The 72,089-nt window shown below is 33.0% G+C and overlaps 1 protein-coding gene and 2 long non-coding RNA genes across 4 annotated transcripts; 2 read left to right on the top strand and 1 right to left on the bottom strand.

Moving 5' to 3' along the window:
- Positions 1 to 18,625: 18,625 nt before the first annotated feature.
- Positions 18,626 to 23,233, bottom strand: LOC139489124 (uncharacterized). The gene is made up of 3 exons (XR_011656155.1): positions 23,100 to 23,233; positions 20,325 to 20,412; positions 18,626 to 19,632 (listed from the first exon to the last, which is right to left on the bottom strand). It is a non-coding gene; the product is annotated as an uncharacterized lncRNA (long non-coding RNA).
- Positions 23,234 to 33,300: 10,067 nt separating this feature from the next.
- Positions 33,301 to 37,801, top strand: LOC139489123 (uncharacterized). 2 transcript variants are annotated; one of them, XR_011656154.1, is made up of 3 exons: positions 33,301 to 33,539; positions 35,995 to 36,087; positions 37,111 to 37,801. It is a non-coding gene; the product is annotated as an uncharacterized lncRNA (long non-coding RNA). The 2 variants fall into 2 exon arrangements; XR_011656153.1 differs by lacking the exon at positions 33,301 to 33,539 and having other exon boundaries at positions 33,728 to 36,087.
- Positions 37,802 to 39,334: 1,533 nt separating this feature from the next.
- LOC139489125 (uncharacterized) lies at positions 39,335 to 43,551 on the top strand. The gene is made up of 3 exons (XM_071275254.1): positions 39,335 to 39,544; positions 41,760 to 42,150; positions 43,233 to 43,551. The coding sequence occupies exons 1-3, from the start codon at positions 39,338 to 39,340 to the stop codon at positions 43,535 to 43,537; spliced, it is 903 nt and encodes a 300-aa protein (XP_071131355.1). The 5' UTR covers positions 39,335 to 39,337; the 3' UTR covers positions 43,538 to 43,551.
- The last annotated feature ends 28,538 nt before the right edge of the window (positions 43,552 to 72,089 follow it).

The following is a 72,089-nucleotide window of genomic DNA, read 5'->3' as shown; positions in this document are numbered from 1 at the left end:
GACTATTTTAAATCTCGGTATATTTCTGAAATTAATTCTTACATACTTTTGATTTTTTTACCCGGTATGCTAACATTGTCCATGTGAAATTTTAAAATTGTTTGTATAAATATTGAACGACAAAAATATATTACGTTTAAAATTTTCTGACGTCAGACACGCGAATCGATGAATCTTTTTGTAGTTAGATGTTTTGTGTTCTGTTAAATTGTTCCTTTTAAAAATGTTACACGATGATGACTGATGGACCCATATTTTGACTATTTTATTTATTATGTCTGTTTAGTTCATGCATCATTTAGTAAATATAACGGAATTGTATGGACTGTCAACAAAGTGAGAGGTTTAGCGCTATAAAACTAGGTTTAATCCACCATTGTCTACATTTAGGTACTTGCGTTTTGCTATTATATTTTGTTGCTGAGGTGGTCGAGAGACATATATTCATTCGTGTTTATATGATTTTTATATATGATGTTTAAAAATAGTAATAATAAACATTTAAATAATGTAGGCGTGAACCAGTTTTAAAATGAACTGATACAGTGACTAAATGCCTAAGAATATCACACGCTAATGAGTGTTTTAAAAATTGCTGTTATGTTGTTTTTTGGTGTATATTCACCTCAAATTTCGTTTAACAAATAAGCTTCATAGACGGGACTATACATTTTATATATATATATATAGTTTATCAAACATCTGCAATGCAAAAGAAATTCGCGAAAAAAAACATTTTTGAACCTTAACTGCACACAGATTTTCCTGTGTTGCTTGTCCTTTGAATTATTTTGGTATTTTTTGCAGTGTACTAATCTACATTGAAAACGTGTGTGATGATTTGAAAACACATCTAAAAACCTGTCACTTCTTTATAGTTTATGCTTTCCTTATGAACTTAATGCCATTGATATCTTTTTTGAGTGAGAAATATATTTAAATTATTTACAGAGCCCTTTAAACATAATATTACGAGCCAAAATGATAACTTATATATAGTTTTTGTATCGTTAGGTTTGTTTCTCTGACTAATTTACAAAAAAACGTACATTTTCTTTTTTCTATGCTATATGAGGATTTTTTTCATCAAATAGATTCAAATCATAACTATATGTTTCTTAGAGCAATTTGAGGGCGTGTATGTCAAGCTCTTACCAAACAACTGGCATCATAAAAATCAATATAAAATGACAATACAAATTAAAAAAGAACCACGGACAATCCTTAGAAATGACAGAAATGTCCATGCAATAGTGTGAAATTAAAATTATATACAAATATTTATATTAAGAAAACTAATTAAATATTATAACTTTTCTTCTTATTTTTTTTTAGTTATTTAGCCAGATGAGACTATTACAAACAATTATAAACAGTAATACCTACCTAATAGACAATGTATATCAAGTCGGTCCTGGAATCTATCAAGCCAAATTTCAGTTCGACCATCACACAAATGATCCACTTAGTGGTTATTGTACAAGCAATGCTGGTTATCAAGGTACGTCGTTCAAGATCACATGTGAATTTGTGTTTGTTTGTTGGTGAACGCATCATGTTATCTGTTTGACTTGACATTATTTGTTTATATAATTAACCGTTATTCTGGGCAAATAAGAAACTTATACACACACAAATGAAATATTCAGGCTGATGGGTGCTGTTTTTTTATATTACATATATATGTTTATAGTGGATTAGTGTATTACCTGTTTGATTAAGGGCATACGATACAGTTTTGATCCCGTATTTACATTTTGATAAAAATTTCCATATCCATATGCTAGACTATATTTTACCTGATTAAATCAAATATCTAATAAAAAGTATATCTTCATGTGCTACTTTTTGAGTAAAATAAGGTCGCAATTTTGTATATTTGCTCAAAATTCGGATTTGTGGCCGTATTTTCCTTTTCAAAAGAAAGACATAACTTTTTTTGTTTTAAAAGAGAAACACAAATTGTTTTTTATTAAATGATTTGTAATTGCTGTATTTCATAAGTATCCTAAAAAATTGTACATTTTTTATTACAGAAACATGAATAATAACTCATATTTATCAAATGTTCATGAATGTAGAAAAAAATATCATTTTTTGCTGTATATTTATCAAATTTTTAAAAAATGCACTATTTACGTTTTCATCAAAATTGGCACACACAATCTTCTCGCGTAATCAAACCTAATGGCATTTTAAAAGAAAGGGGTCCATCTTTTCCCGATAAGTCATAGTTTGACTTCGCGAAAATAACAATTTACATTAGCAACGTCATTACCTCCCCTATAACTGTATCATATGCCCTAAATCTCATTGTGTCACGCACTTGTCTCACTAAATGACTTCTTTCATTTACAAAATTCACATCGTTGTTTCCCTTATCTACCATACTAATATCGAGTATAGATTTTGAAGTTTAAATAATCCTTTCATAAGTTTTACGAACGTCATTACGAATTAGTTTACCGTAATGAAAAAAAGTTTTCACAGATGATAAAGGATACGTTCTTAATGTCGAAACCACAATCCCGTCCCTTCGTTACCCAAATGTGACCTATCGAATAAGACTCGCATGTATTTCTGGGTTAGTACTTACATGAGCAAACGGAAGGTTGACACATACGAAGAAAGATCTGCTTACATTGTCGGAGCACCTAACATTAATAACAACTTTTCAAGATCGACAGTTACAACCCTCGGCAAAGTGGGGTGTCCGTTTGGCTGTTCGGGAAGTATCAAGCAATTAGACATGTACGGTCAGAATAGGAACGTAAATTTCATTGCTTCGTGTATATATAGAGTGTGTCACGCGCTGTACACGTTAAGAACCATCTGCAACAAGTCTTTTAGGGGACCGTAGAAGCCTTGTTGCAAGGCTTAATTTAAGTCCCGATCAAAAGTACTGGCTTTTCTCCGTAGCCATCAGAAATGTGCCGACCTGCACACCATGTGACCTGTTTTACCAGACCTACCTGTTATATATATTGTTTATCTATTCTCGTTATTAACATGCATGAACGAATTGCCACTTTGACGTTAAGCAGGCAACAATCAGTAAACTAACATCCTTAAAAATCTGTTGCGTTACATGCATGTTAATGAAGTATGACTTGTAGTGTAGTATGCAATAATATGTTGCGAACAATGGTATGAAACATGTAAATATCACAATTATTCTTAACATAAGGAAAGATTGGGTAATGAAATAAAAAAGAACAAATTACACATTAATTCCCGCAATTTTGCTCATTAGTTTTGACTACCTCAATAAAACCTTATCAATACATGGTAAAAAATAAGTTGGATGGCTAAATCATTATTTGAAATCTCGTAAGCTAAACATACAACAGTCGTTATTACACATCTCAATTTAATTACTTATTTTCTATTGGTTTTGTGTCTCATAGACGAATATCCATATACGAAGGTACCCGTCAACTGCAACACTTTATTTTGTAATATTGTTGACATTATCATAAAGTTTGACCTGGAATATATAGGAACGTTTTCTCTCCTAAAGCAAAGACAGAGCAATACACAACACACATGATGTATACAAGTGGCAGTGACAATGACATTGCTACAAATAACATGTACTATGGACAAGAAGATCTGGTCTGCGTTTGTCGAAAGGTTGTTAATGCAACAACTAACGGGAACACGAAAGCTATTGATTTGATTAAAAATTTAAGAATTGATAAAAAGAAAACCGCTATAGGTAAATATACTTAATTTAGTTAATCATTTGTTATCTAGGAAGTTGCTTAGCCTTTCTATTAATTAATTTAATAAACAATTCTCATTGATAATGATGATTCTTTTTATTGAAGTGTCATGTATTGATTGCAAATTATACGAGAATACAAATATATTAAAATAATACGATAATGAAAATTACAGAAATGTACAAAAATAAACTGAATATAAAATGCATTCCTAATTTATAAAATTAACAATTACCTTATAGTTTTAAAAATAAGTTAAAATAAAAAAATCATTATATAAAATATTTCCCAAAAGAACAAATAAAAAATTACAAAAAGATGCCAGGTATAGATTGAATTTCTAGGCAAATTATTTATAAAACATTTTAAACATACATTTAGCGAAACAATGTTTGTACATTGAAGGGGTGTTTGTAATAGAACAATTAATTCCTCGACAATTTCTTGATGAACGTACAAAACAAAACAAAATTCATGTGTTTTTTTGTTTTTTTTTTAAATTAAAACAACTTTTCTATTTATGTTATATATGCATCACATTCAGACAGATTGGTTTCTTTCAGCAAGAAGTAAGAAAATCAGTGCTACAGATACCAGAACATCAGTCAAAGCTATAGGAACTCTGGGAGTCCTAATACTTACTTTCTCTGTCGGAATAATAATACTTAGTGATGCAGATACATTGATCAATTCTGCAAAAAGTTTAAGATTTATTCAAAATTATCGAAAGTACAGGTTGAGAGGGATTTCCAAATAAAACCATTAATAAAATCTATTTCGATGGCAAACTAAATGGTCAGTTAATATACATTTGTATTCAAAGATTTAGAAGCCAACACATGAATATTAATGCATTATACACACAAGTTAAAAGATACCAAGACAGACTTTTCAAACTAATAAGTCGAAAAATATTTTATATCGGTGTTAATATTTTTTTTAAATTATTTTATGTAAATAATTTAAGATTAAAAATCAGGTTAACTGAACGGATACTGAAATGACAATGTAATCCATCCAATTTAAATGATTAGCCTATTATTACCTACATTGAAATTTATTGTTGACATAACACAATGGTTTTTATTTAATATATCAATACAATTGACACTAGATACAAAAAATATGACCGGCAAAGACATTGAAATACGGTTGCCAATAACATAAACATTAAAGAAATAGCTTATTTTAAGTTAAGTTAGCTATAAAAGCATGTTTCATCCATCATTTTCTGCATAAGAAAATATTTGTCCTAAGTCATGAATATGACAGCTGTTATGCATTCATTTGAGGTGTTTGAACTTTTGATTTTACCATTTGACAGTTCATGTTTGATAAGGAACTTTTTTTTTAACTTTCCCCAGATTTCGGTATTTTTTAAAGTTATCGTTTATGGTATGTCTTAGGTTGCATGTTTGTTTTTCTTCAACATTCGTTCAGAGTCTCGTTTGCAATCATCGTCAATCGTTTTATAAATTTGTCTTACTTTCAGTGTGATTATAATTGTAAAATACTTCCTGCTTAATTTTTATTTTGTTGTATACAATAACCTCATGCGATGTTTTATTGATCGATGTTTGGTTTTGTATTCAAATCGTCTTAAGTGTTTTATTTTATTTCTATTCAATAGATGAATTTTGTAAATTTTCTATCATTTTCACATTTTTATAATATTTTTGGAACTCCCTTTTCTAGCAAAAATAAAACAACATAGGGTAAAGACTTCAAATGTTTAAGGATTTGTCACTTTAAACTTACTTATTTTATAAAAATATGTAACAAACTTTGTTGAAATCATTTCACACTTACAAATTGGTGATTCATTAAACCATGCACTCCATAGATGTCAATGTACATGTAACCATATGATTTTTCTTCCGTTGGCTGACATTTTAAATCATTTTAATTTGATATTAAGGAGGTAGACCTAGGTTAAGGGAAATAACTCTTAAAATCATCAGTACGTTTGTGTCAACCATTTTCAAAAATATATGCTAAGCTTCCAGGTTACATAGATTATTTTCAATCTGTTTGAGGTAAATGCTTAAAATGCATTGATGAACTTGACTTTTACAAACGCTTAACTGATTTAAAGAGTTATCTCCCTGAATGTGTGCAGCTCTGATTAACTCTCATAACTTTGCTTCTGCAAAACTATATTGTCACTATTTATTTTGTAACTGTACACCAATCTCTCCATGCACAGTACACGTCTGTACTTTTGCAAGGCGGTGTAAAATTTTAAAAGAGAGAACACGGGTACCAAAGGAACGATCAAACTCAAAGGTCAAACCGACACATCCATTGCGAGAAACGAAAGCCGACATGAAGACAAACAGAAGTCTACATAACACAATATAGAATTTAAAACTTAGCAACACGAAACCAAATAAAACCTGGTATTATCTCAGGTGTTTTGGAAGGGAAGTAGATTCTTTATTTTGGCCACAGAAAATGTATCCTCCTTGCAGGGGATTGAAATTCTGTTTTTTTCGTTTAGCTCCTGCAAGTCTCTCATACTTTTAATTTTGCCATTTGATTAGAGACTTTCCGTTTTAAATTTTCCTTGTAGTTTATTACAATTCATACTGCTTACACAGTGGTTGCCTGGTCAGCCACTGCATCATCTAGATTGTTCGGAACCCTTGGCTGTCTACCCGTTTTTGTTCGTTTTCTACGCTCTCTTCAAGCTCGGATCCGTCACAGCTATGAATCTGTCTATTTGAGCTCTAACCACCTTGCCAAACAGTCCAACTGCTTTATTTCCATGTAGATATTTCAAATGTATATTTTACTCAGACTTTCTGTGATTTACTGAATGTAACCAAATAAACGGGGAACATGTCCATTGGACACAGAAAATTACCCAGCTTATATATAACGTTATAAAGAGTCATTAGAAGGCTTTGTGAAACGGTGGCTAGAATTTTAATCTAGGGATTTGCTAAAAGAGCTTTCACTATCATCGTATATGAACTGATTAAAGACGATGCATATAACACTAATCAGGTTATGATACATTTAGCTACAACAAAAATTGAAAGAAATACCAAACTTAATACACCCACTATTATCCAGAATCTCATAAAAGAGCACATCATAGAAAAATAGACAAATAAACCAACTGAAGTCTTGTGAATATTCTATCAAACGGAATATGTTCGCTTATTACTAGGTGTAATCTGTGATTTTGTTTGTAAATGAAAAGAACAGATATAGACAACAGCAAAGTTAGAAAATTTGTCTCATGCTTACATAATATGCCGTGTACTTTGAACGAGCGTATTGCCTTGAAAACCATTAAGACGATGAAATGTGATACTGAATTGTAAATGCACCAGCCTTTTTATAATGCCATAAACAAGAAATATTACAAGAAGAAGATGTGGTATGCATGCCAAGGAGTCAACTCTCCATCGAAGTCACAATGTATAAGGAGTATTTAATTATAGGTTAAAGTACGTTCTCTAACACCGAGCATTCAATTTGGGTCACATCGTACAGCAAGTTATAAAGAGCCCCAACTTGATCAGTGTTAAACAATTCAAACAGAAAAACCAACGGTGTAATATATATAAAAACGAGAAACGAAAACACCTATGAACCACACAAACAAACAACAACCACTGGACAATAGGCTCCTGACAGGGGAATGATAAAGCAGCAGATTTAAACATTTTCACAGCAATAACCAAACACCAGAGACAATACAGTAAAATTACAGCATAAAAAGACACACTATACAATATCAATCAATATGACACAACTATACTAACAAATTTTGTAAAGCCAACACGGAGAAAGATTATCTTATGAAAAAAATGCTAACACGAAAGCAGTTCTCTTAAGGCATTTGGTGAAAAATTATGTCAATCTAACCACCAAATAGTGGAGACTACAATGTATGTCAAATGAAGTAAAAACAATCTTAGAACATCTAATCACAAGGCATCAAAACTAACAATAAACAGGTTCACACATCTATGGATAAAACCCCGGACAATGAGAGACAGCTCTAAAGCTTAACGTACCAATAACCTTAGCGACTGGGAATACTATACCCAAAAAGAGACACAGAAAGCTCATGGTGAGTAAATCCAAGATTTTATCAGCAATGACTTGAAGGGAAATGCTAACCATTCCTATATATATGTAAAATTAAGAAACAAGCGGCAAAAAACAAGCAACAAATGAGATGGCTATGAAAACTCCATTGACAACGGCGAAGTAGCGGTCAACTTTTTAAGAATTGATATGCCTCCCCAAACTTTAATTTATATACCGTATCTTAACAACAATAATTACTTTGCAATAGCCAGTATTTACCATAGGCGAGGTTGATTAAAACTATGAAAATAAACGTGTGCTGCTAGTGCTCGTAAAATGTACACTCACACCACATCTTCATTTATCTGTTTAACGGCAAAAATGGACAGATATATTTACTTTGAGAATGATTTTATTTAATATCCTAGCGAGCAATACCAACACAAAGCCAAAGAAGAACGTCACTGTCCCAGGTTAGGGGGAGAATTGGGATCCCGCTGACATGTTTAACCCTGTCACATTATTTATGTATATGCCTTACCCAATTCAGGAGCTTGTAATTCAGTGGTTGTCGTTTATTTATGTGTTACATAATTCATTTGTTTTACCTTCATTTTTTTTTATATAAATAAGGCCGTTAGTTTTCTCATTTGAATTGTTTTACATTGTCATATCGGGGCCTTTTATAGCTGACTATGCGGTATAGGCTTTGCTCATTGTTGAAGGCCGTACGGTGACCTATAGTTGTTAATGTATGTGTCATTTTGGTCTCTCGTGGACAGTTGTCTCATTGGTAATCATACCACATCTTCTTTTTTGTAGTCATAGTATAATTAGTCATTGTGTTGGGGTTCAAATTAAAGGAATACACAACGAGGACATAAATCAGACCATCATTTTAAATTTATCACCAGTGTTGCGGTGTCATGATAACAAAGCTGTCCTTGGAATATATAAGTATGTATTTCAGGCAATGAGTGGCACCTCATTTTTCCCAATTTAGTCTTTTTTTCTCAAACATATTCAATACATCTAGAAAACAATTGAAAAGTTATTTAAACTTATTTGTGAATTGTATATTTCAATACCGAATTTCAACTATTATTAATAGTTAAACATTTGTCTACAGAAGACAACTTTCACTTCATCATTCCAATTATTGCGCCGATTTTGTCTTTCACTTGCGCCGATTTGTTATCATTTGTGCCGATTGTGTATAGGTAGATTACATGTGAATATTAATTCCTATTTATCATTCTAAACCTCTTCTCACATGTTATGAATTGTCAATTAAAGCATGTTGTCCCCTGCTAACCACGGGAAGATGAAATCAGGATTTCAAGAAAAATAAGTCAATTTGAAAAAAAATAGCACGCTGTTAACATACACTCAAACCACGGAGTAAGATCCTATTTACAAGATTCCAAAGCAAAACATAAAAATACATAAAAACAGCAGAATGCATCATAAAAAGTTGTCATAGGTACCAGGATTATAATCTAATACGTCAGACAATAATCTGTTTTGCCGAATATTCATATACTTTATATATGATGGTTTATGTATGAAAAGTTTCAGTATGTTTAACGAAGGACAGATATAAGAGATAGCAACAAGTGACAACCACTAAATTAATTTAAAGCTTCAAACTGGTTAATAAAACATGTAGAATGTACTGGCATTAAAATTATGCGCTTACTCTGCACTTTTTAAAAGTGATGTCGCTTATTTGTTAGAAGATTTGCTTGCAATATCATTTCAGTATTACGAACCATAATATTGGTTAATTAAGTAACTTAATACTCAAATTGTATCATGCTTTTGTATGTCTCTGGTGTACTTAATTTGGTCACATATTACCAAAAAATCACAAACAAAAAAACAACAACAAAGTAATTGCCTTTATTGAAATCCTGTTAAAAGAAAAAGGTTTACAATACATTGACGAAAACTCACTTCTGTGTTTGATCATATGCATTTTATGCCGTGTTCACACCAAACGGCGTGTAGAGTAAACATGTTTACAATTAGTTTAGTGAAGTGTGCACTGGTTTCACATTACATTTGTTCACATCTATACACATTGTTAAGCTACCTGTACATAAGATTTGTTCTCACTTGTAAACTATGTGTCATTTAAATGTTCATTACGTAGAACTGAATTCAAAATTTTGGGACAATTTTTCTAGCGGTAAGGGAACAACCATTTGACTTCAAAAGGGGGTGGGGTGGGGTGGGAATGGAAATATTCCGATCCCCAATTTGATAAAAAAAAAAAAATGATCATACAGATGATAAAAGAAATATTCTGAATCAAAGAGTTTCCCCATACATTATAGTGTTAAATATTGAAAAAAAATGTATTTGATCACCAGCATCGAAAAAAAGGAATAAAAACGTACGCGCGAAAAAAAAATCTTACTCAGATAAAAAAAAATAACCCTCCCCCTTTTTAAGTTAAGTGGTTACTACTTTATGAATGCCATTTTTATAATTTGCAGTAGTTTGAATATACTAGAGATGTCTCGATTACGCACTAGAAAACGTTAGCTGCAGCAGCGTGCTTACAGCCGAAAAAAATGATTGAGTTATTAGGGATCTCTAAATTTTTATCTTTTCTGTTTGTTTCAAATGGTATTTCTTCTCCAAGGAGTATTTGGTAAAAGAATAGGGTCACGTTTTTTTTTAAATTTATTTTAAATGTTATTTAACGGATTTGAGATACTAGACAAACATATCATTTACCCCACACTTTTTTTAGTCATGCATTTATGCGTGAATCGTTGTTTGAGTATAGACCAGTGGCAAATATTTCTATGTACGTCAAGTCGATTCTGGAAGACCTTTTCAAATGAATTAGGCAGCAACTATTTACTTCATTTTTTAGGAAGGGAAAAGGGGGGGGGGGGTAGAGGGGCGTGGGCTATTGATTTTTCCAGGACAAATTTTGGTGACAAGTCGAAATCAATTTTAGCATTATATATATATATAGTGGCAGCTGAGGGTGAAACAAACAATTTTTTTTTCAGGGCCAAAAACTGGAAATATTTTTTGTTTCCAAAACAAAATCCATAGCTCACCCCCCACCCCCTTGCCTTTATGTTTTATACTCAACTATAATAGCCCCATCCCCATGCCTTTATGTTTTATACTCAACTATAATAGCCCCCCCCCATGCCTTTATGTTTTATACTCAACTATAATAGCCCCCCCCCCCCGAAAATCAATAGGTTCCTGCCTTATGGGTTCGGCAATGATGCTGCTTTGAGTCTTAATCAGGGGTTAATAAAGTACGTGAATTTGTTTTTAACAAAAAAAAATCTGTAAAATTTAGACAACAATTTCTGTAAAGAACTATACTTATAATTATCAAAAATATCAATTTTACTCAAAAATAGTTTCCTCCTTAAATATATACACGGTAAAACTAATGTCCTAAATGCCTAGTTTTGTGTACACTTAACCTACACAAGGCCTACATTGACTATCGACTGTGTGTAGATAAAACATGATTTAAACTACATGTAAACATTGAGTTTTATCAATGGGAACGCAATTGTGTTTAGTTTACGTGTGAGTTACACTAACACAACACCGAATTTAGGTCAATTTGAACACGGCCTAATATACATACACATTACATGGGGATATTAAGTCTAGTATAGTGACGCTGCCTATTCAGTTGTTCTAAGTTGGCATCGACCAAATATGGGATTTAGATTGTCATCAATGATTAAAATTAAATCAAAGAAAAATATCTAAAAAATAATTCATGGGGCTTGAATTTATACTGGTCATATAGTATACTATGGGTAGGCCCTTTCTGCTAAACAGTTGTAACGAAAATCGGTCAAAGTTTATTTATTTTGATGTGAAACTCCAGTTGTTTTTCCCTATTAATTGTGTTTCTATATGTATACGAGTTTCTCCATAGTTGGAGCACCATCTATTACTTAAAACACCCCTAAAATTGGTATAGTCTTGATTTTCACCCCTTCAAGTATAATGGACCGTTCCATATCGTAGTATATAAACCAGCTCAAGACAGAGAAACTTCGTCAGTTTTATGTGGACCGTTGAAGTGTTAACATCAGGATTAAATATTCCAACTGGTAAGTAGAGTGAATTAAGTGATTCCAAAGGATATATAAATAGTGTTCGAATTTATATGTGAATATTGCAATAGTGATTGTGATACAATGTATAAAGTGAATCTGATATATATATAAGTGGTTATTGTATTAATGAGAATACAATGTGTATACTTGCTGGTGTTGCAAGTTGTACTATGTGGAAGTGTGAATGCTTCATAGATTTGTATTAGTGAGAATACAAGGTGTTTACTTGCTGGTGTTGCAAGTTGTAATATTGTGGAAGTGTATTAGTGAAAGTGCACTGTGTTAAACCTTACCAGTTGGATAATATTCATTGTGTGGGAACTCATTGAGAAAGTGATAGTTAGTGCGTGAGTTCAGTTGTGGTTATATATATATTCCATGTGCATTGAAGGATTTGTGCATGTGTAAATATGTCATTGTGTTATTGTGATTAGTTGCAGATTAACAAGGTGATATTAAATATTGGTGGACGTTGTAAATAGAAGTTGTATATATGTGATTTTGTGTTCATACGTTTTGTGTAATACTTACTTGATGCATGTTGCAAAGTAGTCTGTTGGTGACATGGTGTAATAAAGGGCCGTATGCATGTTGCATAATAATCTGTTAGTGACATTGTGAATAAATCGGTCTGATACATGTTGCATAGTGATTGCATAGTGACATTGTGTGTATATATTCTGTAATAAGGCATTGTGTTTATACATAGTGAATGAAGAACTTCACCCTGTAATTTAATTTATGTGCATTGTGTAGCTTATATATTGGACATTGTGAATTCATATAAGGGTGTGTTAATTGTTTTAAATAGGACAACTTGTTGTGGTGCAAATTTAGGTTGAACACTTGAAATCCTGATTTATTCAGATACGGATCCATTGATCGCCCGGTTACACGTTACAAATTTGGTGGCAGCGGTGGGATTTCATGTGTTGATTTTGTTACTGTAAATACTTATATGAATGTATGATTGGACCAGTTGTAATATTTCAAAGTTAATAGTGTGTTGTGTTTGTAGTCAAAGTATAGTGCATTTTTTTAAAGTAAGTAGTAACATTAAGTCAGACTCTCAGTTGAAATTGAAATGGTAGAAAATCTGTTTGATTTGGAAATTGGACTTTTATCAAGTGAATTTTCAGCCTCTTATTCTTTACAAAAGGAAAATGATTCAGGAATTAAAGATTTTGTGGAATTAATAAGAGATAATGTAGTGTTTGGAAGACAGTAGTCGTGAGTCTGAAAAGAAAAGAGGAAGCATTTCGGGGTAAAGGATCAATGTATATGTGTATATAGATAGTTTGGTAGTTTTGTAGTGTATATAGTGTACATAGTTAAATTTGAGTCCGTCGGATGGGGACGTTAAATCCGAGGCCCCATGTACAGGAACATGTCACGCCCTGTGCATGTAAAAGACCCCTCCTGCAGATTTCGTTAAGAGTAGGCTCATTGGGGCCGCTGCAGAGGCAAAATTTGTTAGGGACCTTCGTACTTTATTCTTTGTCAGTGACGCTCAAAATTACAGACGTTAATGAGGAAAAGGTTTATGTTGGAAACAGATATTTTGAAGTGGGAAGTTTTAAAAAGTTTTATTCGGACAAAAGGAGAAATATACTGTGAATAGTGTTTGTTCATAAGAAGAAAGTTCAATATGTTTGATATGGCTGACTGGAATTAGGACATATGTAGACTTTGTTTCTACGGGTTGTGCCTTGTTATGTCATCAGTTAAGACCTGATGGACAAAAGGGTAGCCTGACGTTGTGGTCAGAAGATATGTCCAATGGAAATAGTGACTGCACTATGGTAAGAGTTTGGGTATGAAAAATGACCACTTTGATAGATGATTTATCAGCATGTCAGATATATTCAAAGAGTCATGCGAGGACGCATGATTTTTGAGGCGTGGGTAGTGTAACGAAAATCGGTCAAAGTTTATTTATTTTGATGTGAAACTCCAGTTGTTTTTCCCTATTAATTGTGTTTCTATATGTATACGAGTTTCTCCATAGTTGGAGCACCATCTATTACTTAAAACACCCCTAAAATTGGTATAGTCTTGATTTTCACCCCTTCAAGTATAATGGACCGTTCCATATCGTAGTATATAAACCAGCTCAAGACAGAGAAACTTCGTCAGTTTTATGTGGACCGTTGAAGTGTTAACATCAGGATTAAATATTCCAACTGGTAAGTAGAGTGAATTAAGTGATTCCAAAGGATATATAAATAGTGTTCGAATTTATATGTGAATATTGCAATAGTGATTGTGATACAATGTATAAAGTGAATCTGATATATATATAAGTGGTTATTGTATTAATGAGAATACAATGTGTATACTTGCTGGTGTTGCAAGTTGTACTATGTGGAAGTGTGAATGCTTCATAGATTTGTATTAGTGAGAATACAAGGTGTTTACTTGCTGGTGTTGCAAGTTGTAATATTGTGGAAGTGTATTAGTGAAAGTGCACTGTGTTAAACCTTACCAGTTGGATAATATTCATTGTGTGGGAACTCATTGAGAAAGTGATAGTTAGTGCGTGAGTTCAGTTGTGGTTATATATATATTCCATGTGCATTGAAGGATTTGTGCATGTGTAAATATGTCATTGTGTTATTGTGATTAGTTGCAGATTAACAAGGTGATATTAAATATTGGTGGACGTTGTAAATAGAAGTTGTATATATGTGATTTTGTGTTCATACGTTTTGTGTAATACTTACTTGATGCATGTTGCAAAGTAGTCTGTTGGTGACATGGTGTAATAAAGGGCCGTATGCATGTTGCATAATAATCTGTTAGTGACATTATGAATAAATCGGTCTGATACATGTTGCATAGTGATTGCATAGTGACATTGTGTGTATATATTCTGTAATAAGGCATTGCGTTTATACATAGTAAATGAAGAACTTCACCCTGTAATTTAATTTATGTGCATTGTGTAGCTTATATATTGGACATTGTGAATTCATATAAGGGTGTGTTAATTGTTTTAAATAGGACAACTTGTTGTGGTGCAAATTTAGGTTGAACACTTGAAATCCTGATTTATTCAGATACGGATCCATTGATCGCCCGGTTACACGTTACACAGTTTTCCAGGAGCTATAGCGAAGGGTAATCTATCGGCATAAACGGCAAATCAGTTTAAAGTCATGCCCCCTGTTTTATTTGTGTTCTTATAGGACAAATACGGCAATTATGTTGGATCGAAACGCTCTAGGTGCATGGAGGCAAACATTTCTTGTTCCCGTAAATTAACACACTATTATCTATTCACATGTTACCTTTTACCTTATCTGTAAGTTCCACATTTGTCAGGCTCACCACCAAACGGTATATTTGGGATTTGCTATATACTCATAATCACAGGGTTAACACTACTAAATTCAGTCATTGTCACATTGTTTCATATTGTAGTATTTTAATCAGCATGACTTTATAAAATAACGAATACTAAAAAGCTACACTTGAAATAAGGCGTAGGTACAGTTTCCTATTTGTTAGCCGACATGACATAAATACGGCGGATCAAAGATTTCAACTTTATTTATACCTAATACAGGACAATGCTGTTGATAAAAAAAAAATACTACATTCCAGGCCCTTTTGTTTCCAAATGATATATATTACCTATAAGTATATGTCAAGTTCCAGGTCGACGGGTTCAAACAGAAAGATTTTGATAGCAGAGAAAACTGTGCATCTTATAATCAGCATGACTTTATCAGACGACAATCCCAAGACTAAAAATCCAGGCTAAAATAAGGCTTACACATTGTTAGAGACTTCAAATCAGCAAATATTACGGGTGTGTTCTAATTTGACGTAAAACTTAAACAATTTGCTATAACGTAGTTGATAGGTGTGAATCAAATTATTATTTTACTTATTGTGAAATAAAAAGGATTATAACACAATGATTCATCGTTTGTTTATATTTTCTTGTTTGAATGACTTTCGGTTTCACAATCGTGCATTTTCCAGGAAAATGCTTATATTCTTATTTCGTCATTCAACGATATTTGGTATCTCATTTATACCAAGCATTAATTTTGCTATTGGAGAATAATCGTAACCGCAATATTATCAATATCTCTTTTATGTAAAGCTTTCTTCTCAATCGTTATTCTAACGTTTTATTGAAAATATGAAAGTTATATAATGGTTTAAACTGAAAAAAGGACACTAAAAATAATTTATGACTTAAGATTGATTTTACTTTACTTTTAGCTTAACATTGTAAAAATATGTATTGTGTTCCAAGTCAATGTAAATTGGACCTTACCGTGTTTTGGTCCAGTTCTTGTATTTCCAATTTCTTTTTGAATTTCTTTTTATTTTTTATCACAATCGACTGATAGCAGGATGAGTAGCGACGACCGAATTACACATTTCTGATAAATTAGGTATCAAGGTTCACTTAAAACCTATTAATATGGCAAACAAGACATAATGGTGCATGTACACAATGACTAATTGTGTTCGTAATACCAAAAAAAACCCACGAATAATGGGTTTTATCTCTTAAATTTCATATAAAACAAATATAAATGCATCGTCAAACAATGAACGAAAATTTTAAATAGATGAGCCAATACTAACACTGTTTCATACTTTATTATAAAAGCGCATTGTTATAAAATGTCAATAACATAAATTTTAATTGGAATAACCTTTTAGTTCAGTTTTTGAAGTATACTAATCTCAATATTCCACAAATATTCCAAATACAGCTTTCAAGTATGTCATGTCGTTATACAATGAAGGCGGGTTTTAATTGTATTATTATATTGTTTCATCTGTACTACGGTTTTACTTTAATAACTATAGAATACAACTCTTCTCTAATTAAAAATTATTTTATCAGATTTATTTGTATATATTGTTACATTTAAATTTCCAAGGTTTCGACCTGAATTTAAAATCTATTTCCTGTCGAAAATCCGTTGCAATTTTTTTTCCTTCTTTATCTCTGATTGAAAAAAAACCGTTACATTTTCTAAATCGAGTTATTTCTACAAATTTGTGCTGAATATGGTTTACGTATGGAATGACTTGCACTACTAGTTTCAATTGAATTTGATTTATAATTTAAAAATGTCGGAAATTGTGTAGTGCATAATAATAACAATTGAGTAAAAGACGCATCTGTATTGCATTTAAAAAAGTGAAATTTAATAAGAAAGCTGATCTTATGAGAGTGATTAGTTAAACAATCAATAAGGTAAGAAGCTCTCGTTTAATGTCGCAAAATGAGTGTTATATTCTAGACAGACAAACTTTTCATACGTACTAACCCATTGAAACCTGTTGTTTGCTTTATGTTCAGTGGCAAATATCTCATGTTTGTTCGGAACGAGCCTTTTTATATAAACATTTGTATATAAACAATGAACATAAAACGTTAATATAAAGTGTCAATCAAAAAATTGAATGATTGATGATTGATAATTGACTGTCCGTTTTAGCACAATAGCAATTAAATAAAGCATGGCTGCAAATATTTATTTGTGGTGGAATCCGGCGTATCCGGAGTGACCTTTGACCTTTGGCACAGAAACGGGCAATCCTAGTCAAATAAAATTCAGAGTCAATCGCATGTTTTCATGAGCGGAGTTTGAATTCACAACATCATTGTTGAACGGCTAGAGATCCATTAAGTTGAAATACTTATAGATCACTTGAACACCGAGATTCATCCAAGTATATCACACCGCAAAAGAAATACACGTCTCAATAACAAACTAAAGCCGCTCTTAAACTGTGTTGTGCTTTCACAAAATATGAGAAGCTTTCAAATTCTTAAAACAAACATCAAGTAGAAGAAAGACACACAGAAACGTGCCTTAAAAGTTAGGATATTATGATAAACACAATAACCCATAGACATTAAAGTTGGCGCAACAAGAACGCAGATGATTAAAGCATGTGTACCATAGGGCCTGATAGAAGATTTTTGGAAGGAATACATTTTTTCGCAATTGACTTGTAGGGTTAAGCACACGTTTTACAGCCGCACTCACTTTTTCCTTCCAGTGCGGCTCTGCACTTGTAAAAAATAGAAAGAAAAAACTAGGAAATAATCCAAATGGCTAATATGAATAAAGTACAAGACTTTTTGTAGGATAAATGACCATTTCATACTACATGTCGTCTATCGGCGAACTTACATATGATTCAATCTTTACCATTGTTAAATTGTTTCTTTGAAGCCTCGGTCACACCTTACCGGACGCCTAGCGAAGGAGACACTTATGTATCAAATCTTTAACAGTCTCCGGGACAAGTTTGCAATTCCGCTGAGTGCAAAAGTTGTCACCTTAATTTTTGGAGTTAAGTCAAAACAAAGTTGATAACTTGGTTGGTATTGGTTCCCTGATATTTGTCCTAAAATTTTTTGGATCTAGCACCACTGTTGAAAAAGTTATGCCCCTTTTTTCAACAATTTCCTCAGAGGAAAAGTACTTTTCCTCAAGGGAAATCAAATTTCCCTGAAGGAAAAAGATTTTTCCTCAAGGGAAATTGTTTTTTCCTCAAGGGAAAAAGATTTCCCTTAGGGAATTTGCTGCATAATTATTTCCTTTGAGGAAATTCTATTTCCTTAGAGGAAATTCTTTTTCCTTAGAGGAAATTCTTTTTCCTTCGAGGAAATTTGCAGCTTCAAATTTTCCTTGGAGGAAATACTTTTTCCTGTGAGGAAATTTGTTGCTTCAAATTTTCCTTGGAGGAAATACTTTTTCCTGTGAGGAAATTTTTGACAAACACTTTTCCTTGGAGGAAAATTCAAGACAACAAATTTCCTCTAGGGAAATCATTGTTCTTCAAATTTCCTCTAAGGAAATTTCTGAAGATCAAATTTCCCTTAAGGAAATGTTTTCCCTTATTTTTACTTGTTGAACATTTCTTCACTACACCATGTATACAAACAGTATGAATATAATAATAACAAGACTGTATAATTGATGCAAATGATATTTAAAACTTTAATAAATGTTTGACTCAACATTTTAATGACATTGAAAATAATACAGTCTGACTGTTTAGTTCTAGGTATTGTTTATACTTTTTTTATAAATTTAACTTTGATTTATAATTTTTTTTGGAGCAAATGCTTCTATTTTCTTTGTAATTGTTTCAATGCGATACATTAATAAGCAACCAATTTGAATGTCATACCATTTGTGGTGTTCTAAAGAATTTGTTTATATATTTGCAGATTAAATAATAAAATAAACACTTTTCGTGTTATTTTAAATTAGAATTTCTTCTGTTTCAGCTTGTGTACAGTTATTCAATCCACTACGTAAGAATTCAGTGAATACATTATTCCATTCACTAAACAATTCCCTTCAATTCTAAGAGAAATCATTTTTGCAAATTGTTCTTCAATGATCTTCTTCTGTATATTTGATATGAGGGAGCGATGTAAATGAGTGGATAAAACTTGTGTTCCTTTTTTCAACAACAAAATAGTATTTGTTCAGCATTCTCCTTTCTTTTGATTAAGATATGTTGTTGCTTTTATGCAATAGTGTTTTTGTGTATCTATGATAGAACTCCATTTTGTTTATGGTCATTATCATGTGATAATGTTGAAATTTCCTATTTCTTTTTTGCAGGAAAGCACACATTCCATTTCAAATTAATCCAATTATGCACTATGTAAATAAATTTCAACTATAAGTTTCCTCTTCAGTAATGACCTATTGATCATGAAAACCAAGATGTCTGATCACCTACAAATACACAAAATAAACAAATAAAATGTTATAAATAGAGAGAGAAACAGCAATAAATGTTTTTCATGTGTATCTTTCCTTATTAAAATACATTAAGTAAACTTGAACTCGAGAAAAATAAATAACTGCGATGTAGACTAGAAAGTATAAAATGCCAAATAAAGTATTCACGAAAAATTAGTTGATTTACAGAAGTCAAGTCCCTGTTTGCAGGAAATTTACATCATTGGTTGTCTGGTGGAGAGTTGTCTTATTGGCAATCATACCACATCTTATTTTTATATAACCTTGCCATATTCCTATTGTGCCTGTCCAAAGTTCAGAGCCTGTAGCTTTTGTCAGTTTAGTCTGACACTAAAATTTAGTGGTTGTTGTTGTTGTTTCATACCGGTCATATTTATTTTTTGTAATTTATTTTGTTATAAACTAGGCAATTACCATGATTAGTTTTACAGTTTGGATTGTTTCAATGTTTCATCTTTAGGTCTTTTATAGCTGCCTACTTTGACTATAGTATAGGGTATGGATTTTCTCATTATTGAAGGTCGTAACAGGGCTACAATTGCTTTCTCAAAGCCATGATAGTTTTCATATTTAATATACCACATCTTTTAATTTTTATAGTAATCATGATACTAGTAATCATCTTTCAAGTTCAATAACTTTTTTAAAATTAAAAGGTGCCTTACCATTTAGGTTTAGTTGGCTTCTGCAAATTTTACATTGCCTATCATTTCTGCTGTATATAATTTCTCTGTATCTTCTATAGTTCTTGTCCTATACATAAAAGAGTAAAAGTTGAATGACATCTTGCATCAATATTTTTTTCTGTTTAATGTACATTATGTATATTAATGTGTGTTTAATAAAAATCTAAACCATGAGTGCTTGATAAGCTTCTTGCCCTTATAGCTGGTCTTTAAGCTTTAAATGAATTTTAATGATCGACTAAAAAACTATGAGCACTGTGCAAATAAGACCCCTGCCCTCCAAAAAAAAACAACATGCACAAACAGTGGTATTTATTGACATAAAACATGTATATAATTTGGCTCCATTTATAGATATATATCTCAAGTGACTATAAGTTTAAGGCTGTGATTTTTTTAACAAATCCATAAATTTCTAAAACCTTTCAAAGTTTTTGAAAATGGACAATTTTAAAATAACTTTGCAACATTTAAAGTTCCTTAACTCTGCATCTTATAAAAAAATATACATGATAAATAGGGAATGATACTCCAGCTTGCATATTATTCAAAGTTTTAAAGGAACATAACTGAAGAACGGTAAAAGTTTTACTACCAAAATTTGAAATTGATCTGATTAAAATTGTGATAAAAAGTATTTTTTTAAAGTTTAATAAAATTTGGTTGAGGGAAACTTAAGTTAGAAGGCCGAAACATTTTTTTCCATTTTTAAAGAACATAACTATAGAATTTAGTAAAAGAGACACTACCAAAATTCAAACTTGATCTGTATTTTGTGATGATAAGTATTGTGTATTGATTTCATAACATTTGGTTGAGACAAACTAAATTTTAGAGAACAGGAAACCAAAAATTCAGCATATTTTCCCCATTTCTAAAGGGGCATAACTCTGATACTCTAGTACAGTAACACTGACATCACCAAAATTCAAACTTGATATGAGAATTGTGATAACAAGCTTTTGTAAAAGTTTAATTGAATTTGGTTGAGGCAAACTAAAGTACTGTAAGAGAACAAAAAACAACTTTGGGACATACGGACAAACGATCTGACAAGTGTTAAACATTATGCCCCCTCCACTTTGGGTCATAACAATAAAAAGGGAGTTTGTCAAGATATAAAAACAATTCACCAAAGTTTCATAAAAATTTGTGAAAGCATTCTTGAGACTATCCTAATCCCAAGTCATGATAGTACAATGACATAAATCAGATTTTTTTTTAAATTAAAAGGAAAATTATCATGTTTATGTTATACAAAAATAATTCACCAAGTTTCATGAAAATTGCTCAAAGCATTATTAATAGTATACGTACTGGAAAAATCCCAGCTTTTATGAATAAAATCCCTAACTTTAAATTAAAAATTTAAAATCCCTAAAAATTAAAAAGGAGCTTAATTATCATGATTATATCAATAGATAATTCACCAAAGTATTATGAAAATTTTATGATTAATGTATTCTAATTCCAAGACTATCTAAGACATGGTTTGTTTGAATTAAAAAAGTTGGAATAAAGTACCTGCTAGAATTCAGGAGAATTAGACCAAATCAGGCTATCTTCTAGATTATCAGACAATTGACTGTACATAGAAAAGGAATTTTCTTTTTTCTTTTTTCTTATTTAGCTATTTGTTATCTCTGTCCTTAATATATACTGAACTAAGCCATTTTTTCACAATTTTTTTTTGTTTTTTCTCTCTTGTGACTTGTTATTTAACATAACAAAAAAAACCAAAGGCAATGAAAGAGAAACTGACAATGCCAAGGCAAAACATAAGATGCAGAAAAGAAAAACAAAACAAAACACTAAACAACACCAACATCACCAAAAAACTAGTGTTGAATGCATGTGCTCAGTCAGTCAGTGAGAGTTCGCAGATCCTGACCTACTATATCTATGCTTAAAAACCTAAAAATCATATAGTTCTAAACATATTTTGTAAATTTATACTTGATTAAAATGTTGTCATAAATAGCGTAGACACCTCTGAGTTTTGAGAACCACATGTGTTAATTGTGCGAGTATAATCATTGATAATCATGCACAAGATTGACTTTTAAAAGCCTATATATTGAAATTTTCTGAAAATATTGCATGCATTTATTAATATGACCAATTTCAAGAAATGCACAAAGATGTGAGATGATTTATATAATTGTAATTTCAGGAATTTACAGTAAAGGCTTTTATCCTCACTGCATTTTGCACTTTTCCTAATTCAGGAGCCAGAAGTTATGGCCTTTGTGACCTTTGTATGATTTTTATTTTAGTTTCTTTTTTTTATATTGAAGAGTTTAGTATGACGTCCATTATCACTCAACTAGTATACATTTTTGTTTAATGGCAAGCTAAAGCATGCCTCACAGGCACGGATCCAGGGGGGGGGGGGGGGGGCTGAAGGTTGGACATGTTGGAACCCCCTTTCTTTATTGGACGATCAATGCATTTGAATGGGGACATGTAGTTGGACACCCCCCCCCCAAAAAAAAAATTGTCCTGGGTTAGGAACCCCTCCTTTATATGACTAGATCCACCCCAGTCTCAGGTTGCGGGATTTTCTCGTTGCAATGAAGACCCATCGGTGACCTATGGCTGTTATCTGCTCTTTGGTCATGTTGTTATCTCTTTGATACATTCCCCATTTCCATTTCCATTTTCTTTTCGGTTGTATTATAAATATTAGAAACGAGTTTGGCGCCTTTACAAAAATATAATTGTCTGTGCTGATAGGGGAGTATGTGTGCATACCAATATTTAAATTTTCTAGGCCTTCTTTTTGAATATTTTGTGCATTTCTTGGTAAAATACTGTCAGACCTCGAGTGCTGTTGTTTTACAAAAACGGTCAAGTAATGTAGGGGAAAGAAACTAACTAAAAAGACCAAAATAAGCCACAACTAACGGGGGTCTCATTTTATAGATATAAAAAAAGTCATTCTGGATAGCTGTGGTCCTGCAAAATGGAATACATACTGCAACAATAAGATGGAAATTACACGTCTGATATTAGACTGGAGCAATTTTAAAGAATCCCTTAGTATAGGAATGGAACTGGCAGAAAAGTTAGAGCAGAAAGCTAGAAACCTACTATTCCAACTACATATCAAGAGAATTGAAATATTAGATGCACGGAACATCAAATAATATTGTGTAAAACCAAAGTGTACAGGTATATGAACAATTATACTGTGTATTAATATTCAATATTCAGTGGTTAGTGAAGAAGCAAAAACGGATAAATGTTTATACATATAAGAACTGTTTTATTAAAAAATGGTAAACATGGAGAAACAAATATATTCAAATTCTCATTACATGGACTAGAGATAGACGATTCAAATAAATGTGTTAGTAAAGGAGACAAAAGGAGGATATTCATCAAGTTGAATTGATAATCACCCGAATGCGAGTTCAGCTCTAAATTATGAGTATAATTTAAATCTACAATCTCTATAAAATGAGAAATGCTATCATATAATTAAAATAATTAAAATTAATGACAAGCTCCTGTATTATAAATGATAATTTTATATGATGCCAAAATATTTTTAACCACATTTTCCACTTAAAACAAAGTAAATTTATTACATGATACTGAACCTAAGAATAAGAACTTTGTTTTTAATGACTGTCTTATTTTATTTTATTTTTTAGCTTTTTAATTAGATAAAAGATTCTAGTTTTTATCAATGAAATTCCACATCGCCAGTCAAGAAAATTGATGTTCACTATTATGAGATATTTTATCATATTAAAATTGATGCAATATATATTTTTACTTTTTAAAATACATACTTGATCCTTTTAAAATAATTAAGTAACCTCATTTTAGAAAATTAATCTATAACTCTATCCTTTTATAAAAAATGGAATTATATATATATATAACTACTATCACTATAGACACTTATTTTGTTTTTGTACAACTTTTAAATAGTGTATGGTTAAGTTTTAAAACAAAAACATGTATATAAGACCCTCACATGCAAATACTGCTATGGTGCACATTTCCTTTATTATAATAAAAATAAAATAAAAAGATACAAAATAAAACAGTCTGTATATATATATAAAAACAACCTATAAATGAAAGAAAACCTCCTACATAGTGTGCTGTACATAGTTATCTACATACAACCAGAAAAAATCTTTCAAAATTTACCCCAAATACTCTAATAATATATATATTAGAGGTGTTCCTATTTAAAGGAAGCTAATACAGAGAAGAAGAAGGGGGTTCTGTTCACGGATCCCGCTTAGTTACTACTTATTTTTTTAGATTCTCGCATGATGCCATCCCGCGTACACTATGTCAGTGAACAATTCTGCTATTTTTGTAATTTCCCATGTCCCGCTAAACTTCATTTCGCGTTTTCACGGCACAATAATTTGAGGGAGGATAGGACCTTTATCGGGACTGTGGGATCGGGTGTTTTTAAGCTCTGGATTTCGGGATTGATCATTTCGGAATACGATAATTCTTTTTTCGAATTTCGGGACCTCTGGATTTCGTGTTTTTTAAGCCCGGGATTTCGGGATTTCGTGTTTTAAGCTCGGGATTTCGGGATCCGTACCCCTCCTACCCTCCCTCATAATTTGACTTTCATGTGTCACGTTTACAAAAAATACGCCTCGACAATCCCGAGTCCCGCTCAGACCCCCCTTATAGGTACATAATGAATAGTTTACTATGTAGTCAGTAGTCGGGTCAAATACACATGTATACACTTTTAGACGACCTTAGATTCATTTCACAGCGAAAATACTCATTTATATTGAACATTTTAGATCACTTTACATTTAGATTTTATAACTTTTAAAATAAAGACCATATAGATTTAAGATCATTTAATCGAAAGATTATAATTTGTCAATGCGCAACTGTAACCAGGTACTGAATTTTTTTTTTGCACGCGTTAAGTTAAAAGTGCCGGGAATAGAAAAGCAAGTTAAACTTCTCATCTGGACTTTTTAATAAGTTTGTATACCGGACCTCTTCTCTATTGAAAAAAAATCTAAAGTTAAAAATGCGGTTTTGAGCCTATTTCTTCTTTTTAATTTGGTAACACGTTAAGCCATTAGTGACACTAATATGGTATATTACCAATAATAAGAACATATATTTCGGTGTGTAGAAATACCACAAAAGACTTCTTAGTGCACTAAGAAGAAAGTTTTTGCATTAAGGACACTAAAACGATGTTTTAAGATCACAGCGAACATGAATATAAGAGGATATGATTAAATACCTCAAATCTATAAAGTTAGGTATCAATAGATTTTGTAATTTTGAAGTTAAATGACTTTTTAATCAACGCCTGCCACTCGCCACGTCACCAACGGTTTATTGCAGATTCCCGAATCATCATGTTCAATCAACCTAATCCAATAAACAATTGTCTTTTGATCGTTACTTATTGATTAATCAATGGTTGTTAACCTAACGGTTTAGCGTGGTATAAATTCAAGTTTACGAAAGAAAAATAAAAAATAAATTTTGTGTTTTAAAACTTTGCCTTTGTTATATATATTTAGTTTTTAAGGAAATTGCTATGCAAGCTTTTTTTTTATTTAAAGAACCCTATTTTGAGATAAAAATTGAGAAACAAATGCTTTTGATATTTCATTTCCTTACTAACAACACAAGAGTTTACATACTATCATTATTCCTTGAAAGACATTTGAGAGTATGTGGTGTCCATGGGGTTCTTCAAAATCCGATTACAGAAGTAACATATAGAAAAACTCCAAGAGGTAAAATTATATTACGTTTTAAAAAGAGAATTATAGAATAAATCATAACTGTCTTCTATGAACGATAACTTTAAACTGGTGCTTTTTTTTTTTAACAATTCATCTTTATTTCAACAATTGAAGATGAATACCATTTTATTTTATAATGTAATAAGCACTATGGGCAGGCGCGGATCCAGAGCTTGAAGTGGGGGTTTGGGGGAGGGGTTATGTGAGAAATGTTTTTAAACACTAGAGAAGTTTTCATGTTATACCAAACCATATGTTTTTCAATAAATGGCACACTTTTTGTTCATCCGGCATATGGTTACTCTAAATAAAATTTTAAGTATTAATTTTATAAGGTTAATTATTTGATTACAGATCGTATCTACCCGTTTTGCAATTGTTGTATCACTCTAAGGGAGGCTAATAAAGATATATATAATAAAATATAGAGATAGCAGCCTTGGATTGGGTGTGTCTAAACACTGCTAAGGAGTCCTTAGTGCACTAAGGACTGATAACATGCCACTAAGAACTAGATGGAGAGCTGTTACATGCAATTTCTTTTCATATTACGGTAGAAATTGATATTTAATGCATAAATTTCAAATTTTATAGAAAAATAATAATAAATTAAGGAGATATTCAACATTATTTAGACACGTGCCTGTTTTTCTTTGATATGCCGAAAATCCATGAACCGTTTGACACGTGTCAAATTACATATTAATTGATTACACGGGAATCCTTTTGGTAAAGTTGGATACTAATAAATGAATTGTTGTTGAAATTTTATTAACAAAATAATCTGAATGAAGAAGTATTTTCTCAAGTGTATATTTCTTGTAAATAATAAATTTGTCACCAGAGAAATATATCTAATGTCGGATTTTTATTTGATGTTCATATTAATAAGTGACTGAAATACAAATTTTTATAGATATTTAATTCACATTTATATATATTTTTTTTAAAGTACGTGTTGAAGTTTGGATAACCGGCAGATGCTTGTTGCATTTTCATTAAATTCATCTTGTTATTGGGCTGTGATAAGCCCGGTAGTACCGAAAAATTAATCTAATATTTCGTAGTGTTCTTTGTCTCTTGAACCAATTTTATTTTTCAGGTGGTCGGACACATTATCTATAATGTGTTTTGTACCGGTATCTCTATTCTGTTTATTTTTTCTTGCAAGCGTGCTTTAATGTGGTGACAGGCGACGACGGACATGCGTTTGAACAATAGACTGGTTTGGAGCTGGAACACTTTAGTTTGTTTCTTATGGTGCACTGTTCAAAATTTATTTTCATATATGAAGACATTTTAAGAAATGTATAACTGGACAAAACGAAACCAATAAGATAATGCATTTTTACTACATGCAACACACTAAGTTCATATATGACCCGTTTGAGTAATATATTTCGGGCCTTCAACAGTGAGTAAAGCGCATAGCACATAGTCATTATTTCATAAGGTATTTCGTACGATATGTTAAGCAGACAATTTGTTAAAAACAATACAAATCGGATTTCCTTCTGACATACTTGCCACAGGCATTTGTCTCAGAAAAAAATTCCTATATACCTTTTCTGAGACAAGTGCCTGTGATACTTGTTCTTCTTTAAGAAAAGTAGATTTAAAGAAATTATAGTTGAAAATATTTCTGTCGGCTTTTTCTTTTTTTCGCGTGATATATTTAGGTTTAAATATTCTGATTATATTGCATTACAAAAAATAATTATTTACACATCATGTGGTAAAGGCATATTTTCAAGGCATTCATACGAAGCATTCTCTTTCTCTGTCAGAATTATATCTTTAGCTCTAAATTTACACATACTGAAAAAAAATCCGTGAATACTGTACTAAAAACTGTGAAACATTTTTAAAACATTTGTCTCTTTTATATATTTGAAAATGAAACTTAATCTGACTTAAAATCGGGAAATGATTTTTTTAACTTCTTTTACTTTTAGAAGAATAATAAAATGTCGAAATATACAAACAGATAAGTACCGTATGAAGCCTTTGTAAACAAATATCAAGCTGGTTGAAAACTAGTGGTTTGGATAAACCCCAAGAACGACACATAATTTTCTCTCTCTCAATTCCATCGTATTGTTTTAGTGAAACCATTTGTATATATACACGCATCTTTGTCGAAATTAAAATAAAAACAAAACACTTATCAATATATATATTTATTTTGTCTTCATATCTCTTACATAACAAACTGACCACACTCTAACTTATTAGTCATTTAGTAGGCGCACATCAAAGTCGTGCACCTGTGGCAAATAACTTTGTCGGGAAAGAAGTAAAACAAAAACAAAATTATTTGTTCTGTAATCATTTTTCATAAGAACAACACATTTAATTATAAATATTAAGCATACATTTTTTTTAGATACAATTGTTTATTACCTAAAATAAAAAGATTATGATTGTTTAATGAATTGTTTTGTCATTTGGCACGTGTCAAACGGTTCATTGATTTTCGGCATATCAAACAAAAACGGGCACGTGCCTAAATAATGTTGAATATCTTGTTTATTTATGATTATTTTTCTATAAAATTTGAAATTTATGCATAAAATATCAATCTCTAACATAATATGTAAAAATAATACACACAACAGCACTCCTTCTAGTCCTTAGTGGCATTGTATAGTCCTTAGTGCACTAAGGAGTCCTTAGCAGTGTTTAGACGTACCGCCTTGGATTGTCTTAATTAAATCCTTTGGTCCTCTAATTATCAAGTTACCCTCTGGCCAATGTTATTATGACTTGTGTATATTTAAAGAAGTGTAGCGACAACGTGTCACCCTATTCAGTGCTAGATATTCAAATTATAGTAAAGATAACATTAAAACAAGAAATGGTTAATACAAAAAATATTTTAAGATTTTCAACCGGGGGTGGGGGGGGGGGGGGGAGCTCGCTTTAACCCCCTAAATCGGCTAATGATGTGGGAAAACTAAATTATTTAGTTAACTTAATCATATGACTCTTAAGCCCGTTCTGCCATTATTAAGAAACGCTAAAGAACGGAAATGTATGATTTTAAGATTTGGAAATAAATGAAATTGGTGTCACAAATGGTATGTCTGCTTGTATTTAAAATATTTTATAAATAGATATAATGCTCATATACATAATTATTAACGGTTGTTTTACTTCGCTTATTTATAGCATTTAACAAATAACTTCGTATTCTTATTTTCGGCATCAAATAAAAATAATGGAATAACTGAATATATAGGAAGTTCCAATCAATAGACAACGTACAGAACAGAGCAATTCGATATTACTTAGGCGTTCACAGATTTGCACCAATTCTAGCACTGTATGGGGATACTGGATGGATACCAAGTCAGTTTCGGCATTGGGTGAACATTATTCGATACTGGAATAGGCTTTTATCGTTTGAAGACGACCGATTAACGAAAGTGGTGTTCAATATGGATTATGATATTTGCACAAACAATTGGTGTAGTGACACTAAAGATATTTTCACTAAACTTAATATGTTACATTATTACGAAAGTAGAACAATGGTGGATTTAACATCTTTTGAACAAATTGTACGAACTTATTACAGTGATATATGGAGAGAGTCCTTGATAAATAAACCAAAGCTACGATCTTACTTAAACTTTAAAACAAACTTCGAACTAGAGCACTATGTAAAACTAAATCTTACGAAACACGAGCGATCTGTGCTAGCCCAGTTTAGATGCGGATTATTACCGATCAGAATTGAGACTGGTAGATATATTGGGGAACCAGTAGAAAACAGACTATGCCGATTTTGTAATTCTCAAAATGTTGAAAGTGAGCTACATTTTCTTATAAACTGCACATTTTATAATGATATCAGACAAACTGTTTTAGCGAGATATTAATGGTGCCTGACTTTACGCAACTAGATGAGCAGGGAAAATTAACATTTCTAATGGTGAACCATCCAAGGAAAATAGCTAAATACTTAGCAGCGTCACTTTTCCGTAGAAAACAAACAGTTTACTCTAGTTAACATTCTTAAACTTTTTCACAAACATTAGTTGAATAATATATGAACTTTTACAATCGTTAATTCTTAATCTATAATTATCTGTATTTAAATTTAAATTCGCAATTGACACGTGATATTAGAACATTTATATTGAACTAACAGTAAAAGGTGACTTATTGGTCCATTGGGCCGGGTGTATTATATATGTAATTATATTTTGTACAAATGTATGCTGATTTACACATGTCACTATAATAAACAATTTACTTACTTACTTACTTACTTTTTATTTTAAAAGACAAGGAAAGTGAATTAAAAAATATATACAACAAAAATAAGCGAAAGGAGATGTGGTACGGCTGTCAATGAAACACCTATCCACAAAAGTTAAAAATGAAGAAGATGTCAGAAATAAATTGGTCATAATTTATTTACAGTCTAAAACATCGAAGGGACTAAACATCAACCTATACATATTTATACTTGTAATGCATTTGTATATAAACATCGAATCAGAAATATGTTCCTTTCCTAAACATGTTTAAAAACATTGCTGTGATAGTTATCAAAAGTACCAGGATTATAATTTAGTACGCCAGACGCGCGTTTCGTCTACACAAGACTCATCAGTAACGCTCAAATCGAAATATTGATAAATGGCATAGTTCTTAACATTAGAAAAATGAATGAAGTATTGGCAACTGGACGTTAAGCAACCAAATATCAATCCTCACTTTTCCGTGAAGTGTTCACAATTATTTGTCTTTTTAAAATTAAAAGGATGAAAAATCCCAAACTGAAAAGAGTTGAAAATACGCTATTAATTTAGAAGTAAAAAATATAGCAGACAGAATAAATACGGCAAAAACAAACAAATGAAAAAAAAAAAAATAGAGAACAATTTGAAATACCATATACATGTTTAATCAGTATACTAGTAGATTATTCACGGGCCAAGGTTGAGCGAACATGAATTGCTATCGATTATACTAAAGGTGACAATCAACTTTTTGAGGCACGTGTCGAGAAAACATTAGAAAAAATATAATTTAAAATTATGAAAGGAGTAGGTCCTTAGTGCACATTTTCGTTCTTAGTGCACTAAGGAGGTCCTTTGCGGTGTTTCTACGGACCCCATATATTTGAAGCTGTTCAAAATTCTGTACATTATAGGTACGTGTATCAGATCGGACAATAATTTTCATATATATAAAAAGAACTACTGTATAAGTTATCTAGTATGATATTTGTCCACTGGACCGACCGTGTAAGTGCTATATATATTATATCATGTATATAGCCAGTCAAAAAGATGTGGTATGATTGCCAATGAGACAACTATCCACAAAAGACCAAAATGACACAAACATTAACAACTATAGGTCACACAAGGTCGTTAAAAACTTCCATTTGTTGTTGTCCACTGAAAATAAGCTCATAAAAACACGAATCCCCGTTTACTCAATTCCACCTTTATTTGTTAATATTTCTTAATCTTTTTCTTTTTGATTTTATCATATCTTTTTTGTGAAATATTTTGTGTGGTCGAACATGAAATTGCCTCCGATGCTACAAAGAAAATTTGTTTAATGTCATCTGTTGCAATATATGCTAAGTACTACACGTGGACAGGATGTTCCCCAGAAAATAAGTTATACACACCCCGATATAACCCCGAGGGTACACGCTACTGTCATATACCGACCGCGCAAGGGCTGTATAGCCAGTCAAGGTCGTTAAAAACTTCCATTTGTTTGTACTGTCATATGGAAAATTACTGGGTCACCTGTAAGATGGTAATCAGCCATGCAACTAATTAGGTTACTGACCATGTCACTTCAATTTAAAAAGTTTATCGTTAGATATCAAAATGATAAATTCATTTTAATTAAAAATTTAAGAACTAAAGGATTTATCATTAAAATGAAGTGAAATAATTCAACCAATCGTATATAGATGATATACATATTTTTTTTATCTATGCCGGAAAGAATTGAAAAACTGTATTTATAATTTTTGATTTGTTTTATAGAAATCTGTGTAGGTCTCATGAAATGGAACTCACGCAACGCATGCCTAATTAAGATTTATAAATTTATTGAAAAATATAACAAAAATTTAGTTTTCATATTAAATTAAAGTTACCTTTCCGCGCTGTAATTTATTTGATATGACATGAATCAAGCAATTTTTGTTGAGGGATTTATGGGTTTGTCCATACAACGTATAAAAAAAGAAGTGTATGTTATTAGTATTTCACATGCCTTGTTTTCGCCTTGAAGCTCATTATTCAGAGTGTTTCAGACAAGATGATGAAAATAACGTGCAAGATACTTTTTTCGATCATCGTGAAGAGACAATTTTAATTCCCATTCCCCGATGCACTCTACCCCTGTTGAATTGTATATTTATAATTCCTCGTGCTTTTAATTAGCCCCCCCCCCCCTTTTCGTGGTTACCGTTATGCCAACAAATACCCGGGGCTTGATTTACATGTAAAATCATGGGCGGATCCAGCCATGATAAAGGGGGTTCCAACTACATGTCTCCATTAAATAAGGGGTGTCGTTGCCGCTGGTTTTCTACAGTTACCCCACCCTTTTCATATAATTTAGATTTCAAAAGTGTATACCTTATTCATATATTGTCTAGATTAAAATGTTATCTTTTCCCATATTGTTTGCGTTTTGATTGGTGTGTAATGCAACAGTGCAATACCTAAGTGTCAAAAGAAAGTTTTTCCCGACCTATTCACATATTTTTAAGGTTCCTATATACAAGGTGATAGGACGTTCGGTTCCGTTGGAATAGGTTACCTTTTCACGCTATGCCTTACAACTTTTCCTGATGCACATGTAACCTATTCCAACGGAACGTCCTATCACCTTGTATATAGGAACTTGAGAGGATTCCCGAGATTATCATTTATGCAATGATTGCTCACAAAATGCTAGGGGAGGCCAACCCCGGATTCCATCCCCTTCGACCCGCCACAGAATACAGATATAATTGATAATTGTTATTTAAAAGTCATATACTATAGCCACTATAGTACTAGAACCGAACACCTGTTTTCGGATATATATATATTCCTATGTCTATATAGCTGAAATAACTGCGAGAAAATGAATAATACACAAGTTTATAATTGTCTCTTCTCTGCTAATTGTAATGTGCATGCAATATTCACTCTGATTTACTTGTGAGACCACCGACACTAATAATAATTACCTACAAAATAATAGGTGCTCCTTTACTGGGAAGAACATTTCGGATCCGATCAATTTATTGGTTCCATTCCCCCATTCTACACTTCTCCTTAGAAAAAATGCCTTGCAATGCGTCATAATTATCTGGACTACATAACTTCGAAAACAGACTACAATCTATTTCACTGGATGAGATTGTGCTCACGGATTTTTTAATGGATTGGTAATTTTTATTTATAGCACAAGTTTACAAAGCATTTTTCACCCGGCCTACAAATCAAATGGTTGCCTCCTTACTGACTTACACATACACAAGCTAAAAAAAACATATTCATGGGGGGGGGGGTTCAGATGGGGGATGCTTGCCTCAGTCATGTTTCTGTGATTCCCTATATAATCAACAAATTTTTTCACACAAAAAGGGGGGCAGGGATTTCTCCTTAATAAGAAATCTCTATTTTCAGCATAAGCTCATATAAATTTGCCTTTTGAAGAACTGAAATAAATATGAGACGGCTAATGATTTTTCAGATGCTTTACATTAAAATACATCCATGTGACATTCACAATTATATATAGATCCAAATTTAAAAAGCTATTTTTTTCAATATTTAAATAATGTAGGAACAAATCTTGATACATGTATGTAGTTGAAATTGTTAGCTTTAAACATGTTAAACATTAAAAAATGAACACCCAAAGTTTAAACCACGTTTAAACATAAGAATGACCATGTAGTCTTTATTAATGTATGCTATTGCTATGAAACTAGGTCATTGTAGGTAAACTGTCATCTATTCCCTTAAATCTTTGTTCCCAGTCACCCCAAGTTTGATTTAAATTAGTCAAGTATATCTACTCTATTAGGTCTCTAGTTTGGATAGTTAATAACTTGCAAATTACAAATGAATTAAAATCATACTCCTCCCAAATTTATTTCTTTAAATATTATGGATGAAATACATGTAGCAAGTAAGGGATGAAATGAAATTGGATGAAATGTGGCATTTTTTTTTTGATAAAGTAGTATGTCGTCTGATGTTGTCAAACTTAATTATAGACCCTTAAGGGGCGGAACCAGTCATTTTAAAAAGGGGTGGGGTGGGATTCTAACCCAGGACAAAAGGGGAAGGGGGGGGGGGTCCAATTACATGTCCCTATTCAAATGCATTGATTATCCAAAAAAAGGGGTGTTCCAATCCCTTGAACCCCCCTCTGGATCTGTGCCTGCCCTTTAAAAATAAAATTATCCTTATTTTGAGTTAAAGCTTATAGATTTTTCTATAATGCTTCTCAGGGGCGGATCCAGCCATTTTAAAAGGGGGGTCCCAACCAAGAGCAAAGAGGGGTTCCAACTATATCTCCCATTCAAATGCATTGCTCGGTAAAAGAAAAGGATTCCAACCCTCAAATCTATGGTCAGGTTGTTGTCTCTTTGACACATTCCCTTTTTCCATTCTCAATTTTATCATGTAGTCGTCGTTGTCCCAGGACATTTAGTTTTCGCTTAATAACTTTAGTACAAGTAATAGAAATCTATGAAATTCAAACACAAGGTTTGTGACCAGAGTTTTGTTCAGAGTTTAGGAATTACATGAATTAGGGGCCAATAGGGGCCAATATTAAACTTTGTTTGATTTTATAGAAAATTGAATTATTGGAGTTCTTTGATATGCCAAATCTAACTGTGTATTTAGATTCCTAGTTTTTTGGTCCTGTTTAAATTGGTCTACCTTAAGGTCCAAAGGGTCCAAAATTAAACTTATTTTGATTTTAACAATATTTAAATCCTTGGTGTTCAGATCAATATGCTGAATCTGAATATTTACTTAGATTTTTTTATTATGGGCCCAAATTCAAGTTGATCCAAATCGGGGTCCAAAATTTTACTTTGTTTGATTTCAACAAAAATTGATTATATGGGGCTCTTTGATATGCTGAATCTAACCATTCATTAAGATTTTTGATATTTTGACCCATTATCAAATTGGTCCACATTGAGTTCTAAAAGGTCCAAAATTTAACTTTATTTGATTTCACCAAAAAATGAATTATTGGGGTTCTTTGATCATGTTGATATGCTGCATCTAACCATGTATTGAGATTTTGAATATTGGACCATTTTAGAGGTTAATTGTCAATTTAAAATTTTTAAGTACTTGGACCGCATTCATTCTGTGTCAGAAACCTATGCTGCATCAACTATTGAATCACAATCCAAATTTAAAATTCAGAGTTGTATTGAGCTTGAATGTTGTGTCCATACTTGCCCCAACTGTTCTGGGTTCAACCTGTACGTTTGTATCAAGCTGAGCCATGCATAGCATTTTTATCTGATTTATATATTAATTTGAAATTTTGACAAGTGAGACACATACAGATTATACTGTTAACAATATTTCAGAGTTTAACATAGTCAAGCGAAACAAATTTTAGAAGAATAGTTGAATCATGTCTTTGTTGTCAAATGAAAAATTAGTACGAACACAAAGAAAAAGTATGGGAATGTTTGTTTTTTAAACTATTGACCAGGGTGAAAGTCTTTGAAAGTCATGACTGGCAAAAAGTTTGTGAAATGAAATAGCACAAATATTCCATTCTTTTTAAATATAACTGAATATAAAGAAAAACACAAACTGATGTTTTATAATAGTTTTTACCCTTTTTATGTTTTATAGGACAAGAAATATAGAAAAATGATGAAAAATATAAACAGTTACAATAGAAATGAGCGCAAAACAAGATAAACAGAATACAACAAGGCCTAAATGGTAAGACCACTTCTATATACTGTAAATTCAGATTTTTCAGGGAAGGGACAACTTATTGTGATTACAAAAAAAATCTGCATAAAGATCTATATAGTTACATGATATATATATATATATATATGTTTCTGTTATCAAAATATGATTTCTTATTTTTGCGATACTCACCCAGTCACATTATTCGCATTACTAAAAAGTTTCGATAATTTCTGAATTACAGTAATAAAAGAAATTGCCTTTGAATGATGACTCATATAAAATAAGAAAATGTGGTATGGTAAATGAGTGACTTATCCACCAGAGTTCAATGAAGCGGATGCAAGAAATTAAAGGCCAATCATGGGCCTGCCTTCAATAATGAGAAAACACTTCCTTTATAGGTCATCCATTAAAGATCTCAACATATAAAGATTTAAACAATCCAATTTAGTTCAACATGTTCAAAGTCAATAACAATTAATAAAAAAAAATCATGCCTAATATAAAATATTGTTTGTTTCTCCAATCCTGACCGACCCTGCAAAAATGGCCCTACTCATAAAATTTTATTGTCAAAACTAAGCCAAATATTATTTTATTCATTTCTGATTTTCGGGCTTGCCGGATCATCCGATAAATTCAGGCTTTTGGGAAAAATAAAATTATTTACCTACCTACCTACCCACACCTGGCTTGTCAGAACAGGGATTAGGGAAACAAACAATATATTAATTTAGGCCTCATGTCTGTGAGCACTCAACCTGACCATAATATAGGACAGTGGTTCAAATATTAACACAACATATGAACATTCTATAACAACTATTGCAAGTGGCTCAACTTTAAATATCACTGCAAGGCACTAAACAAAGAATATTAAATCTTGGACACAAAGCACTGAAATAAGAGAACTCATAAGCATGACAAGTAAGAATATCAAATGAAAGTTTCTCAAAATGTTCATTAAAACATGATAAAATAAGCTTATTTATATTGCTGTTTTTTTCTCCATTTCTAACATTTTTTTTTTATTTTGTGTATTTATAGGTCAGATATCTTGGTTTTTATGATCATCAACAGGTCCTGCAGGTCTATACTGAAGAGGAAACTTAATTGTTAATACTTTTCTACATAATGTGCTAATTGGATTATTAATGTGAAATGAACTCAACTGTGTGTTTTTCTGGAAAAAGAAATAGAAAAAATCCTACAAAATTGCTATAAACAAAATGGAGTACTATCAAAGAACACAATTGTGTAAAATGTAACAACCTACATTCATATTAACTGATGGATTATGGAGAAATTAAGAAAAAAAATAGTATCTTTGTCATGTTTGTTGTCGAAATAAACACCTGCTTTATCAATTCATGTACGTGGCTCCATCATATCAAATATACATAGAAGATGTTTGAAGAACATACGTTGCCAAAATTTATTCAACCAATTGAAGGAAGATGTCTTGTGGATTGAATTATTTATGCACTGAACTGTTATGTAGGGGGTCGAATACACAGAAGCTGAAACAGAAGACAAGTTAATTTGACATGAAAAGTGTTTATTTTATTTAATATGCAAATATGAGCACAATATTAATAACATCACAAATGGTATGATATTCATAGCATTTTGCTTATTATTGTATTGTCTTAAACATGCTAAACAGTCAGCCTTTTGTTTTTGTATGTTTAATACTCACCATGAAAATTTGTATTACAGTATTAAAGTTTTAATTATCTTTTGTATCAATAATTCAGTCTAGGAGAAAATATATTAATACTGTTTGTACTGTTATGAAATTTCCATAGAGGAAAAACATTTCCTTAAGGGAAATTTGATGTTCAGAAATTTCCCTAGAGGAAATTTGAAGATCAATGATTTCCTTAGAGGAAATTTGTTGTCTTGAATTTTCCTCCAAGGAAAAGTGTTTGTCAAAAATTTCCTCACAGGAAAAAGTATTTCCTCCAAGGAAAATTTGAAGCTGCAAATTTCCTCACAGGAAAAAGTATTTCCTCCAAGGAAAATTTGAAGCTGCAAATTTCCTCAAAGGAAAAAGAATTTCCTCTAAGGAAATAGAATTTCCTCAAAGGAAATAGAATTTCCTCAAAGGAAATAATTATGCAGCAAATTCCCTAAGGGAAATCTTTTTCCCTTGAGGAAAAAACAATTTCCCTTGAGGAAAAATCTTTTTCCTTCAGGGAAATTTGATTTCCCTTGAGGAAAAGTACTTTTCCTCTGAGGAAATTGTTGAAAAAAGGGGCATAACTTTTTCAACAGTGGTGCTAGATCAAAAAAATTTTAGGACAAATATCAGGGAACCAATACCAACCAAGTTATCAACTTTGTTTTGACTTAACTCCAAAAATTAAGGTGACAACTTTTGCACTCAGCGGAATTGCAAACTTGTCCCGGAGACTGTTCTTTGTCTGGAAAAAAGTTCAAATATTCAATTTTACTGAAACGACCATAAACCTCTATGTGGAGAATATGTGTTTTCCTTACCAAATATTATTTTCCCAACTTTAAAGGTGTAGTTTGTTTAAACTTTTAAAGTTGTCAATACTTAATACAATTTGAATTCACATTTTGATACTGATTACTGTGTATATATATATAATATAAATACTTATGATTAGATAATAAATTTGTTAACAAATATCATTGATAGAATTATATCTTAATTCAATATATATATATATATATACATATTAAATTTATTGAGAGACACCTTTATATCGGGGGCAAACATCAGCGGGGTATCAGTATTTGCGTCATTCAAACTATACATACAATAAATACAGTGTACGTAAATAAAATCATCAGTATAGCTTAAAAATGTCAATAAATTCGGAAAAGCATTTTTTTTAACATCCAATCTTTGACAATAATTATTTACAAAAATAAATAAAAGAAACCGTAATTTAATTGGAATGAAACCGTACATGTTCCAATTTAACACTCTACACCGTGAGCGGGTAATGCCTATAGGAAGTTGTTTAAAATGTTGATATAAAATTCTTTTCAACAAAACGTTCTTGTCACATGAGTTCAGTTTTTAAAATATATTTTTTAATTTACTGTATTTTTTTCAGTTATATTTAATGTGGTATTTTTAAACACTTTAAGGCGTATTGATATACTGTACATACTAATATATTAAGATTGGTATATTTGTGTTATCTTTTATACTTTTTCTTTAGAAAATGTTAAATAAAAACAAAATTGATAATTTCAAAAGTGAATAAATGTTTTCTACTTTTAATGATTTAGGGCAATGCATTTGAAGATTGTTGCTTCAAGTTTGCTGTACTTCTCATATGCAGTCAACAGTGTTTCGATATCATTTACCAATAATTCCCCCTGGACTGAGGGCAGTGTATTCAGGTCGGAGGGTAAATGTTCACTCAGCCTGGATAGGACGTATAATGCCAACGAATGGATTATTACAATCACTGTTGATAATCCGACAATGCAGATTGTGGTACGTTTATTAGCCTTAACATTGATACAATATACTATGATGTTTAAAATGTATAAATAGGTTTTAATCTAAACACTTTACAATATACTAAGATGTTTAAAATCATCTATAAATCGGTTTGAATTTAAAAACTTTACAATATGATAACATGTTTTAAATATCTAAATCTGTTTGAATCTAAACACTTTAATATATGTGAAGATGTTTAAAATGTCTAAATCGGTTTGAATCTAAACACTTTACTGTAACACTTTACAATAGCTAAGATGTTTAAAATATCTAAATCGGCTCGAGTCTTCACACTTTAAAATTTGCGAATAAATTTTAGAGACACTATCAAAGATCAACACCAAACTCCTTAAATAACAAAAAATCTATTACTGTATAGAAAAGCATTTACGATTTTGCTGAGTTGTAAAATGTCAAAGTTTTACACAGACACGTCCAAATGCATTTGAATAGAGAAATTTACACTTGAAAGAGAGAAATGTCAAGCATGTCAAATTCAGACTAAAATATATGTCAACTTGGACCTGCAAAATACCAGCTTGGTTCCAGAGGCGGATTAATGGGTTGGGGGTTTGGGGAGGGGATGGGGGCGGGGGTAGCTAACTTGTAGCTATAAGATGTAAAGTTATGAGTGAGAAATTAATATACAGCTAAATAATGGGAGTTCGATCATCATTCTTTTGTGCAGACTCAAAATGTCTAGTATGTAACACGTATGAAACCATGTACAAGCAACTATTGTCCGAATATATCGAGATCAATTTGATCATAAAAGTACTATAAATATATATCAGAAAAAGTTATTAAAGACTTATTTATTTGGGTATCTCTATTTGTTGCATCTTGTTTTGTACATATTTTCACAAAGCCTAAACCTGTAGCTATAGGCTAAAATTGAAAATGGAAATGGGGAATGTGTCAAAGAGACAACCAATGGGTCTTCAAAGAACCGAGAAACTCCCGTACCCGAAGACGTGCTTTAGCTGTCCTCTAAACGAAAATGTATACTAATTAAGTGACGATGGACGTCATACTTAACTCCGAAATATATACAAGAAACTAAAATTAAAAATCACACAAGACTAACAAAGGCCAGAGGATGTTGCCTTGGGACAGGCGCAAAAACATGATAAGTGAACCACAGTTTAACTGAAAAACACATGGTAAATCGATTTTAATGATACATATCTTTGTTTAATTTATGTACTTATTCTTTTCAACCTGTGATGTTTAAATTGATTGATTGATTTTGCTTCATTCCAGTGGAAAATATTTCGCCATTGCGTGCGGTATAGAGTTAACCTCCTTGGTTTTAGTTTTCAGGCAACCAGTTTGTGTTAAGTCTAATATGTTTGCCATTTTGTTAACGTACAGTAATAGTTACGGGCTGAAATCAATATTCTATTCATTATGCCTAAAAACTGTTTTTTAAAATGATATATCTAATCACCTTTGCAAACATGTTCTCTTTAAAACCCGTAAAAATATGTTTTATATGTATATAGGTTAACACAATGTTTCAAAAGAGTATGGTAAAGTATACTAATGAATTAGGAGCCCATAGGTCTTTTTTGATATTTGTGCCGTGAGTGATTCATAGTGCACCAACTCAATTATATTACCCCCCCCCCCCCCCCACCCCCCAATAATCATTACAGTTTTCAGCGAAATTGAAATAAAAGTAGCACAAAGTTGTTTCTTATTTGCTTTCTTGTGGAAAAATTGTTTAAATCAAGGAACCTGCATATGTCTAAAACAAAAAACCCTCGTTTTGCGTGAAAGATTGAATTGGAACAATTACCAGTATTAAAACAACTCTTAATTTCTAAACGACAACAGGCTGATTTATGTCTCTCACTTCGTGACGTGAATGGTACATTTTACTACTTAAATTTCAACTTTTTAGTGGTACATTGGAAACCTCAACCTAGAACAGACAGATTAATTGTTCGATTCTCATATTCGGAGGGGAAACAATTATTTCCTATTTTCAATGTGACTTAATCCATTTCTCTTGACCTCGTCGCCGTCTATTTAATTTTACACATCTTTCTCCTCTGATTTTTTTTCAGGTCTAGTTTAACATGGCCACAATCATCATTGGAAGTTTGAAACACAAATCTAATTAATCTAATTGCTAGCCAGCATAACCGCTACGAAAAGAGAACATTTACGTACGTTGTACATATGTTGTTTTGTTTTGTAGGCATGGGACTATTATATTACTGGACCAATAAATAATACCTACTATTTAGAGAATAAATATGCCAACACAGCAGGAACTAAATTACTAACATTTCAATTTGACACTTCAACATATCAACCATTGACAGGCTTTTGTATAAGCAATGCAGACCGTCTAAGTACAAGCCCTTCCGATTACAGCACCGTATCTCTGTATACGGAGCATGTAGAAGAAAATGATCATACATCGTCCACAATCTATGGAGGTTCAACAACTGATAATTTGTACTGTTTTGAGCCAAACATGGTTTGCAGTTGTATCAAACTTGTTAATATAACAGCTACAAGTTTAAACCAGTCTGTTGCAAATTTAAAGAGAGACTTACGGATTGACAAGAAGAATACTTTACTTGGTACGTATACTAGTCAACTATTTGAAATACTTCTAAAACACATTATCAAGAATAATATTATACTGTCGTACAATCACTGGGTTTTATGCAAATACCCAAGATTTAGAAGGTACACATACAGTTGCATACTTTCAATTCAAGGCAACTACAAGCAACTTATATGGAATAAAATTTGTTCGTTTCGGGAATCTCACAAGCGCGTACTTTACTGCACTGTCCACATGGTCCATACCGTTGGTGGATGAGATCTACCCAATTGTAGAGCACACATATTCAGGAGGTTAATATGTGGTATAAGGTATACTCGTTGGTATATTTAGTACATTGAGCTTGCTACAGACATGTATCAGTTATTCATTGAGATGAATAAACCAATAGTATTGAGATAACGTACCACACTACACTATTTATTATCTCACTCTCATTTAATTATGAAGCTTTTGTTATTAAACATATCGAGATATACAAAAGAAAGGATACATTTAAGTACATTCACAACGTATTTACAACTACGGTATAACCCTGTCTTACAGCAAGCATGGCTAGACTCACGTTAACAGCCACTTAAGGTGGTATATTACAGGGAGATAACTCTGTAAAAATCAGCTGAACGTTTTAATCATGTTCTATTGTAGAAAAATAGTATGCTTCTCAATGCTCAAAATTAGAGATTGTCTAACGGCTAATGATTTTTTTTTTATATATTTTATCAAAGGGTCTTAGAAATATTTGTAAAAAATTTATGAAAATTAACCTAGGCAAATTAATTATAGTAAGGTGATTTTGGCACCATCTTAATTATGCTCGTGTGCATTTCGATATTAGGAACATCCTTATTTACAACGTGTTCTACCTGAAAAATGAGCTACTAGGATAGTATGGTTTTAACCATGCATAACGAAACGGACAGGACGATGATATATAGATATTCCAATTGTCACATGGTTGTTGTTGGTACATGTAGGAAGCTGTCTCACCAGCGAAATCCAGACATCTCTGGTAGTTGAATAATTATATCATAATATTTTAGTTTACGTCAAAATATTACATGTAAGTTTTTTTTGTTTTTTTTAAATTTTCAGCGAGGAGCAAGAAGATAAGTGCTGCGGACAACAGACCCTCGGCAAAAGCGATCGGTGGCATTGGAGTACTGGTTCTTTGTATTTCGCTAGGTACCATCGTTCTTAGTGATGCTAAGACATTGTATAATTCTGTCAAGAGTATAAAATATGTCAGAAAGTATGGCAAGCGAAGGAAAAAACGTAACGATAACACAGAAAAAACTCAAATTAATCCAAGTGAAGATAAATATACCATATCTGATTCAGCTACTAACCTTATCAAAAATGAAAACATGTCGACAAGTGTGAAAAGTGTTCAAGTTTGATTTTATGAAAAAAAACCTTTACGATGTCATTAGCATCATTTACTGTGAAAACAAATATCACTCATAGGAAAATGTTGCAGACACTTGTTTCCAATTTCCTTTAAAAGTCAATTAAAATGGTTTAACTCAATGCTCTTCAACTTTGTATTTATTTGGCTTTTTAACTATTTTGATCTGAGCGTCACTGATGAGTCTTATGTAGACGAAACGCGCGTCTGGCGTATAAAATTATAATCCTGGTACTTTTGATAACTATTAACACTATACCGAATATATATTGGAGAATGAAGCATGTCCAGGTTAACATTTTAGAGTCAACGCAAGAATGCTTAAGTTTGACATTAACAATAAACCAACTGCAACCATTCAATTATTACGTATATCAACAATTTGAAACTGGATTCATCATTATGTAAACAAATGCGCTCTCATATTGGTATAGACATAAATAATTCGATGTATTTTGTTCTTGAAACTTTATACCATAATAATATTAAGATATCAAACATTGATAAGCAATTACGTTATGTCAGAAAGAAGTGACAGAAGTTTTATAGAAATCCAGTCAATTGTCAAACACTTGCTAATACATGATACCGATATTGTATGAATATGTCTTTGTTTTGTCATAGTAATATCACTTAGTCATGACAGGTACAATATGTGGAGCAGTACATAATTGCTTATCATGAAAGCTGAGATCATCTCCAGTTTTGGCAGATGTTCGTGTTGCTCATTCTTTAGTCTTATAAACAAAACAAAAAACATAACACATACATGTAATGAAATAAGTGTTATGTTCCTCGAACGATGGTATATTGATGTGTTGTACAGTGTTGGAGGGGTTAAATGAGAAGAGTAAATTCAAATTTAGAATCTGGTCTATTTTAATTTTTGTAGATTTGCAATATTTTTTCCTTTTTTTTTAAATTTTCCATTTGTTTTGTATTAAAAATGTGGGATATTTTTAAATTTTGACAAAGACATTTTTTTTTTATAAAAATGTTGGCATATTTCATGCATTCCCCCCTGTATGGACAAGGGTGGTAAAGTGTTATCAATACTCTTGTAATTATCAAATTCGATTTTAAGATATCTGCTTCATAAAGAATTAACAGTTTTTCCACGATGTTGCCAAAAAAAAATAACTGAAGAAGGCCAATGGCCGAAACGTCTGAACAATTGGTTAATTTATACAATTATAAAAGGTATGTTCCCTATTGGAATTTTGAAAACAAAGAAAAAAAAAAATTAAGTTGGAATAAAAAACAGTATATATAATGTACGACTATGATAAGATTAAACATTTGCTGTTTTAGATAAATCCAACTTTCACTGGGGTATATAGCTTTAACAATATATTCAATGAACGCTATAGCAATTAAGATATAAGTCGTCTAAATAGATTTTCAACATACATGTATGTTAAAACAGAATTAAAGCTTTGAAAAAAATGAAATTTCTTTTTATTTTCATATTTTTTTTTCTTCTGGTAAACAGATTTGCTATATTGATGTTTTTATAAGAAGAACAATAGCTTTCACTAGTAACCCGAATTTAACTTGATCGGACAAAAACGTGTTAACGCTATTTAAATGAGATTGATCGTTATTTGATAAAGATTGACAAAAATTAAAAATTATATTTAATTCATTTCAATTCATATTAATTCATTTTAACGCCAGTCAAATAGATTTCTCTGCAGTCGATCAATTGAAATCAAGTTAGTGGTTAGTTGCGTCAAACTAATAGGCCACGCCCCTGTTAAGCTATTTCAAACATGTATTCATGGATGAGACCCGGGCTTTTTACAGGTAAATCACTCAAGCAAAACGACCTCGATGTATCTATCGTAAGTGACGTGTGGTCCTTTGCAACTATTTACGAAACTTTATGTATTCCTGTATATTTACCGTTTCTCTTTTTTTCTGTTTACTATGTTGTACTCGTAAATCAAATGTAGACACGGAAAACTACACAGAAATTATTTATTGTGTACATAATTTAAATCGATGTGTCTTATATTTCCGGGAAGCAACATATATTCATTCTCTTGCTGTATATTGGTATTTGAAAAAGCTTGTAATGAAAAACCAGATACTGTTGAATAATAAAATTGACGAAGATCATGTCCAGTTCGGCAAAAAGAAATCAAATTAAAACTACGATGTCCAATTAAACAAACAGAATTTAGAAAAATAACACTTTTACGATTCTTCCAATCACGACAAAAATATCTATCTTTTTCTCCGATGAAAATCATTACTATTTATATTAGAACAAGTCAAAAGTTGCCGGAGCTTGATTTATGATGCATACGAAACTTTAATAAATAATTATCCGGTTTGCATTTTTCAAAATAACTATTATATCCGATAAAAATCGAAAAATAAATTATCGGTAAAAAATACCGATTTTTCTATGAGACAAAAATTATCCTTATTGGAGTCAAATTTGTAATAAAGGACAAACCATATCCTCATGTTTTTTTTATGCAGCACTAGTAAGCATAGTTCGTCTGTTGTCACTTCAAACCAAGCCATCATAAATACACCAGAGATTACTAAAATGAAAGTCTATTCGCTCATTGAGATTTTTTTGTAGGTATTAAGCTTCAATTCGACCATTGAATTTTTCAGAATTACGAAAAATATGCTATAATCCTTGACCTTCCCGAAGCTTATAATTCGTTCAGTCGATTGTATGAAAGTTTTTTTTATTTAAAGAAACCGGTCTTTTACTGCAAAAAAAAAGAAGATAAAAGCGATCTTTGTTTGAAGTAACGAATGTCATTCTTGAAAAAAAGAAAGTTTTCGTTTTTTAGGTCGTCCTGATGCAAACGTAAAAGTTGAAATAAAAATTACACTCCGAGATTACACTTAAGACATTTCGCTAGCACACATGGGACTAGATTTATTAATCGTTCATTTGCAAGTCAAAAATAATAATTACTAGTATGCAAAACTAATGATAAAACTTTCCAATTTAAAATTGAGAAAAATCCGACAGGAAACCAAAGTACAAAGGTACGGCATTTATTTAAAAACAATCTCCATCCAACTTCAAAATGTGAGGTAAATCGATTAGCTTACGCTAGCCAAAGCAGTAGTAACAAATTATCTGGGATCTTGTATCAGTTAATGTATAACTTACATAACTCAGGCCAATACTCATTTAAATGGTTATCTTCCGTGAAACAAATTTTAGATGATACAGGATTTTCTTTTGTCTGGAATGCACAGGGTGATATCAAAAGTTCGGATATTAAAAAAGAAATAAAACAGAGATTGGTTGACCAATTCGGACAGAGCCTTTCTGCTGATATGACAAACTCATCTAGAGGTGTGTTTTATGCTTCATACAAAACAATGTTTTGTTTAGAGCCATATTTACTCAATCTTTAAGTGGCAGATCGATACATCTACAGTAAATTTAGATGTTCAAACATCAAAATCCCTATAGAAGTTGGTCGGTGGAAAAATACACCAAGAGAAAATCGTATATGCTGTCACTGCGATTCAAATACCATTGGTGACGAATATCATTATTTTTTTGTATGTTCCAATAAACAAATTATGTCTTTAAGAGAAAGGTATATACCTACATATTACATAAAAAATCCTTCCCAATTGAAATTTATTGGTCTATTATCACACTGTAACGTGCCAGTGCTAACAAAAGTGTGCATGTTTCTAAGACATATTGAAAAAATATTTTCATAATTCATAGCATGTTACAATAATTTCTAACCACGTTGCAATTAAGAATTTTGCAAACAAATCAACCAAATATATTTCAGTTTTATTGTATGATATCAATTATTAATCTATTGTGCGACTTTCTTGTAAATGTATAAGTATGTATGTAATTTTTAATGTATAATTGTTATCCTCTTGTAGCACCATACGTGTGCCTAAGTTGTAATAAATTGTCTTGTCTTGTCTTGTCTTGTCAAGCAACCAACAGACAAAATAAATCTTGCCTCCCCGATGAAGACTATCTATAGACACGGAATAAAAAATAAGGAAATAATAGCATGTTAGATTGGTTACAAACACATTTATGCAAACATGAATCAGCTGTTTCTTTACTGAACTGGTCAGTGGTAATACAAAACCAGGGTTTCAAAAAGATGAAGAAAAAGAAAAAGACATTTAAACATGTAAAAATTTATTTAAAAGCAAATCAGATATAGTGTTTAACTGAAATTGAAAAAAAGAATCATAACAGTCTATAATATGTAAAAATTTATATCAGAAAGCTAACAGCAAAATGAAAGGAAAATATGTGTTGCTTAAGAACATTGACCTGGGCCGTAACAGCCTCATGTTTGAAATTTTAAAACAAAGTTGAAACAAAGGCTTGTCTTCATATCAAATTGTTTTCACGGCGAATGTCTTGCAAAAAGCAAACTCCCATTACTCCGGTGTCGCCCTTGCATAATTTTGCGTGATCCATGCATGTTTCTGAACTACTTGTCTTTTGTGCATTTACTTTCCTACTAAATGGCTATAGTATAAGTATTAATTTTCATTTGTAAATGTCTGGTTTCGCAATGATGCATGTCCACCAATATCCAGACATTGTGCGAAAAATATAGTTTAGAAGATATGATTCTATGCTGAATACAGAAAACATATAGTCGTTTCTTCATGAAGAATTGAACTCTAACATTACAGAATACCAAACTGGCTCTCCTTTTTGAGTATTTCCATCTGGTGTCTTACATTTAAGGGTTTAACTTGTATTAAGTCGTGTCAACTTACTGTCAAGACAGACGCCTTTATAGAAAATAATGGAATATGGAGTAAAAATCCACGGGACCTTATCGAACACAAAGTCAGAGCTTAACAAGAATACAAATTATCAATGGTCAGCGTTTTATTCCTGTTCATCTTTATAGTCGATAGAGAGTCTTCAACAATGAAAGAATCACTTGTTTACCAGAAGAACAAAACGACAATAGCAAGAAAGGATCTGAGAGTACTTAAGTTTCTGACAGCTAGTTCACACTGTTACGTTTGAAGTCTTCCTGTCCGTCATCCCGCAATCGTTATTTTTGAAGACCATAAGTGAATGAATAATTTGATTTTCTGTCTCAGGACCTGCGCATATATAAAATACTTGCACTGAACATTGAACCAAGTAAAATCAATACACATCGTTTCATATATAAAAATCAATCTACAGATGATAAAGTATTTCTTTGTTGGTTAGACTCCCTTTTTGGGGAGTTGAACACTGTGCGGGACAAATTTCTTCTCATGGGAAACTATATTTTCCCATGGGAATATTAGATTTTTATTTTATTTTTTTCAGAATTTGTAAAAGTGCTATGAAATATCGAAATGGATTGACAATCACTAGTAACCAATGACTGGAAAAATTTAACAGGCATTTCAATAAATTAAAAGTATTTCTATCACACTTTTACACTCAATAGTCTTTTTTTTTTTTTTTTTTTTATCGTTGAATGATTGATAGAAATTCTACCGTTCAGCGGCTGATTTTACAATTTGAATCTTTCACCTTTGTTTTCGGTCAATATCATCGTGCATTTCATGTAATATTGTTCGCTGAACTGTCAAGTATCTGAAACATTCCTTTTGAATTTCAGACTTTAATTTAAGAATTAAAATTATAATTCTGTTTTAATCTATATACATGGGGAATGACGAATCGTGTTTTAGATTGTTTTCTAATTATAACCTTATAATTTCGTAAATTTACATCATTATCATTATGAATGTACTTATTCTTTTTCGTCTACGTAACTCAATATGCGTGTTTTATTGCCACTAGAAAGATGTGCACTTACATTTTATGTTCAAATTTCCTAATCATGCTTATGCAATGTTGTAACTCGTCTACACAAGAATCTTTTATTTCAATTCATTTTTGGCAAACACCTTTTGAAGTCTTTTCTAGATCGTTTATAACCTCTCGGGTAATTATCAAAGAAAATCCAGAGTTTTGCATTTACAAGGACGCGTACGGATGATCTTTGTGATATATTCACTTGTACTTTACCCGTAGGCGGTCTTCGTGTACTGTCATTTATGGTTTAAAGGAATACGAATACTTTATTTCTCATAAAACTTCAATTGCTAGTTATCAAGAACATACATAAGCATAACTATAAGGTAAAATTATTACATGCATGTGTAAACGATACAATTAAATAAATTTGGAGGACTGACTTTCACATTTATAACTTTTACATAGTTTTTCTAATATTACAATATTTGATTAGTTTAACTGTTGAACAGCTTTAAAGATATAAGGGTTTGACTAACAGTAGTTCCTTAAACATTTCCTTCTTTTTCTATAGTTTAAATGTTTTACAATTCATAATGTAATGGTAGTCGTCATCAATGTTGTTTGTGACAAATTGATAAATCTTTTTGAAAATACGACAACATTATGTTTTATGCGATTCTACAATAAAAGCAAAGAATTCTTCTTGAAACTGGTCTTTGGGTTTTTGTTTAATACATTTTGACACCCATTTATCACAAACTGTGCAGACGGACGGATAACTAATATACGTCCTTGCTCTGCATTATAATTTAAAATAGTTGTAATTTGCAATTGTTTTAAATTTGTATTTTTTCCTCACTAGATAGGTGAAAGTATGTATAAAATTTAATGTAAATTGCGAAAATGCATTACGAGCATTAATCTATACTTTTAAGTTAGAATTTAGAGTCTCAACTTTTTTCAAAATCTCTGTAATATTACCCATGTATTATTTATGTTTATGTCAAAGGCGTTTGATTGGATAATAGTTAAAGGTAGGCGTGGTTTTTGGTAACTTTCCTCCAATCAACTGGCCTATTCGACAAACCTTTGTGCGCTGATGCGTGTAAACTGGGTATTGTAACGGTACGTGTCTAACATCAGAATCTATCGTGCGTGACCAATGTTTATTGTATATAATTTCTTGTCATGTGGTCAAATTATCTGAAAAAGTTCCAAAGGTTACAACTTTTTGAAAGATTTTTTTCGGCAGAAACCAATAGCACTATTTGACGAAGACGAAGACGAAATAAAGGATTAAATTTTAACGCCCAGTGACATATATTATAATGATGTCGAAACAGAACTTGAAATTGACAATAGATTTTCATAGAACCGTCGCTTTTCCAAAGAATTCACGCTTAGTTGCTATTTCACAACTTCGGGGGCCGTGTCAATGAAAGTATCCTAGGATATGTCCTAAGATAGGTCTTAGGACATTATGTAGGATGGTCTTAGGACGTGTCTGAGACATGTCTTAGAATGTAAAACAAAGCTGTCTTAGGACAGTCATAACTACGATGGTCCTAGGACCATCCTAACACATTTATTTAATTGAAAATATATGTAGAGATTTGTATGACATAGATTGAATTGTATTTTATAACCTATATACATAAAGAGAGGGAGGATGACTCTTATATAGAAAACAATTAACGCAAAATAAAAGTTTTTTTTACGGAACACTAATAAATACGTTATTAAATACTACAGAAGATATAAATGAATTTAATACGAAAACAAAAGTAAATGGTCACAAAACATTGTGATATTCGTGCTGTAATTATAGTACATAAACTAGTTTTATCCTTAGGTCCACTCGATTTCATTACATGTATCGAATCAGGGTTAGGTAAAAAAAGAAATAAACTTTTTCCCATATTTGAATTATTTAAAATATGTTGCTTATGATGGTAGTATTGTTTAGGCTTCAAAAAAGGCTGCACGAAATAATTTGATATAATACAATTAAATCTTTCACACACATTAAACAATATTTTTTTTAATTAATTTTATCTAATGATAGTTTAATATTGTATTAGTATTTTTAGTATTGAGTTTATGCCATATTTGTTGTTTTTATTACGTTTTAGGACGATGTAACCTTTATGACTATCCTAAGACACCTAATTTTATATCCTAAGTTTAGGACCAAATTTAGGACATATCTTATTTAAGGAGACTTTCGTTAACCCAACTTAGGACTAAGACGTGTCCTAAGACCATCCTAAGACATGTTTTTGTCCTAGGACAGCTCCGTTGACACAGCCCCGGGTTCGCATTATAGTTATACATGTACAAATAACTAACAATAAACAAAGTCTGATGATTTCTGCAACTGCTCTAGGACCTTTGAGTTGTAATATAAATCTGTGATTTTTCTATATTCGTACTTTCGACGAAGCAAAGCAAGTTCGATCTGGATCTGGGGCCGTGTCAACGAAGCTGTCCTAGGACTAAGACATGTCTTAGGATGGTCTTAGGACACGTCTTAGTCCTCAGTCGGGTTAACGAAAGTCTCCTAAACTAAGATATGTCCTAAACTTGGTCCTAAAGTTAGGATAGTCCTAAAAGTTACGATGTCCTAAAATGTAATAAAAACAACAAATATGGCATAAACTCAATACTAAAAATACTAATACAATATTAAACTATCATTAGATAAAATTAATAATAAAAAAATATTGTTTAATGTTTGTTAAAGATTTAATTGTATTATATTAAATTATTTCGTGCTGCCTTTTTTGAAGCCTAAACAATACTATCCTCATAAGCAACATATTTTAAATAATTCAAATATGGGAAAAAGTTTACTTCTCTTTTTACCTAATCCTGATTCGATACATGTAATGAAATCGAGGGGACCTAAGGACAAAACTAGTGTATGTACTAAAATTACAGCACGAATATCACAAAGTTTTGTGATCATTTACTTTTGTTTTCGTATTAAATTCTTTTATATCTTTTATCATATTTTATAACGTATTTATTAGTATTCCGTAAAAACTTTAAACTTTTATTTTGTGTAAATTGTTTTCTATATAAGAGTCATCCTCCCTCTCTTTACATATAAAATACAATTCATTCTATGTCATACAAATCTCTACATATATTTTCAATTAAATAAATGATTTAGGTTGGTCCTAGGACCATCGTAGTTAGGACAGTCCTAGGACAGCTTTGTTTTACATCCTAAGACATGTCTTAGACACGTCCTAAGACCATCCTAAATAATGTCCTAAGACCTATCTTAGGACATATCCTAGGATACTTTCATTGACACGACCACTGGACATTTATGCATTAAGCATTTACAATATTCAATAGTTGTACAATTTTTTTGTAGAACATGTAGAAAAATCCGTCTTTTCGGATAAAATCTTAATTTACGTACCATTGTAATATTGAGAATGGAAATGGGGAATGTGTCAAAGAGACAACAACCCGACCAAAGAAAAAAAACCAACACTGAGCAGAAGGTCACCAAAAGGTCTTCAATGTAGCGAGAAATTCCCGCACCCGGAGGCGTCCTTCAGCTGGCCCCTAAACAAATATATACTATATATATATATACAACTCGTCTAAACATCAACCCAACAATGTTAGATCTGTAAATTTGCTTTCGCAAATTTTTGGTTCTTCCCTCGCCGGGATTCGAACCCATGCTACTGTGATATCGTGACACCAAATCGCCTGCACTGCATCCGTCCCGCTAGACCACACGACCACCTGGGCTCTCAATAAAAGAGCTTTCGGTGGGCATGTGTTACCTTTCCACGTCAGTTTTAATCTAGCGGCGTACTACAGTACATGATATATAAGGCATGAAGATGTTATTGTTACAGATCAGCTAAATTATCTATAGTAAAGGATCCTACAAATTAATGTAAGATACAGTCACAGAAAATAATTATATTCATAAGTACGTCTGAGTCAGTGACAACCCTACAACAGATGTATCCATCGGATCGCCATCAATGATGGTGATACATGGCTATATATATATATATATATATATATATAGTCCAGTGATAATAAACGCCATACTAATTTCCAAATTGTACACAAGAAACCAAAATTAAAATAATACAAGACTAACAAAGGTCAGAGGCTCCTGACTTGTGACTGGCGCAAAAATGCGGCGGGGTTAAACATGTTTATGAGATATCACCCGCCCCCCCCCCCCTAATACCTCTAGCCAATGTACAAACGTGAATCCATAACAATACGCACATTAAGATTCAGTTCAAGAGAAGTCTGAGTCTGATGTCAGAAGATGCATATACGGACCCTGGATTTAAATCAGATATGATCTGGCGGTTTTTGTCTTTTTTTCAAAATACATATTTTTAATTGTGACTATCTTTAGTTCCGAATCTTTCTATCATTCTATATAATTGATTTAGTTTAAATGAAAATAAGGAACTTGGAATTAAAACACTGTTGAAGAGAAACTACATATTCGGGTTAAATTCACCTCAGTTTGTTAATTCAAGTTTGACATCTAACATCTTAATCCGTAATCCACATTTACCTGACGACCTTAAATTGTTTATTGTTTTTTTATCAATCGAATATCCTCACACAGGAGACTGAGACAAATATGTTATTTGTAATGGTATTTATCAAAACTAAAATGATTGAAAATATCTTTGTAGAATATGAATTTGCCTAATAAGCGAATAATTATAATACATAGATTTCAACATCTTCAATAGAGAGATTACTGATAGGATTTCCAAAATATATGTACATGTATATTGCGATTAGTGCTATATAGTATGTCAATGATATTGAATGCCGCTGAGTGTAAAATATTTGTCAGCTTAAAAAAATATTTTTGACACTGCTGGTTTTAATTTTCTGACTCAAGTATAAATTTAAGAAAAGTTTATAGTTTCTGAATATTTTTAGATTCAATATTTTATCATTATTATTGTAATGAATATTGTATTTTGGTATTCTCCCCCTTTTCAAGAATTTATATCATGTATATGTTTTTGTATGTATTTACAGTTATAGCAATAGTGTTATCATTTACTTCGCTCTTTTTTAAGGTGGGGTTAACAAGTTTCATCATTCATATATATGGTTGTCAGTTATAATTAGTCAGCCCACTGTTTTTAAAGGTTGTTCTTTGTTTCATAATTGTTATTTAACTATTAATGACAGACATATCCTGTTTTGTTGACCTAGATTGCAGAGCCCTACCAGGTGCCCTACCAGCCCTACCACTGGAGCTGTAGTGCCCTACCAGGTGCCCTACTTGCCCTACCAAGTTATGTGTCACTTTTTCATTGGTTAAGAGAGTTAATTGTTTTATGATTATTCAGGTTAATTGGGGGAGTATAAATAGGGGGTTAGGCATTATTTTAGGGTAGTGAGAAGACAAGAGTTTTGTAGTCTGCAGGGTGAATTTATTGTAATACCGTCCGTATACTATGCATTGTTAAATTGCGTATATTCCACATGCTTTTTTTTAATACAAGTTGAACTTATCATATACTTCGAGTTTCTTTTAGTTATACACTACTCAATGATCCATTTATGATTTATGTGACCAGGAACATTCTCAGGACAACACTACCTGAAACTTAACAATACTTGGAAAATTAACCTGAGAGAAAGCGGAGTACTACAGGAGTATTAGGAAATTGCCATCACTTTCATTCGTCGTCGTCAGGTTCGGGCATTCCTAGTTCTTCCTGTTACTCGACCGTCCTCTCCGTTTTTCGTCACATTGGTGGCAGCGGTGGGATTTTTATTGAGTGACTTTGATAACTTTAATGACATTCAGTTGTGATATTTTTCTCTTGGATTTATTGTCATGGAAACTCCAAGGATAATGCGGAGGTCATCTACTCGGGCTCCAAGGTCCGTCGGGGTAAGGCAAGATAACTGTAGATCTAGATTATTTTCACCTGCAGACTCGGGAGTTGAGGTTTCACCATTCCCCATGACTCCTCTGGACGAACACTCTGGGAAGAAAGCTGGCGACCCGAGTTTTCGGAAGTTTATGCATTCGTCACCCAGGAGCTACCAGAGTATGGAAGTTGTTGGTGCGGTCAATGGTTTGGAGACCAAATGTAGTTGGGGTTGGTTTTGGTCTGTATGGATTTGCTTTCTTGTTGTATGCAGTGGCTGTGTAATTTTTGTGTGGGTGTATTTCCCAGAGAATAAGGTAGTCCGAAGGTCCCAGGAATATGTAATGACTGGTCTTTTTATAATTATTGGACTCCTTGTTTCGACGGTAGGCATCAAGATTGTTTGGCGCTCTAGTAAGAACGGTGAACGCCATATGACTGACTTGATGTATGATGAGGATGGTATATTCCCGGATATAAATATGGATCAATGCGTTAGTGAAAACCGTGATCAACCATGCGATAGAGAAGATTGTACTATTGGTGCCTCGATTCCTTTATTAAGGCAGTCGAAGCCCTCACAAGGTGCAGATGGAGCTGAAATGGTGGGGAATGCGAACGATGTGGCAGAGCGTGAACGGTGTGTCCCTTCGCTGGTGTCACACCAGGATGCTTCGGCTCCATCTTATATGGCAGCTAGTATCCCACGTTCTGGATCATCACATCATACGGAATACCCTGTCCGTAGAACATTCTCCGGGGTCAACGAAGACGTCTGGAATGAATTTCTGCAGTATTTCGAGAACATCGCCGAGCTCAATTCTTGGGATCCTGAAAAATCAAGACGGGTACTCCTCAGCACTCTTAGAGGACAAGCCGAAACTTTTGCATACGGGTTGCCATTGGTATTTCAGCGAGATTATACGAGGTTGAGACAAAAGATGGAGGAAAGGTTTGGCCATACAGCCATGAAGGAGAAGTACATAGCCGAAGCTAAGATGAGAAGAAGGCGGGATAAAGAGTCTTTACGAGATTTTGGACAGGCGCTTGAAGATCTATGCAGGAGAGCTTACCCTGGGAATCCTGATATAGTTGAAGAAAATGCTGTGAAAGCTTTTCTGGACAAGTGCGGTCAGTCTGAAGACTTTCGCCTGGCAGTTAAAAGGACAAGGCCTAAAAATTTGCAAGAAGCAGTTATAAATGCAATGCAAGAGGAATGTTTAAGAGTAGGAGAAAAGGATTTAGTTAAAGATAAGCCTGTTAATAGGCCTATATATGAAGTGAGACATAGAGATAATATGATGATAGATGCCGGTGAACCTCCAAGGGCGGGTTCTACTGGGCAAACAAATGATTATGAATATAATAGAGGCGCCAGCCGAGGAAGATATAATTGGAATAATAATGGTAGAGGGTTCCGAGGGAGACCCTTTAATCGAGGTTTTATGAGAGGTAGGGGAGGTGCCCCACAGTTTGGTAGAAGTCAAACAGACCATGGAGGCGGACAGCAAGAGCCGGCATCATTGTCCGTTGGAGCCGAGCCGAGTCCGTTAAACTAGATGTGACCGATACTGAGGGCCAAGTATCGGTTACCCAAAGGAGGCCTAATAAAGAAGTTGATGTAAAAGTAAAGAGAAGATGGAGGAAGAGGAGAAAGGTGAAGTTTAAAGAAGATTCAGAGGTTATTGTAAAAGAAACGAGTAGCAGTGACGGTCATGTAGTTGATACGCCCAGGGAACCTGAAACTCCTATTGATAGTCCTTCCCCGAAAGTTAAAGTAAGAGGAATTGCTAATATGGTTGTGAAAGGACAGATCGAGGGCACGACAGTCGAATGGAAAATAGATACTGGTGCCATGAGTACCTTCATCACCAATGAAACGTTTGACTTAATACTGGACAAACCCATGTTAAGTCCAGTTGACAGTCATTTTGTAGCCGCTAACGGACAGCCGCTGCGGTGTCTTGGCAAAGCGGAGATGATGATCACGTTTGGTGAGAATGTTTTCGAACATGAGGTTATTGTTGGAGGAGTGAGAAACAACTTAATAGGAGAGGATTTCATCTCGACTTATCGTTGTACCTGGGACCATGACGAGTCCAGTTTTGTTATTAAAGGTAAGAGAATACCTTTGGAAGGGTCAAAAGAGACCAAATCTAGGAGGGTTATAGCGTTGGAGACAGTTATGGTACCACCGAGACATGAAGCTATAATCAAGTCGGGATTAACGAACAAGGCTAAATATCGTAGTGCATCCAGCTCCTTGGGTATTTTGACGCCCGAGCGCCCTTTTCTGGAGCGGCTTGGGCTGGCGTTGGCAGAAACGTTATTTGATTCAGCGGATGGAGTGGTGTATACCCGAGTGTATAACCCTGGCTCTTCAGATGTTATTGTATATAGGCATACACACCTGGCATTGTTTACGCCCGTGTGTCGAGTCGGGCCGGTTATAGATATGAATGAAATGTCGAACATTTGTGAGGTTGAAGTGGACGCTACAAGGAGCACAGGCAATATACCTGAGCACCTGCGTCCAATGTTTGAGATTGGTTGTAGGAATTTAGATGAAAAACAAGCGGAATTGTTTAAGAATTTTCTAGACGCCCATCAGGAATGTTTTGCCCAACCGGGTGAGGTTGGTCGAACCAATATGGGCACTCACAAGATAAAACTTAGAGACGATAAGCCCATTAGAGAACCACCTAGGAGGATTCCAATGTACAAGAGGCAGGCATTGGAGGACGAAGTTAGGAAGTTAGAACAGAAAGGTCTTATTGAAAAATCCGAAAGCCCGTGGTCATCACAAGCTGTGATGGTACAGAAGAAAGATGGATGTTGGCGGATGTGCGTGGATTACCGAAAATTTAATGAAAAGACCATAAAGGACGCCTATCCCCTAACACGGATAGACGAAAATTTAGATACTCTAGGAGGGGCTGAGTGGTTTTCCTCACTAGATCTGGACATGGCCTACCATCAAGTGCCAATGGTAGAGGAAGATAAACAGAAGACTGCTTTTGCTACCCCTAGAGGAGGGCTGTACCAGTTTACGACTATGCCGTTTGGACTTTGTAATGCGGCTAGTACTTTTGAAAGAATTATAGAAAAGACCTTGTTTGGGTTACAGTGGCGGGTTGCTGTACTCTATCTCGATGATATAGTAGTATTTGGCAAATCGTTCCAAGAACACCTTTTGAATCTTCAGAAAGTTTTTGGTCGACTTACAGAAGCAGGTCTGAAGTTAAAGCCGAAGAAGTGTCATATGTTGCAAAAAGAAATATCCTTTTTGGGGCATATTGTGTCCACTGAAGGGGTTAAAACCGACCCAGCTAAAGTTGTTGCAGTTAAGAATATGAAACGACCTGCAACAGTGACACAAGTTCGTAGTTTTCTTGGTTTAGCTTCCTATTATAGGAAATATGTGAAGGACTTTTCGAAAATTGCAAAGCCTCTGTTTGACCTTACAAAGAAAAACCAGAAATTTGCTTGGAACAAAGATGCAGAAGCTGCTTTCCTAGAACTGAAAAGTAGGTTAATTTCGGCACCTATATTGGGATTTCCGCAGGCTGACGGGTCCGAGTTTATACTGGATACTGATGCCAGCGCATATGCCATTGGAGCCGTTTTATCCCAAATTCAGGACGGGAAAGAGAGAGTTATTGCGTACGGTAGTAGGTGTTTGGATAAGCCGGAACGCAATTATTGCGTGACAAGAAGAGAAATGCTAGCTGTTGTTTATTTTACTAAGTATTTTAAACATTATCTTTAGGACGTCCGTTCCGTATAAGAACTGATCATGGGTCTCTGACGTGGCTTCAGAATTTTCGAAAGCCCGATGGTCAGATACATCGATGGATTCAGCAACTGAGCCAATTTCACATGAAAATTGAGCACAGGCCAGGAGTGCGCCATGGGAACGCAGATGCGATGTCGCGGCTAGTAACTGATAATGGGGAATTTTGTAAACAATGCGAGATGCCTTGGGGTTATGGCTACGAGGGTCCGATCGAAACAGAAATTAAATATATGAAGGAGGGCGATGAGAAAAGCATAGACGTAGTTTCTGAAAACTCAGATAGTCATGATGACCATACGAGACCAAGATTTGACTGTGTAGGAAATAACGATACAGATGTAGTAGTCAATCCTGATTCAGGAGAATCGCCTTTAGTTAGGAGGGGACGAAAGAGCAACAGACCAAAAATTGCCCAGCAAAAGCCGATGCCAAATATAGATCTGAGGTTAGAGACAGTAAGAGCCCGACAAGAAGCTGATATTATTTTAGGGAAAATTTTGAACTTTAAGTTAGATAAAATTGAAAAGCCCGCCTGGGAAGAAATTTGCGGTTATGGTTTGAATTTAAAATTTTGGTTAGCCAAATGGGAGCTTTTGGAAATTAAAAATAATGTATTGTGTTTGAAGTGGGTTGAAATGGCCCAACAGGCCCGATGGAAGATTTGCGTACCCGAGTCATTAGTAGATCCTATTCTCTGGTATTTACACGATGCTCGAACAGGTGCCCATTTAGGAATAAAGAAAACTTATGAAAAGGCGAAGCTATCTCCCTTCTACTGGCGAGATATGCAGGGAACCATTAAGTTATATATACAGCAGTGCGAAATATGCGGAGAACGCAAAAGCCCGATGGCAAAGAAACGTCATCAGATGAAGTCGTATGTAGTTGGTGCCCCATTTGAACGGATAGCGAGTGACATTGCTGGACCTTTTCCTACATCGATTAATAAGAATAAGTACAGTTTGGTAGTAGGGGATTATTTTTCGAAATTAACAGAAATTTATGCCATGCCTGATATGCGAGCAGAAACCGTTGCTGAATTTTATTTAGGGCATGGGTAAAGAGATATGGTTGCCCGGTGGAAATTCACTCTGACCAAAGCCGACAATATGAGAGTGCTATTTTTAGAGAGTTATGTCAATTATTAGAAATAAATAAAACTAGAACGACACCCCTCCATCCAAGATCTGATGGCATGATTGAAAGAATGAATAGGACCGTCAATGATATACTTTCGAAGTATATTAAGAAACACCAAAAAGATTGGGATGAACATTTAGACTATATTGTTATGGCTTATAATGCAACGCCCCACGAAAGCACTGGTATTACACCTCATCGCATGATATATGGTCGGGAGATGTCGTTTCCATTAAATTTAATGACTGAAACTGTCTCGGATGACAATGAGGAAGAAAACTTTATTTCGGAGTATGTTAATAAACTTGAACAAAAATTAAGGGAAGCACATGAATTAGCCCGTAATAATTTAAAGTCTGCTGCTGAGAGGCAGAAAAATATTTTTGATGCTAAAGTTCGACCAGTCGTCTATAATGTCGGGGACTACGTGTGGAGAAACCAAAAGAAAAATGTTCCCGGGATTAAGCTCAAAATTGCTCGTCATTGGACTGGACCTTGGGTAATAACTGAAAAACTTAGTGACATCACGTTTAAAGTAAAGTGTGCTAGGAATTCTCCAGAAGTAACTGTTCATGGAGATATTTTAAAACCGTATTTGGGATCTAAAAAAATGGATTGGTTTAATCAATCAAATGCCCGTCCTGATATGCCCGATGTGCCCGAGCAACACCCTGTTGAATTCCCGGATTTAGCCAAGTTTACAGGTGACTTCGATGATGAAAATAGTTTTGTGAGTGAAAATCTACCAGGAATTATTGGAGAAAAAGAAATATACCCCCCTGAAATAATACCAGTTTCGGCAAATGAAAGTGAAAATCATCCTGATACATGCCCGACTAATTTGGGAATCCCGGAATCAGGTACCCGACCAGCCCGACCAAGCGCGCGAATTAGAAATCACATGACCATTTCCGCATCAACAAATACAAGAACAAGAATCATTAACAAGCCTAAGAGATTTTTGGACATTTCTACCTTATACAAAATGCCAGAAGTGGTTTGCTCTTACTGTGACTTAAAATATGCCAGCAGGAGAAATTTAAAAAGACATATTAACGCCGTACATAATAGCAATGTAAGGTATGTCGGTTGCAATGAGACAAATTGCGACCGAATATTTTTCCGGAGGGAGTACCTGTTGATTCATCTACAGAGTACTCACAAGAGAACAATAGAAGAAGCAAGGGGTATGTCCCGAGATGCTTACTTGGGTTACACCCTTAGAGAAAACATCGAGACATGTGGCCCACAAGAGAAAAAATTAAAAATAACTGAGGAGGAAAATGTCCCTGGACCCAGCAGTCCAGAGGTTCCGGAGGGACAGGAATTCGTGGATGAAGTAATCCTTCAGGAGGATGCCTCCGAGTTCGATATTGAATCGGCACAGGAGGGTGCTGGTCACAGTGGCAGTGCTGTTGAAGAATCTTAATAAATCATGCGTTGTGTTTTTCGATACGTTTAATCGTCGTGATAGCTAATGCATATAATATAACGTCACAGAGTAAAGCAGCATGGTAACAACGTTACCATAACGTAATGTTTGTACTTCGCGTATTTTCCATAGGCTTCCAAAGTTAGACTTACCATTAAAATAGGGTAAGTCTAACTTTGGAAGCCTATGGTAATTAGTTTTTGTAGATCTCGGTTCTGACGGGACTTGAAAGATGACATTCTCTGACGGACGGATATGCACTGCAGGGGCGTGAATTGAATACTGCTGGTTCATAGAATCTATTGCACATCTGTTCATATCAACTCTAGCTTCGGGTGTGAAATGATATGCGTCTGGGTTAAGTCTGCTCGTTGAAGGACCAACAGTATCATGCGAAATTATAGTATTTGTTTCAAAGGACCGAATTTGTCTAATTTTACAATCAAGTTCGTACATATACTCATCTGAGTCGGTGATTTCCTGCTCCAGATTTTCCTCCGATGTCTGTTCCAAAAGTCTGTTATTCAGGTCAATCAATGTTTTCTGTTTCTGCGTGACGGCATCATCAAGGGCTTTCACTTCGTCAACTTCTGTGTCTGTTTTTGACTTTAACTCGTCGAATTTCACCAGTAGCTTCGTGACGGCTCCTTTGTGTCCAGCACGAACTGACTTCAGCTTTGAATCCATATATATAACGTAATGTTTGTACTTCGCGTATTTTCCGACAAGTGCATCAGGAGGAACTAGTTTGGAGCCTGATGACATTTATATCTCTGACTCAAATAGTAAAACCACGGCTAGCAATTCAGATGAGGAAGGAGAATCCCATATAGATAGTGTAGAAATTGTAAATTTGTCACTGATAACTATTAGATCGACTAAGAATGGAGTTTCCTCAGTGAGAAGGGAACACAACTTCGCCACTTCAACTCATTATGATCCCAGAAGTTTCGATTGGCGCGGCTTTATTCGCCACATGGAGGAAGAGCTGTGCGACCATGCTGAGGCTTTGCGCAAGACGGAAGTTGCGGTTGAACCTATAGATTAACTAGAGACTTATTTTGTTTGCTCTATGTGCGTGGACAGTTTTCTTTTATGGAACTTTTTATATTTTACTTGTAACTGTACGTGTAAGTATACATGTAAAGAAAAGGGTTTATCATGTTTTTCTATATCTATTTTTCTTTGTTGTTGTTGAATTTTTGTACATTGAATGCCCTTTTTGGTGCGTCAATGTTGTTTAATACATATTTTGATTCTCATGGTGCCTAGGTCCCTATGGTTGGTGTCCTAAGTCCATATATGTGCCATATATATAGTTTATTTCTAGTCGTATAAGGAGATTTATACCGTCCTGTGTTTGTTTTTTTTATATAGCTTTACTGTTTTATTTACACGTATACAAAAAGCATAATGTGAGTACACATTCCATTTATTTTGATGTGTTTATACTAATTTTAGAGAAACAGAATAATGTATTTTATTTAAGTGTGTTAAGTATTACATTTTTTTTTAACATAATTATCATTCCGGTGCGAACTTAATTACATGTATCATTCCAGTGCTAACATAATTATCATTCCGGTGCTAATTTATTCACCTTTATCTTAAAACGGTACCATATTTTACATTTTTCATTAATTTCATTTATTTATGTTGTTTTTTTTTATTGAGAGAGAGAAATATAATGCCAAAAAGTGTTCCGTACTAAATGTATAAATATTTTTTTTTTTATTGGGAATTTGACAATCATGACAATTGATAAATATTTTTGTTATAATTAAGTATCATGATTATATAATGTTAAACGTGCCAAAATCATATGTTAATACTCAATCCTAAAACTATCTCACATATCTTTTTTTTATTATTATTATGATTAGGTATCATATTCATTTTTATTGTGTCATTTTTCTTGCTGAACAGTGGAAGTTCAGGGCTAAGAGGGGGAGCTGTGTAATGAATATTGTATTTTGGTATTCTCCCCCTTTTCAAGAATTTATATCATGTATATGTTTTTGTATGTATTTACAGTTATAGCAATAGTGTTATCATTTACTTCGCTCTTTTTTAAGGTGGGGTTAACAAGTTTCATCATTCATATATATGGTTGTCAGTTATAATTAGTCAGCCCACTGTTTTTAAAGGTTGTTCTTTGTTTCATAATTGTTATTTAACTATTAATGACAGACATATCCTGTTTTGTTGACCTAGATTGCAGAGCCCTACCAGGTGCCCTACCAGCCCTACCACTGGAGCTGTAGTGCCCTACCAGGTGGCCTACTTGCCCTACCAAGTTATGTGTCACTTTTTCATTGGTTAAGAGAGTTAATTGTTTTATGATTATTCAGGTTAATTGGGGGAGTATAAATAGGGGGTTAGGCATTATTTTAGGGTAGTGAGAAGACAAGAGTTTTGTAGTCTGCAGGGTGAATTTATTGTAATACCGTCCGTATACTATGCATTGTTAAATTGCGTATATTCCACATGCTTTTTTTTTAATACAAGTTGAACTTATCATAGACTTCGAGTTTCTTTTAGTTATACACTACTCAAGGATCCATTTATAATTTATGTGACCAGGAACATTCTCAGGACAACACTACCTGAAACTTAACAATACTTGGAGAATTAACCTGAGAGAAAGCGGAGTACTACAGGAGTATTAGGAAATTGCCATCACTTTCATTCGTCGTCGTCAGGTTCGGGCATTCCTAGTTCTTCCTGTTACTCGACCGTCCTCTCCGTTTTTCGTCACATTATTATTTCAAAGTTTCACCACATACAAACATAAAATGAGAATCACAGAACTTAACAATTATCTAAAAAGATAAATTAGAGCCGTATAAGACACAATATATAAATATAAACAAATGTTTACTCATTTAAATTCAAAATTTACAGTGTCCATATACTAAATGAAATTAAACATCTTTTTCTTTAAGAACAAGTGAAATAAAATGCCGTTTCTTTTCAATAAAATATTGTTGATGTTTTTGGCACCTATTGCAGCAACATTGTCGTTATTGAATAAATACATAAATTGTTCGCTATTTGATATTTATAAATTAAAATGTTCAGCTTAATGTATCATGATATGTCTATAATGGGCATTTTAAAAGCACAGGAATATGAAAAAGAAGATGTGGTATGATTTCCAATTAGACAACAGTCCACAAGAGACCAAAATGACAGAGACATTAACAAATATAGGTCACCGTACGGCCTTCAACAATGAGCAATGCCAAATCCGCATGGTCAGCTATAAAACTGAGGCCCCGATATGACAATGTAAAACAATTCAAACAAGAAAACTAACCGCCTTATTTATATAACAAAAAAAAATGAACGAAAAATAAATATGTAACACATAAACAAACGACAACTACTGAATTGCAGGCTCATGAATTGGGACAGGCACATACATAAATAATGTTACGGGGTTAAAATTGTTAGCGGGCTCCCTATTCTCCCCCTAGTCTAGGTATAAAAGTACATGTACAACATAAAAACGAACTATAAGAATCAGTTTAAATAGGCTTAACTCATCAGATGGACAAAAACATGGAGGGGTAGAGTGTAATATTTGTAACTGGTCGTTAAGCAACCATGAATAATTTAATCTATTCTTTATATTTTCATCTCTTTATTCTGTAATTTAAAGTGCTTATCCCATTATCATCTTTATTTCTGTAAACTCCATTTATTTACTTTCATAGCCTCATATAAGTACATGTACATGGTATTTGTTACAGGAACAATTTTGACATAAAAAAATTACAAAGTTAGTGTCAATATTTTCAGGACACGATAAATGACTTGAATTTAGCTAGAAGGTTTTTTTTTCTAAGAAAATCCAGTTTTTAACACACTTATGCTTAATACTCACACTCTCAGCCCACTTGTGAACTTTTGTATTTAACCGATTTGAGCTCATGTTATTTAATCTACACCACAAACGAATAATACTTTTCCACTGTTTATATCAAAAATAGGTGGTATTCCTTAGTCTCTAGTAACTGCAGCATTTGGTGCATATTTTCGTACTCCGAGAAAAAAATCTACAAGCCCTATTATGTATAGAGTTAATACAGGAATATGTTTTTTTTGACCCCATATACCTGCTCCATGTTCTATTATAGGACAAACCAATCTTTCATACAATTTTACAAATACAACGAAACAAACACCACCTAAAACAATCGTTTTACAAAAATCATCAACTTCGAATTACAATAAAGTTTGACTAAAAACCTCCAAAAATGTATCATAAAGTCAAAATAATTAACCTATAAAAAAATACACACAAAAAAGAAAGAAATACAAAGTTTTGTTTTAAATCCTACAAAAACAAACAATTATATAACACGGCAAACAAAAAGGTGGAAGCCGTGTATTTGTTATGTTTCTTTATTTCTGCATGGATCAGTGATTTTATAACCTGGTTAATTACTGGCACGTGTCATCGGACAAAACCTTTGATGACAGAAAAAATCAAAATTACGACTTAACTACAATTTCTAATGATTAAAAAAATCAGATACATTATCTTCATTGAAAAACAGCGTCCGATGGTATCTTTTTTACATTCATATCACCATCCCATCATGGGCTTAGTGCAGGTTCTTGAGCTTAGTGCACCAAGGCGGCCTAGGTGGTGTTTAGACGCTCCCCAATATACCGTCGTATATTACAAAATTGAGAATGGAAATGGGGAATGTATAAAAGAGACAAACACCCGACTATAGAGCAGACAAAAGAGGACGGCCTATATTACGGGTCTTCAATGTAGCGAGAAACTCATGCGTATACATACATGCATTATTGTATGCACTTGCTTGGACTTATAGATGCATATATATACGTGTACAAGTCCAAGATTGTGTTATAAAGTATTTCTTATAAAAATACAGGAACATTTTAATGCTAATCCAAACGCACGGGGGTCAATATCTGCAAATCTTCCGGTAATTACAAGTTATCATTTAAAAAAAAGTGAAATTATAGTGTATTTTAACAAAAATAAAATTATGGATGAATAGATAAATTTATTTTAAGGATTCCAATCCCTTAAAAACGAGGCACCATCATATATACTTATAAAACAGCTCAAATTCTAATCACTGAAGAGACATGTATTTTCGAAATGCGCATCTGGTGCAAGAAAATTGGTACCGTTAATTTTATTCTATATTAACCAGTGACACGTGTCCTAATTTTTAAGAAAAGGGATAGAAAAAGTATGAAACAAAAATAACCGGTTTTTCAAAACTATATTTTCAAAATGCACTGCATAATTTAAACCGCTTTAAGGTGTTTCATTTTATTTTATGTTTGTGCGTATACGAAAAAATGATATTCTTGACTTACAAGTATTATATTTCTTGTAAAATTGATAGATGAGCGGTTTTCACAAATACCGAACATAAGAATATAGCGTAAACGTCAATTAATGGACAAGCAACCCAACGAGAAAAATATAATTTCAGAGGCATCTACATGTACATGTATAGCTATTCAAACGTCTACAATATGTGAGAATGCAATGAACAAGTGAGAAGATCGTTAGAAACCTTAAGTGAATCGGAAAATGAGCTATGCACGATGAAAGGGAAAAGTTTGGTGTGTCGATAAAAATTTCATTGATGCACTTGATAATTGTAAAATTTCAAGTCTTTAAATAACATCCATTTGTAGAACTGATTTCGATCCTTCAAATATATGTAGAATAATAATAAAAAAATATATTATTAAGTCTCTTTCATAAAAATACTGTAGATTTGTATTTGATCATCGATTGCAAACATAACGTTCAGTGAGAAATATTTCATGTACTCGTACAGAGAACAAATCAACTTCTTTCAGAATACATTTGATTGGTTATTGAAGTAAATGATTTGCGACAGATTAAGTGAAACTTGGCCAGCAGCTTACCTCTAAAATAAAGAAATATAAAAAAGTAGAGTAAATTCTGTATTTTACTCATACTGCACTCAAGCACTTTTTACAGTCAATACCGAAAATATGAAATACATCGATTTAAATTATGTACACAATAAATAATTTCTGTGTAGTTTTCCGTGTCTACATTTACATACGAGTACAATATAGTAAACTGTATAATTTGTGTATGTATTTCATCCTATGAGCTGTATATTTTCTTACGGAATAAAGAATTATTATAGTAAAACAGAAAAAAAGAGAAACGGTAAATATACAGGAATACATAAAGTTTTGTAAATAGTTGCAAAGTACCACACGTAACTTACATGCCACGAGTTTTCATAGAACTTTGCAATTTTTGAAACGCATGTATATATGCGATAAAGATCTAGTGCATTTGAGCAAATCAAAATCATGTTATATATCTAACTATTTTATTTTCAACAGATTCACAAGTTTTGCATTTTTAAACCGCTTGTGCATATATATTTTAATGTTTTTATTTTAATTCCTTATATATGAACATGTCACGTGTATTATTCGGGCGCCCTATTATTCATTCGCTTGTTTAAATTGTGAAACATGCGACTTTACTAAGACTGTACGCATTTAAAGTTTGAAACAAAAAACTGCAATTGGCGCAAATTGATTTTGCCCAAACGATAGATACATCGAGGTCGTTTTGCTTGAGTGATTTACCTGTAAAAATCCCGGGTCTCATCCATGTTTAAAACGAATTAATGCATGTTTGAAATAGCTTAACAGGGGCGTGGCCTATTAGTTTGACGCAACTAACCACTAACTTGATTTCAATTGATCGACTGCAGAGAAATCTATTTGACAGGCGTTAAAATGAATTGATATGAATTGAAATGAATTAAATATAATTTTTAATTTTTGTCAATCTTTATCAAACAACGATCAATCTCATTTAAATAGCGTTAACACGTTTTTGTCCGATCAAGTTAAATACGGGTTACTAGTGTTTGATCACAGTTTGTCTTTTCATCAATCACGAGATTCGTATATTAAATATAGATTGACTGATCTGATGCCCTAAGTCGATATGACTGGCCATTTATCAAAATATATTTAAACAAAATCTGAATATACAATCCAGTTTGATTATATTCATCTCTGAAAACAATGGTATCGTTCTGACAAAAAAGACGGACCCTTTTGGTTTACTGTTTAGCATGCAGGAATACGTCGATCAGGTTTTAATTGAAAAAAAATCCCTCATCACGATCAGAATTAATACCATAAGCGAAACCATGTATTTGGTAAAGTGTATGTCTATTGTTATTACAGGACAATAAACGACCATAAACAGGCTAGTAATATGTTTATATATGCATATTATTTGTTAAATGTGAATACAGAAAATACGATGTTATGTTCCCCGAAGTCTAAATTTCACACATGTCGCATGGGTACTGTCATTTGAATTTGATGCGACTCCATACGAGTGAGAGGTTAAGTTAGCTGCAAATCCAGTTTTAATCTGCAAAAGAAAAAAAAAAAAAAAAAAAACTGTACCAAGTTATTGGCCATTCGTTGTATGTGGTTGGGCTTTTCACTTTGCCATTGCCATTAATGATTTCCTGAATGACTTTTCGTTTAGAATTTCTCTCGGAGTTAATAATGGGAATATCGTTTATGCAACTCACGAGTTAATACAATTCAGCCCATACACCTGTCTTACCAAGAAAATTATCGTTTCTATAGGTAGAGTTTTTATGTTTTTAGCGGGGCGGCTTAGTACCGAAATTTGACAAAATCATGCAAATGGTGATACAAGCAAGGGATTTGGCATAGACATTCATTAGGAAGTAGTTTATCATATAAGAGGGGTAGCCAACATGTTTTCGATTTTTTTCACGGCGGCCATCTTGAATTAAAAATTGACATCATTTTACTCAATCGTGGAGATTGAAAAACTGTTTTACCATTTTCAACGCTATATATGTCATGGAAACTATTTGAAATACAATAAAATGATATGAAAATATGTCAAACAGACAACAATTGTAAAAAAAAATCACCACTTCCGGTTTGGGTCGAAAAAGTTCGTACACTCGAGTTAAATAATAGTGGTATAGATATACGATCAAAATATCCGTTTGAAATATCGGTAATTATGTTAGACATGCTGAAGGAATGATTAGTGTAATAATCTACAATATTTCCCGATGCATTCCGTTTTAACAGATACATGAACAAAATGTTGTACAGGTCAAGCCAGCTTTGTAACACTAACAATAACTAAAACATGTTTTCTTGCAGCCACATTTGTGTAACTCCTGACAAGATGCAGCAATTGCTGCTAATTGTGTCCAATGATGAATCCACATTCCATCTGCGTTCTCCTCAACCCATCCTAAATCACCAGGACTAGGTAGATGTTGATCATGTGAGACTGCCTGTCCCCATACATGGCCACCTCGGTATGTAGCTAGCTTGGTATGATCAAGCAGTGCAGCTTTAGTAGGTCGAATGGTGTCATACTGTCTATGTTTGCGTGCAAATAGTTCAAGTCTGGATTCGTTGATGTCAAATGTTGTTGTAGTTCTGTCGTACATAACCACAAAAAATGCCTCTATCAACTCCATATCAGCGTCACTGACCAATACAGGTTTCTTACTTAATCGTTTACAAACCTCGGTTACATCATTAAATATTTCCCACGTCATGCCATCTCAATATATAATCCACCGAACGTAACAACGAAATTGTTTTCACCGTATTCATTCCCACCATTCCCATTGAATTTGCTTTGCCAAAACAAATAGCGGTTGGTCTGCTGTAATCACTGGAGTTTGACCAGGATTAAGAAACGACACAACATCCCTGAGCTTATCCATCGAATGTTTTATGGTAGCAACTGAATGAGCTTGTTCTTGAAATAATGGCATTAAGCAGCTTCGACTCATTTCAACAGTTGGTCCACGTCTCTCTGAAGAATGAAAAGTTGACTATGAAATATTTTCGGACTTAATATCTTCACTTGTTAACCTCATCGTATTTAACCACTCATGCTCATTTTACAAACTCATGAATACATAATTGTGGTTAATTTATTAGTAATATCGTCAGGCAGAATGAGAGGTTCTGGTTTTGTTTTAAGATATGCAGGTTTTATATTCATATAAGCAACAGGGAGTTCATGCAGGTACCTTTTCAAATTTTGGTTCATGTGCAGGTAATATTTACTCATCCCTTCTAACGCCGATATTATCTTTAATTGGATGTTGAGATTCCGGTCCCATGAAAAGATGATTTTGATGTTGTTGAGCTTGGGTTGTGATCTATGTTGTCGACTGCAGCTGTAGTAAACACTTTGCCCTTTAATAAAGGCGGGCATACCACACCTTCATTTAAATAACGTTCAACAACAGCTTCACCTAGTTGAGTGCTAGTTCCCGATCGTAAGAGATACATAACCCATGTTGAAATAATGTATCTATAAGATGTTTTTTCCTGGTTTTTGCAAAGAGTAACAGTCCAAGATACACACAAAATGGTGTCTCACGATCAGCTGAATGTCTTTGTTGTACTGTAACATTTTGGCTGTTTGGGTGATAATTAAACATTAAAAGTTGGGCCATAGCTAAGTCAGACTTTGTAGAAACGTTGTCTAACTGCGATTTGATATCAGGTCCATGTTCTATCATTTTCACCAACTGTAACAAAGGTGGGGGTATGCTATCATCGATATCTTCAGAGACCAAGGATCAAGAAAATGTTGTTTTCGTTGTAGCTAATTGGCAGCGAATCCTTTCGGCCATCTTTGCCATATGCATGGTGTCATTATAATCACAAGCAAACGCTAAAGCTGATCCTATATCTTTTTCAAACATCAAAAGTACATCTCTGCCCGTTAGGTGTGCTTCCAATTCTGGCATCTTTTGCAACAGCTTGTCCTTCAGTCGAGTAGAATGTACCTGTGCAGAAGAAGAACTAAGCTGTGCCAATCTTTCCTCGTACAGGTTTGCCAGGTCTGCTAATCGAAACAAAACCGACTGTTCAGAGTTTCTTTGAGTTTCAAAAATGTATGTGACCAGCTCATCTAATGCAGTTTCTTTCATTATAGTTTCCTCCTGTGTGCAACTGCTTTCGATCTCTGTTTGTCTCTTTGCTCTCTCTTTGTTATACACAGCTGCGAGACAAGACTGGTGATACTTCATCACTTGTGTTATAACATCACCACTACTCAACTTTGCCAACAGTTGTTTATCCTGAAGAGCTGTTGCACAATCCACTAGTCGTTGGTTTAGTTTCATTGTCATTGCCTCTCTGAAGACAGATAAAGGTCACTCTTATCAGAAATGAAACATTTATGCACATTTTCAACTGGATTTTGGTGTTGATCTTTCAATTAATAGAACGAGGAGTACACCTAAAAAGTTTAGGAGACGTACAATCACTAGAACTTCCAGATGGTATCGGTGACATATTGCGTTTCTGGGCTCTCTCAAGTTTAGTATTATTGAACTTTATCCTACACAAATTATAGCACGTGGCATTTTGGATATATTTGCCTAACATTGTATATCATTTGTCTGACGATTTCAGTAA

The sequence above is a fragment of the Mytilus edulis genome, chromosome 9 (genome assembly GCF_963676685.1).
Source record: "Mytilus edulis chromosome 9, xbMytEdul2.2, whole genome shotgun sequence".
NCBI classification, from domain to species: Eukaryota; Metazoa; Mollusca; class Bivalvia; order Mytilida; family Mytilidae; genus Mytilus; species Mytilus edulis.
This window is presented reverse-complemented; position numbering and strand designations above follow the sequence as displayed.

Excerpts from the sequence above, each read along its gene's own strand:
- LOC139489125 (XM_071275254.1), top strand. The coding sequence starts at position 39,338 with ATGCATTTGAAGATTGTTGCTTCAAGTTTGCTGTACTTCTCATATGCA. Across the intron at positions 39,545-41,759 it reads ATCCGACAATGCAGATTGTG|GCATGGGACTATTATATTAC; the intron begins GTACGTTTATTA and ends TTTGTTTTGTAG. Across the intron at positions 42,151-43,232 it reads CAAGAAGAATACTTTACTTG|CGAGGAGCAAGAAGATAAGT; the intron begins GTACGTATACTA and ends TTAAATTTTCAG.